This window comes from Lycium barbarum, chromosome 6 (assembly GCF_019175385.1).
Source record: "Lycium barbarum isolate Lr01 chromosome 6, ASM1917538v2, whole genome shotgun sequence".
NCBI classification, from domain to species: domain Eukaryota; kingdom Viridiplantae; phylum Streptophyta; class Magnoliopsida; order Solanales; family Solanaceae; genus Lycium; species Lycium barbarum.
Genome location: NC_083342.1, coordinates 93,786,977 through 93,859,065, shown reverse-complemented (window position 1 = coordinate 93,859,065; position 72,089 = coordinate 93,786,977). Strand labels below are relative to the sequence as shown.

At 35.6% G+C, this 72,089-nt stretch overlaps 2 protein-coding genes across 5 annotated transcripts; both read right to left on the bottom strand.

Annotated features, from left to right (window-relative positions):
- Positions 1–32,424: 32,424 nt before the first annotated feature.
- On the bottom strand, positions 32,425–43,830 carry LOC132644861 (auxin efflux carrier component 5-like). Of its 4 annotated transcripts, none has more exons than XM_060361504.1 (5): positions 43,096–43,830; positions 41,293–41,378; positions 40,523–40,680; positions 38,388–38,464; positions 32,425–32,808 (listed from the first exon to the last, which is right to left on the bottom strand). In XM_060361504.1, exons 1-5 carry the CDS (start codon positions 43,779–43,781, stop codon positions 32,736–32,738), a joined length of 1,080 nt encoding a protein of 359 aa, XP_060217487.1. In that variant the 5' UTR covers positions 43,782–43,830; the 3' UTR covers positions 32,425–32,735. The 4 variants fall into 4 exon arrangements, with proteins under 4 accessions (XP_060217487.1, XP_060217488.1, XP_060217490.1 ...); XM_060361505.1 differs by lacking the exon at positions 32,425–32,808 and adding an exon at positions 36,179–37,199; XM_060361507.1 differs by lacking the exon at positions 32,425–32,808 and adding an exon at positions 37,170–37,230.
- Positions 43,831–50,907: 7,077 nt separating this feature from the next.
- LOC132644860 (auxin efflux carrier component 5-like) lies at positions 50,908–60,834 on the bottom strand. The gene is made up of 5 exons (XM_060361502.1): positions 60,080–60,834; positions 59,189–59,274; positions 56,892–57,049; positions 51,714–51,790; positions 50,908–51,303 (listed from the first exon to the last, which is right to left on the bottom strand). The coding sequence occupies exons 1-5, from the start codon at positions 60,766–60,768 to the stop codon at positions 51,231–51,233; spliced, it is 1,083 nt and encodes a 360-aa protein (XP_060217485.1). The 5' UTR covers positions 60,769–60,834; the 3' UTR covers positions 50,908–51,230.
- Positions 60,835–72,089: the final 11,255 nt, after the last annotated feature.

The following is a 72,089-nucleotide window of genomic DNA, read 5'->3' as shown; positions in this document are numbered from 1 at the left end:
CCCCTTCCCTCATTTAAAAAAAGGAAATTTACTTATCATAGCTATTTTTAAAACCTATTTATGAATAATAAATGTCTTTTATTTTATTTATTTTTCATAGCTAAAATATTTTCTTAAATTATACATTATAATTAGTGTCCTGTATTTCACAAGTTTCTCTTTTAAATTGATTTTCTCTCACTTACCAAATCTATCTTCTCCCTCACTGATGTGATTCTTCGAGTTAACAAAGAACCAATCGACCAGGATCTTATTCTTGAAGCGATTGATGGGCAGAATTCAAGAAACGGACGTAAATCGGGCTATACTTCTCGGAATTATGTGATTTCAAGACGAGGAGAAAGATGACGATTTGAATTATAAAAATGGCTCTTGAATCGTTTAAAACAAGTAAATATTGGGGGTACAGTGATTGAAAAAAAATTAGGGTTCTGGGTATGAAATAGAACGAAATTGTTTTCAAGAAACGTGTTCTTGAATGATCAAGAGCCAACAAAGTTCCTAAGTCACCACTTGAAATCAACTTACATGATAAACAAACACCACACGCTATTGAAATCAAGATAAAGACTATCACCACCTTGCTTGGAACCAAAAACAAGGATAAAGGACACCAAATAGAGAAAATAACTCTATTGCAACCTAGGGTTTAAGCTCAAAAACGTGAATTCTATATTGACAAGTCATGAGAACCCTTTATATAGGCCTAGGGTCTCTTCTTTTATGACTACAAATCCCTATTCTACTCTAGAAAGGAAATAGTTAAAAACAAGGAAAGTAAAATCCCTATTCTATAAGGAAAAGAATAAAGAAAACAAGAATCGTACTAGAACTAGTATAAAGATCCTACTAATGATAGGAAATTAAATCCTACTATAATATAAATCAAGAAACAAGAAACCTATTTAGAAAAGGATTCAAGAAACAAGACTGGGAAATATTCTTCAAATTTGAGCTTCTTGGACTTTTCTTTTTCTTGAATTTTAGTCTTGTGTTTCTTGATTTTCTTGGATTTCTTGATCTTCTTCATCTTTCATCATTCTCCCCTTGTTGAGAAAGACTCATCCTCGAATCTAAAGGCTCCATAAACGATGAAAGATTAGCAAACAAAATTGGGAACAATTCATACTCACCAGGCTTTAAGTTGCATTTTTCTAGCTTGTCATAGACCTTCATCATGTTGTCAACAAGCTTTGCATATGGTAGAACCAAATCCCACTTTCTTAGTAGTAACTTTGTTCCGTGATTTCTCAAATATATCATCTTAAATTTATCTTCAATGTTTAAGCCATGATCAAAACTTATTTCTTTTTGATCTTCATGGATCTTGAAAACTCTCGTGCCTATGTGGTGTTTGCATGAAAAATCTGAGATAGTGCCATGAAAACCTTTATATAAATCAAATTCAACTACATTTGGATCAAGGTTGGAGATCAAATCATGTCTTCTTAAGAACTCCTTGACAAATTTGCTACTCCCAGATTTGACATGGTTATAGCCATTAACCTTAATGAAATTGAGAGATCTTAAATTGACAAATTCTTGCAAAGGTTCATCCTTTTGAGGAATAATTCTTGCTCGAACTACATCATATATTAAACTCTCATTCATAGACTCTTTTTCAAAAACTTGTCCTTTTTCCCTTCCAAATCTTCATAGACTATTAGTCATATGCAATACGCTGCTTTGGTTGGTGTGGAGTAAGAAACAAAATCTATATTCTTTTCAAAAGCTCTTAATGGTGGAAACTCAATCTCACAAATGGTTGGATGCTCTAATGGATCCTCATCAAACTTTGGAGGTAAATCCTCAACTTGTGGATCTAATTCATTCTTCTCCTCCGTTTGCTGTTCCACATTGATGGGACCAATGATTTGTAATTTGGTCACAAAAGAATCATCAACATACTTGATGTTTTTAGCAACATCTTCTGGATTCAAGGGAACCAACTTAATTTTCCGTCCATCCTTTGTAAAAGAATAGGTATTACGATATTCATCATAGTTAGCACACCTTTCATACACCCATGGTCTTCCAAGTAAAAAGTGACAAGCATCCATCTTTGTTACATCACACCAAACAAGACCATTATATATTTTGCCAATAGACAAAGAAACCAGGCATTGACGAGTTACCTCTAAACCACCATCATCATTCTCAAATTTGATGCTATAAGGATATGGATGAGGTTTCGTTGACAAGCCAAGTTTAGAAACCATCTCTTCTGAAACAACATTAACATGACTTCCTTTATCAATAAGTACCGAACATACCTTTCCATGGGAGGTGCATCTAGTGCGGAAAAAAGGTTCCTTTTGCCATAATTTTTCATCTTCTTGAACCAAACGTCCTCCTCTTGGTTGCATATTCATCCTACTCCTCAACTGTGCTCTGATACCAAATTGATGTGATTCTTCGAGTTAACAAAGAACCAATCGACCAGGATCTTATTCTTGAAGCGATTGATGGGCAGAATTCAAGAAACAGACGTAAATCGGGTTATCCTTCTCGGAATTATGTGATTTCAAGACGAGGAGAAAGATGACGATTTGAACTATAAAAATGGCTCTTGAATCTTTTAAAACAAGTAAATATTGGGGGTACAATGATGGAAAGAAAATTAGGGTTCTGGGTATGAAATAGAACGAAATTGTTTTCAAGAACCAACAAAGTTCCTAAGTCACCACTTGAAATCAACTCACATGATAAATATGTTGACACCCAATTTCGTCCTTTATGCCAATTCACTTTCTTGAGCTTCTAAGTTATTAATAAATTAAATATCTTATTTTTCGCCTTTACTTTATTATAATTTCCACTACTATATTAATACGTCGCACGTCGCTACTTATTTATTATTGATCATAAGATACAACTTAGGTAATATTTTTACTCTATTATCACTTTGCTTATATTTTATATACTAATGATGAGATTATTATATTAATGCTAATTATGAAATTTATTATTATTATTATTATTATGATTATTATTATTATTATTATTATTATTATTACTACATAATATATTTGATCTAATTTAGAAGCCAAAGGAAATATGAGAAGAATGGATTTTCAAAACAAGAGTGGGACATTTTATTTACAATTTGGCAAGACTTTGTACTTAATCATTTGGACATTTTATCAGCCCATTTTCCTTTGATCAGTTAAAATCCGCAACCTATCAGCCCACAACGACCAACCCATCTGCCCAAAACGACCAGCCCACACTCGTCATTTACCCGACCCGGCCCACTTTCTTTAACAAAATCGTTGAAACCTAAAGAAAAGGGCAGCCGGCCTTGTCGTCTTCTTGACCCCCTTTGCCCTCTCTCTACACTTCGTTCCTCCATTTCCAGCAAAAAGACCAGTCCTTTTTAGCCATGAACAGGCTTGTCTACTACATTTTCATACCAAAATTTGTCTTTCTTTCTGTTTACCTGCATGCGTCTGTCGTTGAAAGGGAAAGGCCTTCCCATTTTTTGGCTTCAAGACGCGGACAATCTTCAAGACCAGAGAAAAATCGGTCCGTTTTAGGCACGAATTTGCAGCGAATCACGTGAAGAACTGTTTGGATTTCAACGGATTCATTTGACTCGTTTTGAAAACCCTAGGGATTGGAATCCCGCCTAAAACCATGAATCGGAAAACCCTATCTTGATACTATAAATACAAATGCGTGAAACCAGTTTAGGGGGATCTTTTTGGGAGTCATTACTGGCATTTGAAATCATTTGAAATAAACCAATTTCTTTCCAAAGAAAAGAGTGTACTGTTTCTGTTTCTATGGAGATTTTCTTTAGTCCGTAACTTCCCCCTAAATTACATACCATTTGATAAATTATTTTTATCTGTTCTTGAGCATTGTCTGATACGAAAACTTTCTGGTCCGTTTCGATCTGGGATTCGAATATGTTCGAGCGTAGATTCGAGAATCGGGCCTAGTTCACTGCACTCGAAGAAGGTAAACAATTCTCCTTTCTTCATTTATTTTCTATATTTAATTTCTGCTTTGTGTTTGTATGATTAGTTTAGTTCATTTGGTAGATGTTGTTTAGTTTGGCATGCTAGTTTATTAGATTAGTATATTTTTAGATCAGATTAGTTGTATTTAATCATGTATTATCTCGCTATTAGCTCAGTTGCTAGAATGGTTAATATCAATCTGCCATTTAACATGTTTAGCTTATTGTCTTAGCTTAATTATTAGACTAGTCTTGCTGTGTTTTCTAGCTTAATCTGAGCTTTGCTTCATAATTGTGGCTATGTGTTCAAATCAGTTCATTTTCTTGGTACTGTTTGGTTTAGCCTAAACCTATCCATGCCTAATTTAGCTAGTCTACGAGTCTGTTCAGGTTTCCTCCCTGTTTAGTGTGACTGATAGTCTGGTTGAGCATGTGTAATCACTTATCCAGGACTGTTCAGGTTGTTTGTGTTTAAATGTGGATTAGCTTGGTTAAATGTAGTCAAATATAGTTTATTCAAGCCAGCATGAATCAGTAGAATGACTATGTGTTTAGTTTGAAGGCATAAGATAGCCTGCTCATTGATCTTGTTTGTTAGTAAAACTCAGAACCATCAGTAATTATGAGATGTTTGCTAAACAGACTTTGTCCAAGCCTGTGAAACTTGACTGACTTAAAAGGGATAGACATATCTCTGTTGTATACTGATAGAAGCTGTAGTAATGAGGCTGTAACTCTCCTCTCTCACTCAATTAGTTAAAAACCAGATAGAAGAGGCAGAACATAGTGCCGTGCCAAAATCTGCCCTGTTCCGTCCTTGTGCTTTCAAACTTTAACAAAGAGGACTTAACTATTTTAGCCTATCATGTGTAAGTTAACAAGGAGTTAATCTTATTTGCATTTTTGAACCCTAGTCTACCAGAGATTTCAAAGTTTTAATATTAAAAGGAGTGAGGTTTGTTTGTGTGGTTAACACTATATGAGCTCTCTTTTTCTATGATTAATATTTTTGTGTCGCCTTTTCTATCTTATATTTTAAGTAAGATGAATGTCCATATGTTTTTTATAGTCCGCTACTCATTCCTTTATACCAGCATAAGGATTTGACAAAAATCTTTTGTGCCCTTTGGGAAGACACAAATCCTCAGAAGTAGGTGTTAAATGAGATTTACATAAAGTATTTTGCCCTCAACCAAGTGTGTCATGTTAATATTGATGATAATATCCAGAAACCTCACTTCTTAAGAATTCAAACTATGTTGGTCTATATAAAAATGTAATACTCTTTCGTATGAAATCTGGAACTTCCTCCTATCTTGACCCAATGCTTAAATAAGTTGGTTGCTTTTTTTTTTTCCTAAAGTACTTTTGAGCTTAAAAGATCTCCTTAATAGATGTTTGGTGCCTATGTATTGTTCAAAACAAAAAACAACTGATGTAATCCTTTTATTTTTTTATTTTTTCGGCATTTACTGCTTTTACTCGTTCCAAGTTGCGTATTAATTTGGTGCTAGCTATCTTTGTTTTCTCCTCTGTGTACAAAGTATATTTGAGTTCATTATTCTTCCTTCTTTAAGTCTAAGGGACTCGTCATCTTTCGCATTCGGTGTTGGGCCAAAGCCCAACGAAATCTTCTTCTCGAGTCAGCCCCAACCCGCAATGTATAAAAAGATTCTTGGGCCAAAGCCCATGTGGCAAAAGGAAAATTTGCAGCTGTGCTTAAATGGGCTAAGCCCATTTAGTTATATTTGCTCTTTTACTTTATTGTGTGTGTTTGATTTGTATTATACGACTAACACTTTATCTTATTTTTGTTTTTCTTGACTTAGACGGATCTTGGCGGGGTTTGTAGGAATTCTAGTTTTTGGAAGATTAAGTAGGATCGTTTAAAACTTAGAATGAATTTAAATGTTAGTATCTACAACATTTTTGGGCTACACGAATTTATTTCCCAAAAGGACGCCAAGGGCTAAATAATAACCATACCTTCCAAACAAATCATGTTGATTTCAAAATATTTTAAAATAATGAAGACTTGGATCATTCTTTTTAGACATTAAAATCTTCTCTCCGATTTCCGACGATTTCGTCGTATTTTAATACTGCAAAGCTTTAAAACTTTATCGATATTAATCTTATAATGATTCTTTTAATTTATTAGTCGGTATAACTTATTCTCCTCAAATATTTATAAAACGTTACACAATCCCGCGCTTTCTTTAGTTTATTTACAGCTAAAGTCTTTTTTAGGAAAATTATTACCTTTGCTAAAAAGTCCTATTTTAAACAACATTATTATACTTCTATTTATAACATTAGCAACACTTACAAACTATTTTTACAAACATTTAAAATGTTATACTTGTATTTTTTTTAGCCTAAATTAATTAACCTAAGTCCGGTCGGTTAACCATTGTTAATGGGTCTTAAAGGATGCCTAATACCTTCCCTTTAGACTAATTGAACCCTTACCTAGAATCTTAAGTTAATAGACCTTAAAACGGAGTTAACTTTAGAAAATAACTTTAATTAACTTTAGGTGCCCTAATTCACCATAAATAATTAGGTGGCGACTCCCTAACTTTAATTAATCCCGGAATTACCGAAATGTTGTAAACTATTTTGACTTCAGTTAAAATAGGGGATAACGAAAGAAACACCACGCGCTATTGAAAACAAGATAAAGACTATCACCACCTTGCTTGGAACCAAAAACAAGGATAAAGGACACCAAATAGAGAAAATAACTCTATTGCAACCTAGGGTTTAAGCTCAAAAACGTGAATTCTATATTTACAAGTCATGAGAACCCTTTATATAGGCCTATGGTCTCTTCTTTTATGACTACAAATCCCTATTCTACTCTAGAAAGGAAATAGATAAAAACAAGAAAAGTAAAATCCCTATTCTATAAGGAAAAGAATAAAGAAAACAAGAATCCTACTAGAACTAGGATAAAGATCCTACTAGAACTAGGATAAAGATCCTACTAATGATAGGAAATTAAATCCTACTATAATATAAATCAAGAAACAAGAAACCTATTTAGATAAGGATTCAAGAAACAAGAATGGGAAATAATCTTCAAATTTGAGCTTCTTGGACTTTTCTTTTTCTTGAATTTCAGTCTTGTGTTTCTTGATTTTCTTGGATTTCTTGATCTTCTTCATCTTTCATCACTCACCCCTCTGTGTGTGTGTTCCCTCTCCTATCCCAGATATTGTTTCCCTAACCCCTCCCTACCTCCTCCATATCCACCATAACACTACTGTCAACACCAAAAACAGCGGTACCCCCAAATCTCGTTTGCCCTTACCCCTCCCTCCCTCCTCCATCTCCACCAAAAAAGTAGCCGTCATTTGGCCGAACTTCTGCACACTTTCTTTGATTATATTTGTTTGGGTTAATCTCTTGGGAAACAACACCTGCCGATGGTATATGAATTGAGACTCAATCTGTGACTGAAAATCTAGTAATGGGGGAGAATTTACAGTCCCAGTTGTTCACTTCAACTAAAATTCCTTCCTGCCCACCACCTGTTTGAAATTTTGCCTCAAAGAAGGATTTAGTTATTGCTTACCTAATCTCCGGAGCAATGAAACCTACTCGCCACTCTTTATGTGAAGATTAACACCTCCGCTAAGCTTCTCCCGTAAATCGTTATGAAGATTCAGGCAACTAAATGTCATTTTCACGATTTTTATATTTTGCTGTATTTCAATGTATTCATCTTTTTTTGGTGTAACTACAGTGAATGTTCTAAATATAAAGCCTGTGGTGTAAATATAGTGAATGTTCCAAATATAAAGCCTGTTTTTGCTCCACTTTATTTTCACGATTTTTATATTTCGCTGTATTTCAATGTATTCATCTTTTTTTTTGGTGTAAATATAGTGAATCTTCCGATGGGACATTTGTAAACAATGATATACAGCCGCTGGGACATTTGTATTTTGCTGTATTTCAAAACGACGAAATACAGCCGCTGGTGTATTTACGCGTATTTAAAAAAAAATAAAATACAACCGAATCCGGCAAAAGGATGTATTCTGGGAGACTTCTGATTTTTGGAAAATTATGTGCTGAGTTTTTTTGAATTCAAAGAGTTTGGAATGGAGTAATTTGGAGAGAGAAACGTGAGCTGTTATGGAAGTTTAGCCGTTATGCGTGATACATGGTTGATTTAATTTGACTTACCATTTAAAATGAAAGAAGAGAATCTGTTCCATAAATACAGGCTGTTTTTACTCTGCCAGATTTTGTATTTCCGTGTACTTCAAAAATGCGAACTCTGCTGGATTTTGTATTTTTGCGTATTTCAAAAACACGAAATACAACCGAATTCAACAAAAACTAGCTACGGTTTGTAAATATAGAAAAAGTAGCTATAAATTGTTAGAAGCTATTAAAAGATAGCTGTTTATGTAAGTTTCACTTTAAAAAATGGGAAACCTACCAATATGTACGATTCGACCAAATTTATTTACTAATATGGACAAAATATAAAAAACGTATACATTGATTATATATATTACATGTATATACAAAACGTCTATATTTGGTCATATTTTATAAAATATTTTGTAAACTAGATCACCCGACTGTCCAAAAAGGTAACTATCACATTAAAAAAATTATATTATATAAGTGATCCAAGAAAATACATAAAGAGAAAGAAAAAAAAAAGGATAGTGAGAATTAAACTCACACAAATCATTGGAGAATCTATAACGGGATAGTTTCACACATAGCTGATCTTGGGATCACCTTTAATTCATATTCATAGTACAAAAGAATTGCAAGTTTAGCCACTTTTGCTATAACTTCAAACATTTGGGCTTGAAATTTCAAAAATCTTGCTGAAGTTGGGAGGATACATGACCAAATTTTAGGTACATATGACTTTTAGGCATTTATGTCAAACTTAATGCCTAACATTTAGGTGAATAATTTTACCCAGAAACAACTCTTTATTCAAATTTCAACAATCAAACAAAAATTTAACATGAAGAACAAACTCTAATCATTAGTTTATCTAAACAACAACAAATCTAACCAAAAAACAATTCTCCAAACATCAAGATAGGTTACATGAGGTGGATATATCATTAACCTCCAAATTACTACACACGGATAAAGAGTTACCTTTCAGAAAAAAGGTGCAAAGAGAGATTACGTGCATCTCTTACCCAATACCAAATGAGAAGTTAACTAATAAAAAAATTAGCCTTATCATATAATATTCTAAAATTAAGGCATTTAACTTTTATCATGAAAAGGTCCTTGTGCTCTATTGGAACACTGTTGGTAGGAGTAGTAGTAAGAACCATCAGTGGAGGTAGTTGCTAGTTTAGAAAGATCATCTGCCACTTGATTTGCCTACCTAAAAAGTGCACAGTGTTGGTATTGGCCTGAGCTAACATCTGAGATGTGTTCTTTATAATCTTGTTCAATATGTATTTGTTAGCTCTGTTCTCTATCAACGAGTTAATGACGATCTGAGAGTCCATCTCCAAGGTAAAATTAGTGTATTCATTATGGATGCACCATTTAACCCCAAACGATGCTGCTTAAACTATACGAAATTGAACAAAAATGTCCGTATTGTTATTTAATTGGGTCAAAAATGCATTTTTCTTAATAAACATATTATTTGGTTTTTTTAAAACAATTTTTTTTTATAATTTTTTTTTTAATGAAAACACATTCTTAAAGATATTTTGTGATTTGAAGCAGTGTAATAAATTTTCTTGGTTTATGACATTATGATTATTGTATTTAACTTTAAACCCAATGATTATATCACCAAATACTTATCCTACTTCAATTTGAAAAAGATTAAAAAGTAAAAATATTTTCTATTTTATTAGGAAAAAGAATTTATCGTTATCTAAATGAAAATTAATAATGTGGTTACTATGATCTTATATATATGATATGTGTTATCAGTGCAAAAAAGTACATGGTGTAATTTTATTTTAATTGATAAAATGAGATTAAGAAGAAAAAAATTATCTCCCACTTTTTTATTAGGTTAAGAGATTTTAATAGAAAAGAATCAATAAAAGATTTTTTAAAAAATAATATGTCTAAAAAGTAAAGAAACAATATGTTTATTAGGAAAATGACATTTTTGACCCAAAGTAACAATAGGGGTAATTTTGTTCAATTTTGTATAGTTTAAGGACATTCTTGGACCAAACTATGAACGAAGGGTATTTTTATACATTTTGCATTGTTTAAGGGCATTTTTGACCCTTTGCCGTTGTTCTAAAAGTAGCTGCGATATAACCCCGCTAACTGTAATAATTTGCGGTACTTAATGAAACTCCCCCTATTTGATACAATTTGAGGCGGTTAGCGGTGACCCCCGCAAATTAAGCAATTTTTTGTAGTGAATTTTGTCAAAATCTATATAAACATACCGACGCGACTCTATCGATTTTTTAATTTCTATGGTAAAATTTCTGTGAACTTACCAATTGGCCGGCTTCGTTGATTTTGTTACAATGCTAGAAAATTATTTTGAACAAATCGATAGCGTCCATCGATTTTCTGAAGAAAAAAACTAGCAGGCAATGCTCATTTATAGCTACATCACCTGCCAAACATAAAATATAATAAAAAGGTTAAATCCAGCACTGTGATGTCGTCAATCCTCCAACACCACAAAAATCTCCGACCAAAATTCCATGAATATCTATTCAAATCACCAACTTCAACAACAACAACAAGAAACTAACTCAAAATAACTAAAAACAAAGTACCAAATAGGTCGTCTAAGTACCAACAACAACACAATAATACAATCGTACTCGTCATTTACTATGGCATGTGATCGACTATACTAATTCGTGTATAGTATATGCCGGAGGAAAATACGGGTATTTTTCATGCACACATTTCTTTCCCGCGGTCGTTATAGCTAGTAATTTTAAGGTATTCAAACTTTCCTATATTGGTGGTCTCAATGTACTTGAAACTCAATAGGTTTCTTTGAGACCAATTACAATATAACATATCATTGATAGCCAGTGTAGTTCCTTCAAATATTACTATGGCTGCTTTTCAGAATCCTCAATTAATTTGGTACTATCAGATGTTATTACTGCATTGACTTCTTTCATAATTAAATAAGAGAAATATATCGCATCCCTTGATATAATGTATGTTGTAGCACTATCAAGAAGGAATTTACCTTTTTTTTATTGTTTATATAGCCAACTGTATACTCGAGAATTTCATATTTTTCATAAAAGTACAAAGCCCTTTAATAAGAAACATAGAATTCTTACAAGACTAGAAACTATAAGAAACCGGACCGGCTTTAGTGAAAACACAAAATAGTTAAACACATAAGATTGAAAAGTAAATTTTTTTATGGTTTCATTCCCTGTTAACAAATCTTCAGTTATGATCCTTAAAGAAGTCTCCAACTTCTAAATGAGTAATACAAGGAAGGCCTTTGATTCATCATCTTTATAGGGAAAGTTTGTCTCATGATCATATGACCCGCCTCAACATCATTTAAAAAAGTTTAGTGTGCCTCAACTTTGTTTTTCTTTTTTTTGATGGAGGATTCGTAAAGTTTGATAAAATGTTCGGACGTACGGCTTTTCCATGCCCAATATCCTTACATGTCATACCGAGGGTAGATATCATAAATCTTTAGAATGATTATTTTGAGAACCCTTATCGTGCTCGTATTTGTAATGACCACTGCCATGCACTACAAAAAATGAGTAATTTGTGGAGCTTGAAAGTTGCAATTCGCGGAGGTTTTAGCCTCTCCTAGCAACTAGTGAGGCTAAAACCTCCGCGAATTGCAACTTTCAAGCTCCGCAAATTACCCATTTTTTTTGTCGTGATGATGATTATTATTTCGTCCCTTGCTACACTCCTGTAGATTCATATGGCCTAAAAAACTATCTAGTCTTCTTTCGGATTTTTAAATCATTGTAACTACATTCACTTCAGGAAATGAAGTAGATGTAGCGGATGAGTTTCATGATTTTTTTTAATTAAAAGGTATGTTGCTCTATCAGAAGGCATGAGATTAACTTAGAATCTTGTAATCGTAAATGCATCCACACATAATGAGCTCTTAGCCATACTGTGACCTGATGTTTCATTTCTTTCGATAACAGTATCACCAAAACTCGTAGCGGCAAGGTGAATTTCAGCATCAAGTACTCATGATAATAGTTTTTTTTTTTCTTTAAGAAATGTCGTGTCACAAATTTAAGCTTTGATAAATTTGATAGAGGGAAAATATATCATGGAAAATAGTTGAATTAATTTACAAGATCAAGATATCTCTTTCGTTACTAGCTAAAAAATTTCATGGATGGATAGGATATAACATGTAAATACCCATGAAATAAACAATGAAACAATTTTCTATTTTTTTTAAATCATAGTAGCATTATATGTACTGTTCGTGAGATTAGGTCTAACATGATATAAACTTTTTAATTAACAACATACAAATATTAGTCATCATTATTAATTATTATAAATATCATCTCACATGTGAGATAACTTAAGCATGCATACAATGGATTTTGCATAGAAAAAGGTATAATAACATCCGAGCATAATTATAAAGGAAATGTACCTTGTTCCGAAGAAGAAAGTAAATTACATTACAATTTAGAGATAATGTATTTGATAAGAATTTCGTGCTGATTATCAGAGGAGGACCCATGATTTGAGTGTAGAGGTGAAACCAAACTAGATCTTTAACATAGATATGTTAATCACTAGTGGTAAAGAGTCATTAGTGCTTATGTGAACATAGTCATATTTGACTAAATTAATAACATAAACAAAATACAATGTCTTATCAATATGTGCTCCAACCATCTAGAAACAGACAATCTGGAATAAAAAGGAAATTTAGCGCTCCTTATTCCTACTTAACGCTATCGCTACATATACCTAAGGGGTTGGGGATGAGGGGGCTTCAACATTAATAGGAACAGACTAACTGGAAGAAAAAAAAGATTTGCTTATATGAAATAATATTAAATATATAATATGGATAATAGCACTTTGGGTCACTCGATTATTGATAAATATTAATTTTAGTTTTTGTTATATCCGACTAATCACATTTATTTTTCAATTACCTGATATGTGCACTATTTGATCCATTTGCTTGTCCTTTTTTTTTTCCCCCTTATCCATTTGCTTGTCATTATTCACAAATTTTCAGAATTGTTAATCGTTCCACCATTTAATTATCCATGTGTTATGTTAAATATGTATTGTTAAACAGTAAGAAGGATAATATACTTCTAAAAATAGTTCAAATATAGCATATTTCCTACATTTATAAGGGACCAAAAACTCACATTTTAATTAAAATAAAATGTACTGAGTCATATTTTACAATGACCAAAATCAAAATTTATCCAGAGTTTAGAGATCATAAATAATGTTATCCCTACAGAATTTCCAATTTAATTAAGATTAACCTATTAGAAAGACTACCAAAAGAAAAAAGTCAAAAGTTTAAACCATAAATAAACGATATGGACTTATGACGATAAAGATGACGTTAAACTCCAAAAAGAAATAATCATGGAATGCCACCATCAAGACTTGAACTTTTTTTTTTTTTTTAAGCAAATCCACTAGGCGAGGTGCCTAGGGCTAGTTTTTTTATTTATCTAATAAAAGTGAAACGCAAAGGAAAAGTACAAACAAGGAAGCTAGGCCTTACCTTACTAATCCTATTGAGGCGTAAAAAGCCTCTACGAACTTACATGCATGTAAAAAATAAGAAGAAGAAAGCACTAAATATTCTAAGATCATCACAGAGTTTATAACACACTCCATGACGATATTACAACTGATAATACTTAAATAGTGAAATATTAAAATAAGCAAGAATATAGAGTCAGACCCTTGTTTTTTTGGAATTATGAATTCTTCAAGGAGATGTAGCCCGATAAAAATCTTATTCTTCACCTTGTCTTCTTCTTCCAATAGCTTCAAAATCTCTTGATACTTCATCAAATCTTCTTGGATCTATTGGACCTTGTTGATATAGTTTAACCTTGTCTCCTTCTGTTTTGCCACTCTCATTGGTAGTTGCCTTAGAACAACCTCCTCAGACACTTTACCATCCCAAATATGTTTTCTTCAATGAGTCTTCTGTGTCTTGAATCCACTCCTTTGTTGCATAGGTGAAATTAAGATCTTCATCCCTAGCCACCTTAGCAAAGCATTCATCCAATATTTCATTCTGATTTTCTTCATCAAATATGTCAAAGCCCAAATCACCATCAAAAGCTTCCAAATGATCTTCCACTAAATCTCCTGCTCATACCTCTTGGCCACAATTCCAATAGGCTTCCTTTTAGTAGGATTATCCATAGCATTCAAATTTTCCATATCGTGTGACACTAAAGCATGAAGAACATTAGTAAGGGTCAATTGAATATTCAGAACACTTACATTCAAATATACACTCATTTGAGCCACAAGCTGACCCACAACTAAAGATGGAAGAACCATTGCATGGTTTGGCACAAATGCCGGGGATACTGGACTCAACTTGCTGCGCATTGAAGGGATGAAACCTGCCCATCCTCCTCCATTATGTCCACCCAACTCTTTACACTCGTACTACCTTTTTGGTCACTCTTCGTTTCAACGTTATTGCTTAAACGTTCTGGAGCGGAGGCCACAATCTTATCCATATCTTGGTCATTCCTATGGGCATTACTTGTTGCCCAGAGCCATCATGTTGCTCACCAAATATCTCCATAGACTGAGTAGGGATCTCAAACTTCGAAGTGTTCAATGTGACCATCAACGGCTTCAAGACGGGGACCGGACAAACCAAACTTGAAACTTGTTTTTGAATTAGCATGTTTGCCAATTCCGGATATGTAATATGACATTTAGAACATCCTGAAGCAGATTGGTGCTCCTCTCTAGCTGAAAGATACTCAAAAGTGTTAGGACACACAATGTCCTTAGTTGCAATGCCTTGTTCCTTTGTCACATTAAGTTCTTTGAAAATTTGAGGACTAACAGATTGTTTACGTGAGACCACTATCCAAACTTCACTTGCAGCATCATCTGTAGCATTGTTCAAATCCATAGCCTGCTCGGAAACCGTTGAATTCCCAACTGCGACACCGTATCACCTAAACTAGGCAACTCATTGATTTTGGCCGGTTGCACCACCTCTTGCACCTTTCCAACCAAAACCTCCTGATTTTCATTGCTATTAAGAGAATGGACTGCCTCATATTTACTATAACCCGATGGACTACCCTCATTCCTTTTCGAATTAGGACGCAAATTTGGAGCAGCTTCATGTCCAACCCATGAGCTTTCAGCGAGGTTTTCAGACACCCTAGCCAATGCTCGACCTACGAGAATATCTCCCATGTTATCTCCCTTTTGTTTTTGCTTCTTAGTGTTTAGATAATCACATGCATCTCCTTACAATTTCTCAACCGAACCTGTTACACCTCATGGTTTCGTCCGTTGAGATTCGTTAGGTGTTAGTTGTCCTAATCGTGGAAACTGGAGTTACTTTAGGATATATGAGATTATATATTATCCCATGTTATGTTTATGGGGGTTTAAGCCCATGAACTAAGCTATGGAAGGATTTAAGAACAAGTAAATTGAGGAATGGAGTTTGTCGGAACATTGGGAAAACTTGGCAAAATTTTCAGACAGGATTTTGGTCCAAATTGGGGGAGGAATATCTCCTAGAATATGAGGAGTTTTGGTGTGTATCTTTTATCCAAATTTAAGTTCATCGAGTCTAGTTTCCAACGCAACAAACCGTTCGTCAATGCGACATCGGAGTAAAACGTTATGGGTGTTTTAAGACAGATTGTCTGAGCAGAAAAAATTGACGGACCGTTTGACGCCCCGCAGGAATTTTGACGGACTGCAGAAATTTCTGCAGCCCGTCAAATTGCACCAGCCCAGCGTAAAATGGTTACAGTGAACCATATTTGACTGGGCAGTTCTACGGAGCATTTTGACGGCCCGTCAAAATGGGCGCAGAATTGCCCGACGAGATTTTAAGTTCCGCTTTATATATTTCATCCCTTTTCAGTTGGACATTTTATTTTACCAAATCAGATCCAAAAGCTCTCCAAAAACCTTCTCTTCAACTCCATAAACTAATCCAAGCCAAAATCCAAGGGAGATTAAATATCAAGAGGCAAGAATCAAGATACCCATGTGTTAGAAGTCTTGTTAGGGTTGGTAGACTCTAAGAATTCTTTGGATATTGAAGCTAGGTTTTTCATATAAGTTGATAGCTTGCTCCAAAGCTCATTCTTATGAGATAAAAGGTTAGTTTTCATACTTATTACATGTTATCAAGAATGTTTAGTTGTTGAACAACTTGGGTAGAAGGAGAAAGTAGAAGATGAGTTCTAAATGTAGCTTTTATGATGTTTATGATTAGTAAACTAAATTGAGTCATAATTCTTAGTATGATATGGATATAATCATGTTATGGAAGGTAATAATGGTGATGAAGAGGCATTATATGAAAATGGGCTAAAATGGGTGTGAAGTTGTTGGCATAAGTTGAACATAAGGATGAATTTTGAAGGTTTAATGGAATGTGATTGCTTGATTATGATATTGTGAGAATATTATGGATGTTTGGGAGTTGTTTGGTAATATGGTGGAAGTTGACGAAATAGGAGAAATGCTGCCCAATTTTCATTAGATCATAAATTTTTCTGGTTTGAATTTAAGAGTGTCACTAAAGCCTAACCATGGTATGAATCCTTCTAAATGTAGATTATTCAAACTTCAATAGTGAACGCTAAATAGTTAACAAGTCGAAGAGGTATGTAAGGCTAACCCTTCTTTCATTAAGGCATGGTTCCCTTGCTATATGTATCCTTTCATGAGCCCCATAATGTCTTCCAAATGACTCTATCTCTAAGATTACCAAAGCTTACGATTCTCGATACGTTCACGATTTTGTTGCCTCTTTTATATGATAGTTGATTCTCTAAGGATAGATATAACGAAAATGATGATGTCAATGATGACGATGATACTCATGAACTCCTACGTATCCGGATTTAAGTATGTATGACTATTAAGTAACACCGAGCTTATATGGACGGGTATGATACCTATTACGCGCACACGACGACAGTTGGGTACGGATAACACTAAGCCTTGGTAGGGCCAGATATGTATGACGCCGAGCCTTGTCATGGCCGGGTATGTGAAACCACCGAACCTTCATGGTCGGGTATGCTATGGATACGAATATGTATATGAATACGGATACGAATATGGATACGGGTATAGATACATGTATAGGTATATATGTATGTACACGAGCACACATTAGAAATGGAAGATCCCTATGAAAGACAAGTAAGTAATTACGATGATGGCTACTATCCCCTGATTCTCCCATCTTATGCTGTCTCATATGCTCCTATTATGATGTTGATTATGCTTTACATACTCAGTACATTATTCGTATTGACGTCCTTTTGGTTGTGGACGCTGCGTCATGCCCACAAGTGGACAGGGAGACAGGCTTAATCCATAGATATCTTATTCAAGGACTGCATAGAGGAGCTCCACTTCATCCGGAGCTACAACTTTTGGTATTATTCTTTTGTGTACATACCTACAGGCAAGGCGGGGTCCTGTCCCGCCTATATGATGTGACATACTCTTCTTAGAGGCTCATAGACAGTTGTGTATGGTTAGATGTCTTGTAGCCTTGTCGGCTTATATTTTGTACATTATTTTAAAAGCTTTGTCGGCTAGTGTACATGGATGTGGGCATTGTGTCAATGATGATATAAATGTATTGTTGTTCAATGAGATTAGCATTGATGGATAGAATTATGACTAAGCTATGTGGCTCGCCTAAATGTGAATGTACGACTAGAGGTGCCCGGGTGGGTTAGCACCGGGTGCCCGTCATGGCCCTCCGGTTGGGTCGTGACAGAACCTCCCTCAATCTCCATTGCCACAACATGTTCTTTTTGAACCACTACGTTTTTTCTAATTAACAATCGACACTTTTTTTCACTTTTTTTCATCATGACCTTGGTGCCTACAATGGGTGCAATATTGAGGCAAATTATCATACACGACCTCCTGAAACTCGTCAATAATTCTGCCCGTAACTTTGTCCACACTTTGAAGTCCAATACGATCCGGATGTTTGTCAAATAAGTCGAGGATCACCCTAACCCTAGCTGTGCTAGGTCTTGATCTCACTTGTGTGGCCTTATCCACGTGTCACGACCCGACAAGGGGGCCACGACGAGCACCCGGTGCTAGCCCACCCGGGCACCCCTTAACGTACACTTATGCTTACATCTAGGTGAGCCACATAATTATACATGCATTTCCATTCATTCATCAACTAGTCCCATCTGGACAACAACACATTTATATCATCATAGGCATCTATGCCACATCAATGTACATGGGCCAACGTGGCCGACAAAATGATACACAAAACATAGGCCGACAAGGCCAAACACATCTACCCACACACACACATGTCTACGAGCCTCTAAGAGTATAACATATCACATTAGCGGGACAGGACACCGCTATGCCCATAATATTATACACAAAAGAATGAGTACCCAAAAGATATGGCTCCGAAAGAAATGGACCTCTCTATGTAATCTCCGAATAGGCAGCTATGGATCAAGTCTGTCTCCCTGTGCACCTGCGGGCATGACGCAGCGTCCACAAACAAAAGGACGTCAGTACGAAGAATGTACTGAGTATGTAAAGCATGAGCAACATCAATAAATAAGCATCATGAACAACATATGAAATAGCATAGGAGGGGGGAGACAATAATATCATTGTCATAGCGCTTACCTGCCTTTCGTAGGACTTTCCATTTTTCATACGTATTTGTACACCTACGTCATCATCCGTATTCCATAATAGTACTCATACCATACTTGTGCTCATATTCGTATACATATCCTTATTCGTATTCTTATACATAGTCTTATCACATTCATATTCATATTATATATTTAGTCATTTCATATACATAGCATTTTACATAGCATACCCGACCTCATAGGATCGGTGTTTCATACATACTTGGCCAACCAAGGCTCAAGGTTACTCATACCTGGCCCTACCAAGGCTTCAGGGTTATCCGTACCATCTGCAGAGGTGTGCGCGCATTTCGTAAGCGTATATATACTTTATACACATTCATATACATATATCCTACCCGGCGTTATCTCGGGGTGTCATTATAGCCCTTCATAGGCACATGTAAGTATAATAGCCCGTAGGCACCTTTAGCATAATTAATATTATCATCGTCATCACTATCATCATCATTTTCGCTACATCTATATCTTATGCTTAATCGTCATATGGGGTGCGTAGTACAATCGTAGCACATATCGAGGATCGTGAGCTTATGAGCTCGGAGTGTCAATTGTTTGAATACAACTTACTTATATAGAGGATTTAAGAGTTTGGCCAAGGAACCATGCCTTATGAAAGAAGGGTTAGCCTTACATACCTTTTCGTCGGAGTATTCTACACTTGCACGCTTCCTTCCAATGCTAGCGTCTATACCTTCATTAATATCATAACGATGGTCATTAGTCATTCACATTATCCACATTATCTAGATTCCTTAATTTGCCTCTAATTCACCCATATTCATGGTCATAACATCCAACTTCGTCCATTTGTCTAAAGTGTCTAGTTCATGATCTTAGTACCATTTATAATGCATTCATATCACAACACGACAACATTTATGATTCAATTCAAATTATTCCTCAAAATGTCACTATTCATCATTCATGACCTACTTGACCATATTTTCTACAATCCATGTATTTCAACTCTTCAATACCTTAAACATCATGTAAAAATCATGAATCTTACCTTAGAAGTTTTAGGAACAAGCTTTGATTAATAATACTCCACTTTGAGCAAAACCCTAGTTTTTCTCCATTTGGATTTCTTGACCTAGATGATCTTTGATGATGTTCTTACTCTTGATTCACCTTGTTTTATGTTGTTGATCCTTAAATATCCTTGAAAACTTGTATAATAAATGTAGAGAGAGGTTTTAGAGAGAAGTGGTGTAATGTTGTAATGAAATAAAATAAGTGTTGGTTCCCTTATTTAATGACTTGCAAAATCTGTGCTGAGGTGAACAATGGTCGTCCATCATGGTTTACGGCCCGTATTGCCGTTTACGGACCATCCCTCGCGTTCGTCTTTAACCATTTCCAGATCCCGAAGCTTTGGCTGCTTGCATGGTGATTTACGACCATGGTTTACGGGCCATAAATCACTTTACGGTCCGTCCTCCAGGTCGTATTTTACCATTTCTCGGTTGGCAGAAAGTTGAAGCCTTGCATGGCAGTTTACGACCTGCTAGTTTACGGACCGTATACCAGTTTACGGTCCGTCCTAGCACTTTACGACCACTGGGCAGTTGCAATTCTGCAACTTCCCATATTTCTTAGACTTCTCATTTTAATCACCCACGTCCATGCACATGCATTGCTCACCTTATATCTCATCTTAATTTAGCCAACTTTCTCATCTCACATCGGATACCTTCGAAATCTCGTCTAAGGTCATCAAACGTCGTTTCTCGCTCATGGACATCATGCACTCATACTTATCACTAGTTCGTTCACTTACGTACCAACGGAAAATTTTTCCGAGGTGTAACATTCTTCCCCCCTTAAGAACATTCGTCCCCGAATGTTAAAGTGCTCGGGAATTCTACAAAAATTTTGCCAGAGTTTCCCTTATAATATGGCGCTACCATCCTGCCACAACAACCCATAATATCGATGCCACACAGGGTCACAACATAACAACATAAAATTTTGGCCACACATGACCCAAAAGCATAAAAGGAAAATATACATACCTTGTGATCTTGACGTCTCATCTTGGGCTTCTTCCAAGGGCTGAAATAAATGTGGGTATTTGGATTGCATAGTTTCTTCTGCTTCCCATGTCATCTCCTCTCGTTTACTGCTTCTCCATAGAACCTTAACCGAGGCCACCTCTTTGTTTCTAAGCCTCCGTACTTTCCTGTCTAATATGGCAATGGGTACCTCTTAATAAGTCAATTTCTCTGTCACTTGCACATCATTTACTGGGACGATCCTAGCGGGATCTCCAACACATTTTCGAAGCATCGAGACATGAAATACTGGATGGACTGACTCCAATTCAGGAGGTAGATCTAACTCATAGGCCATTTTGCCTATTTTGCGCACAATCTCATATGGTCCAATATACCGGGGACTAAGCTTCCCCTTTTCGCCAAATCTCATAACGGCTTTCATTGGCGACTCTTTCAAGAATACCCAATCCTTCACTTTGAACTCCAAGTCTCTTCGACGATTATCCGCATAGGATTTCTGACGACTTTGGGCTGCTAACAACCGATCTTGTATAAGCTTGACCTTCTCTATAGCTTGCTGGACCAAGTCTGGCCCTATCAATTTAGTTTCTCCGGTTTCAAACCACCCAATTGGGGATCTACACTTTCGCCCATATAAAGCTTCATATGGTGCCATTTGAATGCTGGAATGATAACTATTATTGTAAGCAAATTCAATGAGTGGCAAATGATCATCCCAATTTCCTCCAAAATCTAACATACATGCTCGCAACATATCTTCAAGAGTTTGAATGGTACGTTCGGCCTGCCCATCGGTCTGTGGGTGGAATGCCGTACTAAGACGTACTTGGGTCCCTAAACCATCTTGGAAAGACTCCCAAAATTTAGCTGTAAACTGAGTTCCTCTATCGAAGATAATAGACACTGAACGCCATGAAGTCTCACTATCTTTTTAAGGTAAAGCCTTGCATAATCTTCTGCCACATAGGTCGTTCTGACCGGTAAGAAATGCACTGACTTTGTGAGTCTATCCACGATCACCCATATGGAATCATATTTACGTCGAGAACGGGGTAACCCTGTGATGAAGTTCATATTAATCACTTCCCACTTCCACGTTGGGATTTCTATAGCTTGCAACAATCCGCCTGGCTTTTAGTGCTCGATTTTCACTTGTTGACAATTGGGACATAGAGCTACAAATTCCGCTATATCTTTCTTCATCCCATTCCACCAATATATAGACTTAAGATCATGGTACATCTTCGTCGCTCCGGGGTGAACAGAATAACGGGAACTATGAGCTTCTCTCAAAATCTGGTGGCGTAAACTTGCCACATCGGGAACACATAATCTTCCTTTACATCGGAGAACTCCGTCTTCTGAAATGTCAAATGATGACTCCTTTTTCTGAGGGAGTGTATTTCTGTACTGCATTAGCATGGGATCCTCATGTTGTCGCTCTTTCACTTCTGCTACTAGCGACGAGACTGCTGTATTCTGGATAGTAGCTCTGCCGCTACCTGAGTCCACCACTCGGACTCCTAGGCTAGCTAACTGTTGAAGCTCATGGGCCATCTCTTTCTTTTCTGGTCGTACATCCCTTAGACTTCCCATCGACCTACGGCTAAGAGCATCAGCCACCACATTTGCTTTTCTGGGGTGGTACAGGATCTCAACATCATAGTCTTTTAGCAACTCTAGCCATCGTCGTTGCCGCAAATTCAACTCTTTCTGCTTGAAGATGTATTGAAGACTCTTATGATCTGTATAAATATCGACGTGGACACCATATAAGTAATGTTTCCATATCTTTAATGCATGGACCACCGCGGCCAATTCTAAGTCATGGGTAGGATAATTCTGCTCATGTTTCCGCAATTGCCTTGAAGCATACGCAATGACCTTGCCATGTTGCATCAACACACAGCCTAGCCCAACACCTGAAGCATCGCAATACACAACGTATCCTTCCAATCCCTCTGGAAGTGTCAGAACTGGGGCAGAAGTCAATCGACTCTTTAACTCTTGGAAACTACGTTCGCAAGCATCTGTCCATTGAAACTTGGCTGATTTCTGTGTAAACTTTGTGAGTGGTGCAGAAATAGAGGAAAAACCTTCAACGAATCTCCTGTAATAACCTGCTAAGCCCAGAAATCTACGAACCACTGTAGGAGTTGTGGGTCTTGGCCAAGTTTTCACGACCTCAATCTTTTGACTATCCACTTGAATACCATCGGCTGCCACAATATGCCCTAAAAATGCCACTGAGTTCAACCAGAACTCACATTTGGAAAACTTTGCAAACAATTCTCGAGTTCGAAGAACTCCAAGGACAATACGCAAATGATCCGCATGTTCTGCTTCGGATCTAGAATACACCAAAATATCATCAATGAATACGATTACAAATAAGTCCAGAAAGGACCGGAACACATTATTCATCAAATCCATAAATACCGCTGGCGCATTAGTTAGCCCAAATGACATCACCCGGAATTCAAAATGACCATATCTTGTTCTGAAGGCTGTCTTAGGGATATCTTTCTCCCTAACTCTCACTTGGTGATACCCTGACCTCAAATCAATCTTTGAAAACCATTTGGCACCTTACAATTGATCGAATAAATCATCAATCCTCGGGAGAGGATATTTATTCTTAATCGTCACCTTATTCAATTGCCGGTAATCGATACACATTCTCAAAGAGCCATCTTTCTTTCGGACAAACAATACGGGCACTCCCTATGGGGATGAACTAGGCCTAATGAAGCCTTTATCAAGTAAGTCCTTTAGTTGCTCCTTCAACTCTTTCAATTCTGCGGGTGTCATTCTATAAGGAGGAATAGATATGGGTTTAGTGCCTGGCAATACATCAATGGCAAAATCAATCTCCCGTTCAGGAGGAAGGCCTGGAAGCTCTTCCGGGAACACATCCGGAAATTCGTTCACTACGGGAACTGACTGAAGAGTTGGCGATTCAGCTTCTACATCTTGAACTCGCACTAGATGATAAATACATCCTTTCGTGATCATCTTCATTGCCTTTAGATAGGAAATAAATCTACCTTTCGGTGATGCCGCATTCCCTTTCCATTCTAAGACTGGTTCTCCCGGAAACTGGAAACGAACCATCTTCATTCGGCAATCAACATTGGCATAACAAGAAGCCAACCAATCCATGCCCATAATAATATCAAAATCTACCATTTCTAGCTCATGTAAATCAATCATGGTACGACGGTCACAAATCGTGACTATACAATCCCTATATACTCGGCTAGCTATTACCGATTCACCCACGGGTGTGGACACCTCAAAAGGTTTGATCGACTCCGGCTCAACTATAAATTGACCCGCAATATAAGGAGTAACATATGATAACGTGGAGCCCGGATCAATCAAAGCATATACATCGTGAGAGAATACCGATAATATACCTGTGACCACGTCAGGAGAAGACTCTAGATCTTGGCGTCCAGCCAAGGCATAAATACGGTGCTGAGGACCGCTAGTACTGGGAGCTCTGCCTCTACCTCTACTATGGCCGACTGGAGCATGTGAACCTGGCCACGTAGGGCGCACAGATGCCGAAGATCCGGCTACCGACCCTGATGGTTGGGTCCTACCTCTACCATGTACTGAGGGGCAATCACGCATAATATGGCCTGGTAGATCACATGAATAGCAAACATCTGAACCCAATCGGCATTGACCCCAATGCGACTTCCCACACTGGGAACATCATGGTATAGGTGGCCTTGACTGGCCTGAATCACCGATAAACTGGGACCCCGAATAACTCTGACTCGGCCCAGGATGAGTAGATCTATCAAGGCTCTGGCCTGAAAACCGTGGAGGTGCACTGGTCATAGAATAGCCCGAATGTCTAGGGAACTGTTGCCTATGTCCGCCTCTAGACTCACTTATTGGGCCCGAAAATCTGGCCCTCTTGCTATGTCCCTTATCCTGTTCACGTTCACTTCTCCGCTGCTGTAGGCTTTCTTCTAAGTTCTGAGCATGTGCCTGAATACGTGCAATATCCATACCGTCCTGAAGGGACGCAGTCAAGCATTTGTCCATCAGATGGGGCCCTAGGCCCTTTACAAATCAGTGTACCCTGTCGCCCATATCTGCTACCATGGTCGAAGCATACCTGGCCAAGGAGTTAAAACGGAGGCTATACTCTAGGGCACTCATACTGCCTTGCCTCAAATTTAAGAATTTATCGGCCCTAGCTCGCCGAACTTCTGGGGGCATATAATGACGGAGAAAAGCATCTACAAACTCTTGCTATACCGGGGGAGGTGCATTTGCTCCCCGTGAAGCCATCCATACCGTATACCACTGAATCGAAACATCTCTCAATCTATATAACGCTAACTCCACTGACTCGGTGTCTGAAGCATGTATCAATCGGAGCGTCCTTAGCATACCATCGATGAAATCCTGAGGATCCTCCTCCGTCTTTGACCCAAAGAATTCCGGAGGGTTCAAAGTAATGAAATCACAGGCTCTTGCACTAACAACCCTATCACCATACCCTGAACTGTACCCCTGAGCCTGGGCCGCAACCAATTGAGTCAATAAAGTAATGGCCTCTTTTACATCTTGGCCCGAAGCATTTGGTGGAGGAGCTGGAGGTGCTGGAGCTGGGGCTGAGGCTTCCTCACGCTCCTCAGAGACGGGCACTGTCTGGGAGGACTGAGATTGAGCCGCACCCTGGGACTCACTTTCCTCTACTACCAGTGGCGGTGCTTTCTTAGCCCGCTTCTCTGCCACCGTCTTGCCCTTTTGGGCTGCCGTAGTCTTTCCCTTTTTAGGCATCTCTGAAATACACAACACATGATTTAGGAGCAAGCAAATCCTACATCATAGCTCTATCGCACGATTCTTATGAAGAAAGAAGGTCATTTATTCTTAAAATGTCCGCAGCTTCTTGTTTATAAGTGTGGCGCGCAACACACCCATAACCAAGACTCTACTAGACACGGCTCGTAGACACACCCTAGGACTGAACTGCTCTGATACCACTTTTGTCACGACCCGACAAGGGGGCCGCGACGAGCACCCGGTGCTAGCCCACCCGGGCACCCCTTAGCTTACACTTATGCTTACATCTAGGTGAGCCACATAATTATACATGCATTTCCATTCATTCGTCAACTAATCCCATTTGGACAACAGCGCATTTATATCATCATAGGCATCTATGTCACATCAATGTACATGGGCCAACGTGGCCGACAAAATGATACACAAAACATAGGCCGACAAGGCCAAACACATCTACCCACACACACACATGTCTACGAGCCTCTAAGAGTATAACATATCACATTAGCGGGACAGGACCCCGCTATGCCCATAATATTATACACAAAAGAATGAGTACCCAAAAGATATGGCTCCGAAAGAAATGGAGCTCTCTATGTAATCTCCGAATAGGCAGCTATGGATCAAGTCTGTCTCCCTGTGCACCTGCGGGCATGACGCAGCGTCCACAAACAAAAGGACGTCAGTACGAAGAATGTACTGAGTATGTAAAGCATGAGCAACATCAATAAATAAGCATCATGAACAACATATGAAATAGCATAGGAAGGGGGAGACAATAATATCATCGTCATAGCGCTTACCTGCCTTTCGTAGGACTTTCCATTTTTCATACGTATTTGTACACCTACGTCATCATTCGTATTCCATAATAGTACTCGTACCATACTTGTGCTCATATTCGTATACATATCCTTATTCGTATTCTTATACATAGTTTTATCACATTCATATTCATATTATATATTTAGTCATTTCATATACATAGCATTTTACATAGCATACCCGACCTCATAGGATCGGTGTTTCATACATACTTGGCTAACCAAGGCTCAAGGTTACTCATACCTGGCCCTACCAAGGCTTCAGGGTTATCCGTACCATCTGCAGAGGTGTGCGCGCGTTTCGTAATCGTATATATACTTTATACATATTCATATACATATATCCTACCCGGCGTTATAAGCTCGGGGTGTCATTATAGCCCTTCGTAGGCACATGTAAGTATAATAGCCCGTAGGCACCTTTAGCATCATTATTATTATTATCATCGTCATCCCTATCATCATCATTTTCGCTACATCTATATCTTATACTTACTCGTCATATGGGGTGCGTAGTACAATCGTAGCACATATCGAGGATCGTGAGCTTATGAGCTCGGAGTGTCAATCGTTTGAATACAACATACTCATATAGAGGATTTAAGAGTTTGGCCAAGGAACCATGCCTTATGAAAGAAGGGTTAGCCTTACATACCTTTTCGTCGGAGTATTCTACACTTGCACGCTTCCTTCCAACGCTAGCGTCTATACCTTCATTAATATCATAACGATGGCCATTAGTCATTCACATTATCCACATTATCTAGATTCCTTAATTTGCCTCTAATTCACCCATATTCATGGTCATAACATCCAACTTCGTCCATTCGTCTAAAGTGTCTAGTTCATGATCTTAGTACCATTTATAATGCATTCATATCACAACACGACAACATTCATGATTCAATTCAAATTATTCCTCAAAATGTCACTATTCATCATTCATGACCTACTTGACCATATTTTCTACAATCCATGTATTTCAACTCTTCAATACCTTAAACATCATGTAAAAATCATGAATCTTACCTTAGAAGTTGTAGGAACAAGCTTTTATTAATAATACTCCACTTTGAGCAAAACCCTAGTTTTTCTCCATTTGGATTTCTTGACCTAGATGATCTTTGATGATGTTCTTACTCTTGATTCACCTTGTTTTATGTTGTTGATCCTTAAATATCCTTGAAAACTTGTATAATAAATGTAGAGAGAGGTTTTAGAGAGAAGTGGTGTAATGTTGTAATGAAATAAAATAAGTGTTGGTTCCCTTATTTAATGACTTGCAAAATCTGTGCTGAGGTGAACAGTGGTCGTCCATCATGGTTTACGGCCCGTATTGCAGTTTACGGACCATCCCTCGCGTTCGTCTTTAACCATTTCCAGAAGCAGAAGGTTTGGCTGCTTGCATGGTGATTTACGACCATGGTTTACGGGCCGTAAATCACTTTACGGTCCGTCCTCCAGGTCGTATTTTACCATTTCTCGGCTGGCAGAAAGTTGAAGCTGTTATATCCCGTATTTTTGAACCTCGGAGCATCTGCTGGGGTGGGGCCCACATACCGAGATTTTTTTTTGGAACATCTGAAAAGTCATATGAATCACATATGTAAAGTTAAACACAACTCATGAAGTACCTTTGGACCAAATCAAAGTGGAAACCCTCCAAACGAATATTTTTAAGAAAACGTTTTCGGGTGACCTGACTTTGGGGGGGCAAAACCTGTATTGTAAGTTTGGAATTTCGAAAATACCTTGAAATAGAAGTTGTAGATAATTGAATTAGCTTTCAATCCATAGGTCGTGGGTTCCCAGGTGACGTCGGTACAAGGAGTTATGAACGTTTTAAGGTCGAAAGGTCAGTGGGCTAGGCCCAACTCGGGACCAACCGAGTTGGCCCAAAAAAAAAAAAAAAATTAGGCCCAATGTTTAAGGGGTGGCCGGCCAAGTGAGGCCCAACCCATGGCTTTAATGAGTATTTCCATGTGCTAATTAATTATAAAGGGATCAATATCCCTTAGAAGGTTCAAGAGACTTAGAAGAGAAAGAAGAGCAAAACAAGAGCAAAAAAAAGAAGACCATTTCGGGTTTGAGGTGCAAAAATTCACCACCAAAAATCTTGCTCCTAAAATTTTTCTTTTGTGGTTTTCCTACTAAGTTAAGGTTCCTTTGTAACTTGGTATAGTTGGATTGGAGTGGGGAGCATTAGAATCACATCTCCAAGTGAAGAAGACTTGAAGAAAAGGTAAGAATTTCTACCTTTTTATTGTGTTATGAAGTTTTGATTGTGTTGTAGTATATAGAAATGTGTTGATTGTATGGAAAAATGGAAGTTTGCAAAGTGGGTGTGTGTTGTAGGTGTGTAGCCGTGGGTATGCACAATTGTATAGCCACAATGTGTTGAATTTATGTTATATTCTAGTTGTGATTGTGATGAAATGCATATGGGAATTGAAAGTTGGATGAATTTAGTTGATATTGGAAAAAATAGGCATATGGCCGTAGGGTGTATATGGTTTGGGATAGAAAGGAATTGAGTTGTTTAGTGTGTTAAAGTGTTGTTGTGATGTTTGTAATGTAAATGAAATTAGAATGATATAAGTTTGTATTGAATTGGAATGTAGAAACTTATGTCGTTTTAGTATGATTTTCCGACATTAAGGAAATGAAGTTGTTTGGTTGCTAATAGTGATGATCATTGATGAATTTGGAAGTTGGAAACTTGTTATGAAGTTGTATGCCAAAGATTTGATGTTTTGCATAAGTTATGACTTTGGCGGAAAGTTGTATATTATGTATATCGAGTGTATATCTTGAGGAAAACGATATGAAATGTTTCTAGAACTATATGGTGATGATCATGATTGTTGTTGAATGTGAAATTATTGATCTTAGTTGAAAGTTGGGTTGAATTGAAGATTATGTCAACTTGTGAGAAAAATGACTAGTTGAAGGATATTTATGTTTTTAATGTTCATTGTTGATATTGATGTTGTCGTTTGGGTTGTTGTTGATGATTTCTAGCCGAGTTGAATTCTCGGGGTGCTATATGTATAGGGGAAGTGCTGCCGAAATTTCGGTAGCCAAATATGCATTAAGTTGAAACTTTGGTATTCATAGCTTACAATTGGTAAACTTGACCAATTGCAGTTTTTCGACGAAACGGGAAGTGAGTTTGGAAAGGCTTAAGGAGCGTGAAAGGTATGTAAAGCAAACCCAATTCTTCCCTTGGCATGCCCTTAGTGTATTAGGGTCGGATCCGGGCCTCGAAGGACCTCTTGGCCCTCGGAATCCGCAAGACAAAATTTCAGTTTTTCCTTCAGTAGAATTGAACCATTTTGATACGCTTTTTCTGAAATTATGCAATTGTGCTCTAAGTTACTCAGAAAGTCATAGAATGTCTGTATAACCTTCGTAGATGATATTATATGTTTAGAGGGCACAATTTGAGCCCGCCACCTTATTTGTTCTGAGGCGGACCCACTATTTACGTTTTTGCCCCTAATGTGTTAAAGCTTCCTTTTTAAGCGATTTTTGAAAGAAATGTTTTAATTACCCTACTAATCGCTTAACGAATATTATTTTAAATATTCTGTTAAATATTATAAATTATTTTGACACTCGGAATGACTTCGGGAAAGTTATACTTCTGTAATTTATTATGATATCCGAAATACATTTATTATGATTCCGTCCGACCCCATTGGATTTGTTTGTCTTTGATACGCTTCATCGAGTCTTTGAAAACATTTATTATATTTTTAAATTGCATTAGTCTCTCACTACTCCATTCGTGGATGTCCCAATGTTTCCCACACTGAGCCCGGGCCAGGATATGTTGTCAAGCGTAATTCTCTGCATTGTTCGCCGCGTCCCGATGTGAGGGTGCAGGTATACGCGTACATGGGTCTGTGGAGTATGATGTGCCATGTCCGCCTATTCTGATCTGATCTGTTATGGCCATTTTGATATGATATTATATGATACGGGGCCACGCCCCTTTTCTGATTCCTCTGTATTGTGGCACCAGTGTCGGGAGGGTGACCACGTTCTGTCTGCCGAGTCCCGTGGCAGGGATCGGATATGATATGACATATGTTTCTGTACACATTCTGTCTGATTTGGAAATATGCATTTGACACTCTGGATTTTGTACCCATTTTCTGTAATCATTATGATTTGACTTCTGTGATTCCGCTTTACATATTCAGTACATATTTCGTACTGACCCCCTTTCTTCGGGGGCTGCGTTTTCATGCCGCGCAGGTACAGACGACAGGTTTGCTGATCCGCACGTTTAGGATCCCATTTCTGCTATTTTGGGGCGCTCTCTTCTACAGAGCCCATCTTTTGGTACAGTCTGTCACTGCTATCTGGATATGTACTTTGTTCAGGGTATGACGGGGCCCTGTCCCGTCTTATGATTATGATATGTTCTGTAGAGGTCTGTGGATACATCTGTGTGGGTTCTGTACATATGTTTGGGATGTTTTGGTTTTATGACAGCCTTATCGGCTTCTGTGTGCCAAGTCTGCTTTTCTGCTAAATTCTGTAGCATCCACTAATGTTGCTATTATATTACATTATTTTGATAATATGCTAAATTGGGTATCGGGTACGTATAGGTGCCCAGCTAGGGCACTGGTCGCGGCCCACGGAGTTGGGTCGTGACAGAAGCCTTGCATGGCAGTTTACGACCTGCAAGTTTACGGACCGTATACCAGTTTACGGTCCGTCCTAGCACTTTACGACCACTGGGCAGTTGCAATTCTGCAACTTCCCATATTTCTTAGACTTCTCATTTTAATCACCCACGTCCATGCACATGCATTGCTCACCTTATATCTCATCTTAATTTAGCCAACTTTCTCATCTCACATCGGATACCTTCGAAATCTCGCCTAAGGTCATCAAACGTCGTTTCTCGCTCATGGACATCATGCACTCATACTTATCACTAGTTCGTTCACTTATGTACCAACGGAAAAAAATTTCGAGGTGTAACACCACGGCAATAGGTTTCCCGATTGCTGAAGCAATGGAAAGCAAAGATCTCTTAGCAAACAGATCAGTCGATAGGTTTGGAAACGAAATCCATACTTCCACACGTGAAGTCTCCTACTTAGGGTTGAATCCAATAGTCCATCGGAAAATCCTAATTTGATTGTCTTTGCCATTGTGCATGAAATAATTCACGCCTCTTGATAATGTAGCCATAAAATCATCATATTGATCCATACGAATAAAAAGTTATCTTTGAGCAAGCAACCCGACGAGACAATGTCCCTTAATGCCACAGAAATTAGGCAAAATCGATCTTAAAGTTGGAAAATCCGGTGATCCCATATATAGTTTAACCACAATGGCTTGATGAAGTCCCTCCTCCCTAGCGAAAGCTTGTTGTTCATCCAACGTAAATTTTAATGTAGGAATTCCATGAACAATTTCAATAGGTATCAAACTAGTTTGAGGAAAGTTAACGATTGTTTTTGTTTGATTCAATCTGTCGGCATAAGTAGGGTTTGTATTGGTGTTTGTAGGGTTTTGGGGGTCTCTCCTGTAGCCAAAGGCTGGGGAGAGACTGTGGCAACCATGGCTGCCCTAAATCTCCATGGTCTCAAAGGAGAGAGGCAATAGGAGAGAGCCTAGGGTTTAGGAGGAGACAGATTTGGGACGATAAGTTGTTCACATTAAAGAGTATGTCATGAGTAATGGCAGAGGTTAAAATCCGACTTGAACCTAAGTTATTAGAACTCAAGTGCGGAGGCGAAGTCAGGATTTGAAGTTTGTGAATTCGGGGTTCTAAATCTATCATGTTATTGGGTTCTAAATTAATAATTTAAAAATATTTAACAAAGAATTTAATACATATCTATGGTTCAGACCAAAGCTACTAGGTTCGATCGAACCTACGCCCGTAGGGCTAGCTCCGCCCCTGGTCAAGTGCTATCAAAAGTACTAAATTTAGATGGAATCGGTATTAAAATGTCTCATCCTCTCTGATCACCACCAACTACATGGCACAACCCCAACTGCCAACACATGCATTTTACATTCCTTTTTGCTTTAGATTCTGAAGGAGTTCTGAAATTCTAATTGGATAAGAACAATTGTTACAAATTAACAATTACAGGCAAAGTTCTACCCACTAACTAATAGCATTCCTACTAAATAATTAATGATAATAGCCTGCTCGGGGAGATCGATCTTAATGCATAATATCCAAAACTGCATAATATGCTATCAACAGCGGTAAGGAAATGATGGTGCCAACAATGACCCTGAAATTAAGAAAAATGGAATATCATTAATAATTTGTTATATATAACTTTTACAAATTCAAGAGAGAGTAGCATAATGCTTTTGATTTTTTTTCCCCCCCCAAAAGATCAACCAAAATCTAGTAATGTCAATAGCGCGCACTATTTTCAAATTTGATCTAAGCAGCTTTGTACATTTTTGCATATTCCAATTAACAATTTAAATATAACAAGATTTGTTGGGATTTAAATTCACCAAGTAATGAGCTTTAAAGGTGAAGTGTGAATTGGGAAATGGAGGAAAACAAAATTGGAAGAAAGTGAAATTTTAAAAATGTAACTTTTCCAAGTGAGCATTCTTCCACATTGGTGGTGGAAAGTGATATGTGTGTGCTTATATTTAGAAGCACGTCTTCTAGCTCATAAAGAGTTAAGAAGAGGATCTCCCCTCACGCCGTTGTCGTCGCTCGGCTCGGCTTCGGGTTTGGTCAAATGATCTGATTGATAATCTTTTTGGACTAAATTTATTTCTTAAATTCTATTATTTATTTTCCCTTAATAGTTTTTTGCGCGGATTTTAATTAAATTAAATTCGCATACATTGATTTAATTCCCAACAGTAAAAACTGGTATTATTACCGAACAGACACAACGCGCGATGAACAAGTATGCCCTCACCTGTTCACAAACAAACTTCTAGCTATAAATTCCGAGGCTTCGCCTCAGTTTTACACACTGAGAAATTTCCAGAAAAACAAAATTGCGTTGTTACTCCCCCCCCCCCCCCCCCCCCCCCTCTCTTCTGCATTCTGCATAATTTTTCAAACCAAACAGTAAGCGTCCAGTGTGATTTGCTGCTAATTTTGAGTTCGCCGAAGTTCTGTAATTTGCATTGCCGCTATTACAGAATAGTTTTTCAGTTCTATCCTGGTAGAAATTAATCTGTTAACCTTGGCAACTGTGAGGGGATTAGATTTCTTAAGGACACACAAGAAACTTGTGGGCTCGAAAATTTCTACTTCTTCTAATTTCTGTCCTTAAGATTTTTTTGTCTTTAGATTCTTATAACAAAAACTGGTTTTGTTAAAATACTGTCTTGAACACATAGATATAACAAGCTTAAGAAATCTAATATTGTTTGATCTTTTGTATTCTGTGTGTGTTGGAGATTAAAGTTTTCATAACTTTCTGCTCCGCTTTTGAGATTAAAGCATTCATGCTTTACACTTGTTTACTCGATTCGAAGAATATAAAAACTTCATCGAGTAATTAACGTTTGTTTTCAGTTCGTATATATAAAAACTTCACTGATTTATTAACGTTTGGCTTTCGGTTTGAAGATATAAAACCTTCACCGATATTGTTTAATTATGTTTGTGTTTGTCAACAAAAATAGGAGACCCAACTCCGATTCTGAATGCTATTGCTACTGCCACACCAATCACCGTGGCTGGTTCTACAAGCAATGTTGCCTCCTCCAGTCGTGCTGCACCGGCACCCCCTCCGGCAGAGAAGCCTGGAAAATTCATCGGGATTGATTTCAAACGATGGCAACAAAATATGTTCTTTTACTTAACGACTTTAAGTCTACAAAGGTTCATTAAGGAAGAAGTTTCGGTTCTACCCGAATCAACTCCTGAAAATGAACGCTTCGTTGTGATTGGGGCTTGGAAGCACTCGAATTTTTTGTGTAAGAACTATATACTTAGCAGACTGGAGGATGATCTTTACAACATCTATAGTAATGTGAGAACTTCGAAAGAACCTTGGGATGCGTTGGAAAAGAAATATAAAATGGAGGATGTCGGATTGAAGAAGTTTATAACCACTAAGTTCCTGGACTTCAAAATGGTAGATGGAAAGTCTGTTGTTACTCAAGTTCAAGAGTTGCAGGTTATCATCCATGATCTCTTGGCTGAAGGTATAAGTTTAATTAATACTTCTGCCAAGAGTATTAAGTGTGCTATTACTTACATACTATTTATTGTAGGTTTGGTGATTAGTGGCGCGTTTCAAGTTATGGCAGTAATAGAGAAGTTTGCCTCTTTTATGGAAGGACTTCAAAAATTACTTGAAACACAAACGAAAGGAGATGACGCTGGAAGATCTCACCATTCGGTTGAGAATCGAGGAAGATAACAAAGCGGTAGAAAAAAAGGCTAGTGGGAGGTTGATAAGTTGGTATTTTACCAACTTATCTCTTCTTTAATCTTATATTTTTGCTATATTTGCTTGAGAAAATAGTGTATTTAATATCATTTACATCTATTTTACAGGTCTTATGTGATTTAGAAGTGATCAGAAGAAACCAAGTGAAAATTTAGTCAAAAAGAGGCCAAATGGGACAGTTTTGGACAGTTTTGCAAAAACGGGACAGAACTGCAAAAAACGGGCAGAACTGCAAAAACTGAAAGTTGGGGCATATTTTGTCATTGTTTTGACTTGGAAAAATCTGGGCATAAAGAGAGGCTTAGGGCAACAAAACAGGATCATCTTTGGCTCAACACAAGTCCTTGGAGGCTAGGGTTTCACACCAACACATTGGAGGAGAAGATTGGAAGCACTTTAATGAGATATTCTTAATCCTTTCTTCAATTTCTTGTTTGGTATTGAATATTTATGTGTGTAGTATTTCATTTCAATACTTGAACCTTGTTTATGGAAGTATATATTGTTTAAGTTTGGATTGAATCTCTTGTTTTGCTTATGTGTTGAATGATTTTATTCCTAATGAAGTGAGTTATTGTTTCTTTAATTAATCTCATTTTGAATTATTCTTAAGGGAGTAGCTAACCCTAAGACTTGCCCATTTATTTCGGTTTAAACTTGGAAGAGGCAAACTCGGGATTGGGAAAGATTAATTAACAAGAATTTGGGGCGTTAAACCTCATCTAATGGAAATCGACCTAGGAATAGGCGACACCACTTGTAGCCATATTCGGGTATTCTTAATGCTCCTAATTGCTTTAGGGATATTCAATTAGGTAGTCTAGTTAGTCTTCGGAAGAAGCTAATTTAGAGTCATTATCCGAGGCTAAGTAATATAAACTCACCATTATTTGTAAATCATGAAATACATTGGATCGTTACTTGAGCGTAGTTTCCCTTGTATCCATGCTTGTGGCCATTGATCATTTTACTTGCTTTCTAGGTTAGTTTACATTTTTGCATTAGTTATAATTTTCTCTCAAACAAAACCAAAATATTATCCATAGTTTGGATTTAGCGTAGTTGGTGAAAATTCCTACTTTTCCTACTCGCCTACATATTGTTCTCTGTGGGATTCGACCCCGACTCATAGTTGGGTAAATATATTTGCATACGACCGTGCCCATTCTAATTAATAGGGTGGATTTGGACGTTATCAGAGGTCAGTAATGGGGGAGCATATATTGTTGAAACTGTTCTAAAAAATCTTAAAAAGAGGAAAAAGGCGTCAGGACCAAGGAACTATCCTGACAAGAAGAGATTCAAGGGAAACTGCCACAATTGTGGAAAACTCGGACACAAAACTGCAGATTGTCGTGCTCCGAAAAAGGAAAAGAAAAAGGGTCAAGCTAATATGATTGAAACAAATAAGGAAGTTGATGACTTGTGCGCTATGTTGTCTGAGTGCAATCTCGTGGGAAATCCTAAAGAGTGGTGCATCGATTTTGGCGCCACTCGCCACATTTGTGCTATTAGAGAAGCATTCTCTACATATGCTCCCACAGTTTTTCATGCATAATAGAGTCATTCCCCATTCATGTGGAGGATTGTTGGGATTTAAAGTCACCAAGTATTGAGCTTTAAAGGTGAAGTGTGAATTGGGAAATGGAAGGAAATGAAATTTTGGAAATGTAATTTTTCCAAGTGAGCATTCTCCCACACTGGTGGTGGAAAGTGATATGTGTGTGCTTATATTTAGAAGCACATCTTCCAGCTCATAAAGGGTTAAGAAGAGGATCTCTCCTCACGCCGTCGTCGTCGCTAGGTTCAGCTTAGGCTTCGGTCAAATGATCTGATTGATAAATTTTTTGGACCGAATTTATTTCTTAAATTCTATTATTTATTTTCCCTCAATGGTTTTTGCGCGGATTTTAATTAAATTAAATTCATAGACATTGATTTAATTCCCAACAGTAATAATTGATATTATTACCGAACAGACACAACGCGTGATGAACAGGTATGTCCGCACCTGTTCACAAAAAAACTTCTGGCTATAAATTCCGAGGCTTTGCCTCAGTTTTACACACTAAGAAATTTCCAGAAAAACAAAACTGCATTGTTACTCCCCTCTCTCTTCTGCATTCTGCATAATTTTCAAACCAAACAGTAAGCATCCAGTGTGATTTGCTGCCGATCTTTGAGTTCACCGAAGTTCTGTAATTTGCATTGCTGCTATTACAGAATACTTTTTCCGTTCTATCCTGGGAGAAATTAATCCATTAATCCTGGCAACTGTGAGGGGATTAGATTTCTTAAGGACACACAAGAAACATGTGGGCTCGGAAATTTCTACTTCTTTTAATTTTTGTCCTTAAGATTTTTCTGTCTTTAGATTCTTATAACAAAAACTGATTTTGTTAAAATAGTGTCTTGAACATAGGGGCGGACCCACATATAGATTTCAGGTGCTCGAGCACCCATTGACCCCGACGGAAACTTTATATACGTATATAGAAAATATTGGAAATTGGATATATTGCAAGTGTGCGCACCTACTGACCAAAAAGTCTGATGGGTGCTTTGGCGCTGAAGTTGAAGTTTGAGCGCGCTGGTGCCCTCCAGCGAGGGTTCGAAACCATGCTGCAACGATTTTTAAATAGAAAAAAGGCAAATGATCTTTCTTTTTAATGGAAAAAACGCAAACCGGAACTTCTTCTTTTATGTTTAATAACGTTGACTCTTCTTTTTATACCTTTTCACACTTTTTGCTTACCTTTTCTTTGTTGTTTTTTAACTTTTCCTATTTTGTATTTCATTCACTAACTAAATCATAAAAACATTAGTAGGTTTCTAGAAAGAAAACACCAAAGAAACCCTTCTTGGCTTCTCCAGCTTCTTGGTCGATCGTAGAACGAAATTTTTTTTTTAAAAAAAAACAACGTAATAAGATTAGTATTTTGATAAGTAAGATATTTACTTATTTCTCTGAAAATATATTTATTCGTACCGAGCACACACTAAAGCTAGAGACTTTGGGTATAAGTACAACACGCTAGAAGTTTTCTTTTGGTAAGGATATATTAATCGTAGGTTTCTTATTAACTTTCATTGTCGCGTTCGGATGCACTTATACTATGTGATTGGTAGCAACTTTATGTTAAAGGAAGTGAGCACCCACGATGATAAAATCCTGGATCCGTCACTGCTTGAACACATAAATATAACAAGATTCAGAATAAACTAATTCGCTCGATTTTTTTCATATTGATTTATATATATAGAATAGATAATTTGTGGAGCGAAAGCGGGAGAGCTCTAAAGTTCATTTTTACTCAAGGTGACAAATAATTATTCCTTTTCCAAAAAGGACAGTTTTTTTTTGTTTAAAGACATTCATATATCAATTGAAATAACTAATTTAAATTATTAATAAGTTAAATAGGACTTACGCAGTGCTAAGTACGTCTGCATGTAGTCCATATTCTTGGGCATAAACGAAAGAAGTCAGTGCTTGGGGCAATGCTGCCTGCAAGAAGATAAAATAGAAGAGGTAGTAATTCATTTAAACAAATAAATTTATTACACTTGATTTTAAGAACCATAACAATGTTATGGAATCTATTTTTACTCTTTTAAATATAATGTACCCGTTATCTAATTTTCTTTAACATATATAAAAGTCTAAATAAAAATATATGACCACAAATGTTTCTCGACATCAGTGCGTGTTTTAAGAGGCGGAGGCGCGAGACGAGGCATTTTACACAGCACGGGGCGAAGTGTAAACCTCGAGACACAGAGCGTAAGTCCCATGGATCTTCAGGGCGTTAGTCTCATGTATCTTCAATTTTATAATTTTATTACTAAGAAAATAAGTAAAAGAAAAAAACTAATTAAAATTCTGCAAATAAATAACCAATTATATACAAATAATTATTATTACTATAATTATTATTTGAGAGAGTAACCACACAAAAAGTGATGATAGTGTCCGTCCATCCCCAACTAATATTTGCACTGATTTTTGTTTATATTTCAAAGAAGGAAAAGGATAAAAGGTAAAAGCATGAAAAAATAGTGGATCGCTATCCTATCAATTTTAGGCATAATCATCACAAAAACTATTTATACAGTGTTATTTTCTATGAGAGTTACTTTATTCATTTATATATTTTAGGAAAAATCACTACAACTAGTATAAAATATTAATATAATTACACAATTAATTAAAAAAAATAAGATCTATAGCAAAGATAATTTTAAAACAAAAAAAAAAAACGTTCGGGATGTACGTTTTTAGGCCGGGAGCTTAGGCTTTTGCTCCCGGGGCTTACGATCCAAATTCTAGGGCATACACCCTATGTATCTAGGCCTTTCATTTGTGCCCTGGAGCGTTTTTGGTACGCCGAGCCCCGCGCCCTAAAGACGCCTCTGAAAACACTGCTCGAGATATGCTATAAACTCATAACTTAATTTCATTTCTTATATATCTTGATAATCCTGTCGGGACAAAAGTAGACACCAAATTTTCAAATTATAGCTCCTCATTTGAGCTATATTTAAATCCTTGTATTAATGTGGTTATATTTTAAAATACGCAATTTATTCTTAAATAGTAAAACAAAAGAAGTGACTGTAGTCCTTTTTAATTCTCAACTTAATTGATAGCCGTCTGAAGTGCTTCTGCCAATACTGCAACACGCATGCATCTCGGTAAGCTAAGTGGGTAGGTGAATAAGTAAGAAGTTGAGGTCTAATTAAATACTCTTTCTTAGTTAATGATTTCATTAGGGATAAAAAAGAAAACATGAGTAAAATGGATCGAAAGAGTATTAATATTTCCTCATGTGTTCACTTTTGACTCTGGTAATGAAAGCACTTTATATAAGTTGCTTCCTATGTTTTTTTTACTTGATCTATATTGACTTGACAGTCCCTTTAAGAAGTTCCTTTAAGAAAGTATTTATTAAAATTTATTTTACTAAATTAATCTTATTAATTTTGCTTTGAAAATATGAGTTTGACTATTAGTTCTTTATTTATATTTATGTAATTAGTTAATGATCATAAGGATAATATTGAATAATAATAATAATAAATCTCTCTTGATTTGCTAAATTGGACAAGTAAAAAGAAAAATTTATCGTTAATATAAGTGTCAAGTAGAACGAAATGGAGGAAGTAACAAATTTACTAATATAAGAACTAACGAATATTTCATCAGTTGTTTTTTCTTTTACTTGTCCCGTATACTGAAGATAATTTTTTCTTTAATTTATTCATTTAACAAATTAAGAAAGAATTAATTTTTTGCTTCAATTATATTCTTATCATTAAGTAACCATCTTCTTAAATTTCCAAATTAGAGTTAATACGGGTTACTGTAAAATAATTATTTAATTAATATTCTTTACAGCAAATTGCTCAATGCAAGCTGGACAAGCAAAATGGAACAGAGAGAATATTATGCAATTATAGAGGTAAATGATATGCCAACGAAATTCTAAGCCTTTTATTCTATGTACTGACAAATTAAAAATATTTACACAAATTATATATAGACATTAGTTTGTGGTTTAATTACCTGGAGGATAGCAATGCGCAAAACATTTCCATGCAAGCCCAAAACAACACAGCCGAGTGCCATAGTTGCTGGTCCAACGACAAACCTCAAAACCATAGCATAAATTGTCAATGCAGCTCCACATGCAATTATCTTCCCTTGCAAAGCCATGAATAATCCTAAAAGTAAAATAAATAAATAAATAAAACACTCTTGTTTAGTGAAAAGAATGGCATTAATAGCCGGATTAGCCATGCTTTTTTAAAGTTAAAAGTGTATATTTTTTTAAGAAGTACTTATTTTAGAGTTGAGGCGTTTCACTAAGTTTTTAGAAAACAAGAACAAGTATTTTTTTTTTTGTAGTAACTGGAACTATTTTTTTTTAAGTTGAAAAAATTAGCTTCTTTCCGGAAGCACCCTTTGAAAGCTTGTCAAGCATAGATTAATGTTGTTTTAACATTCATAAAAGTGTATTCTAAATTGATTAGGCAAACACAAATTATTACTTTTCAAAGGTAAATTTTTGAAAAATACTTTATATAATAGTAATCTTTTCAAAATAAACACATTATAAAAGTTTGGTAAATAAATATAGATTTCGATGTTTTTAATGAATAGTCGTCTTCGGTCAAAAACAGTTCGTAAAAGAACGAAAGTGATTGTTGGTAAAACAAAACTATCAGAAGTTATTTAAAGCTAGCTGTTTCATTAAATTAAGGATCAAAAGTTATTAAATGCTACATTAAAAGGAAGAACTTTTATTGCTGCTCCAACTGTTTAAAAACACTTACCCATACTAAACATTGCAACGCCACTACCAGCCTTTGACATTATCAAGATAGATCCCTCTATTATGCTTGGCATTTCAAATTTCCACCTGAAAAAAAAAAAAAAAAAACATAAAAGTAATATAAGTAACTGCCTGATTCAATTAATTAATCGAATATTGTTTATCTTTAACTGTTTTGGACTGGAAAGAAAAACACTTTAGTACAACTAAACACGAAAAAGTGAAGGATATCATCTTTTAGGAAAAGTACTCTGTAGATGAAATTTACTAAAATTATCTAGTTTATTACAGATAGTCTGAATAGGGGATTCAAGAAAATATTAAAATGTCACGCCTTAGATTTGGACAATAGTAAAATTTACTAAAAATATTAATTTACTAAATATATCTAGTTAGTTACAAATAGTCTGAATAGGGGATTCAAGAAAATATTAAAATGTCACATCTTATTTGGACAATAGTAAAATTTACTAAAAATATCTAGTTAGTTACAGATAGTAGGATGTACATGGACTGGGTTGATTCGGATTTTTTAAACATCAAACCAAACCAAATCAAACCAATTGCTCGGGTTTTTAAATTTATACATCAAACCAAACCAATAAAATTCAGGTTTTTCAACCTGGGGTTTTTTCGGTTTTTTTTTTTTTTGGGAATAGTCTTGATACAAAACATATAACTTTTACTTCAAATATTTCTTTAGTCCTAGTAAGACACAACATATAATAAAGGTGTTTCTTAAGAAAATAACACAAAATGTGAGAAGATTGATGACATTGTATTAAAACATTCAACAAAAGATAATAAAAATCGGTTAAAATAGATATTGCTAATTAATAAGCCATAAAGAAAATGACCATAATCTAAAAATACTAAGTCATGCTAAAATAAGTACGGCTAATAAGTATTAATTACATGACAAAGAAAAAGACTTAAGTTATGTATTTTCACTTCTAAACCAATTATGCAAAACTAAAGAATAGATATCCAACATTATTGTCTTCCTAGTGGTAAATTGAATTTCTTTTGTTAGCATTAGTGTTAAGTTGGTTTTGATTTGGACTTTATTTGAATTACTACCCATATGATATAAAACTTATTGACATTCAAAATTTAAGTTCAAGCTTGAATAGTATGATAATAGATTAAAAAAAAATCAAAAAAAACTTAAGAAATATTTATAAATTACATTACAAATAAATATTTTTATGTATAAAAAATTGAGTACATGTAATGTCGGGTTGGTTTGGTTCGGTTTGACTTTTTTTAGTTAAAACCAAACCAAACTAATGATGATCGGTTTTTTTTTCAACACCAAACCAAACCACTAATCGAATTTTTTTCTCGGTTTATCGGTTTGGTGCGGTTTGTTGGTTTACTTTGTAGACCCCTAACAGATAGTCTGAATAGGGGATTTAAGAAAATATTAAAATATCACACCTTAGATTTGGACAATAATTAAAATTGACTAAAAATATTAAATTGACTAAAAATCTCTAGTTAGTTACAAATAGTCTGAATAGGGGATTCAAGAAAATATTAAAATGTCACACTTTCTAATGTCAAGGCTATTAAAATTTTATATATGTACAAAATATTTATTTTTTCGTATTTGCATAGTATGACTTTCTGATGAAGGTGTTGAATCACCTTCAATGCATAGAGCTCTGCAACTGGTTCTTGGTTCGAGCCTCATAGTTGTTTCCATTTTTTTAAAAACAAATCTACATGCTTAGTGCATAAAGAAATTAAATTGACACGTAAAGAGATAATAATTAAATAAATAAAATATGCATGTACATACCTGCTAGCTAAAAGAGCCCAAAAGAGACCAAGAAAACAAGCATAAGAATTGGGATTCTTAGCAAGTTTAATAGAAACAGCTTTAATCAATGGCCAAAACGCTAGCGCAGCATTATTATTATTCCTTATTTGGGCAGTAGTATTTCCTTCCAAGTCACTAACACTCCCCAATTCAACAGAATTATCAATTACATCATCAACATTATTATTCATCTTTGTTTTCCAAAACTCAAGTGCAAACAACAAAGAAGTAAGCCATAACAAAGCTTGAATCACAGCAGCTTGAACAACAAGATCAACCCCTAAATTCCCATACATGGCCTTCATCAATGGGACACCAACAACAAGTGTGTTATTCAATGTGGACAAAGAAAAAGTTGTTATTGACCAAGAAAAGCTCCCCTTTTTGTAAAAATTAGCCCATAAGGCGAGAATCAGGATCACTAAGACTTTAGCAATTAGGTCTCCGGTTAAAAAGAGGTAGTTGAGGTTGTAAGGATCGATGTTAGCTATGAATTGGAAACCGAAAAATGGGAGGATGAAGAAGCAATTGAATTTGTTAATGGTATCACATTGGTCTGGCTTGAACATGTGCCACCATTTTACTGAACCATAGCCTAAAATGAGTGCTACATAGAGTGGCATCATGGCCACCACCACCTTGTATATATCTTCCCAACCTATCATGTTTAATTAATTTGCGAAGAAAGTTTTGTGAATTTATATGTATCTACAGGTTGTTATTAGGTGGGGGTTTTCATGGGTGTATATATAGAGAAAAAAATTGGAGGTTTTAACTCAAATGGTCCCTTAAATTTGAAGGTAAGTTTTGGTTTCATCCCTATTGTATTACTTAGAGCACATATGACCTTTTAGTTGGTAAAACTAAGCAAGTTTGGTCCAATAGACGGCATATAATTAAATTCAAATGGACCATTAAAACTATCGAAAAGAACAATTTTTATAAAAATGGACGAAAGAGCCGACACATTTTATATTAATCGAAGAACTAGCCTGTAAAATGAAAAAGAAGAGAAATTAGGAACATCACTAGCTTGCATTTTGAACCTTTTAGAATTGTATAATCTAGCTATTCTTGGTAGGTAATTTGTAAAATTTGAGTAAAATTTGAGTTTCACTTGGTCACGTGCTTAATATAGAAAATGATCTCGATAGAGATCGATTCTCGCATTTCACTTTTCCCCTCCCAATTCATCTCTAGTCACTAAAACAAAATAAGTTTGACATGAATAGAAACATCGCAATTTTTTTTTCTTTTCTTGAAAGAGTTTCATCCACAAAGAAATATCTATACTCTTACTTCTTTTCCATCAAATCCTGAGTTCATTTTGCTTCTTCTAATCATCGAGCCTAATCAACTACTCTTTTCAACTATGGTTGTAGGGGGATGAATTTGGACAAGAACACTCTAATTGCGATCTTCATTTAGCTTCGATTATATAAAATTAAACATAAGACATTTTCATTAGTGTTATAAATGATCATTTGGTTTAAATGCCCGTAGGGTCTAGTAACAATATATAGTCACACTTCTCTATAACAATATTCACATATAACAACACCTCTTTATAATAGCTAAGATTTTTTGGAACCGATTTTTTATGTTATATTTTACTTCTCGATAACAATATTTGTCCTATAACAACAACAACCAACTCTATGATAGGACACTCTTTGTATAATTAACCCCATATAACAATTATCTTCTTTTTTGGTAAAATAATTAACCATCTTTATAAAACAAAAAATATAGAATATCTATGATTACCGGTAATAATAAGTGTAGAGATTTTGGCCAAATAGTTAATTTAATACCTTAATTTACTATATCTATAACAGAATATTAAATATTAATACATATTTGTAATCTAAAAATTTCATTGTCTTCTATTTTTATTTACAAATAATTTTCAAAAAAAAAAATTGTGAATAAGGAGTACGAATCCTATTCTTTAGAGCAAGCAAAGAGACTAATCTTTGATTCTTTCTAATGGTTTTAAATAAGCTACAATTATAATTTCTTCCATCATTCTTGAAAGAATTTAATTTTCAGATAGATTTAAAATGTGTACCTTAGAGCTTAAAACTTTATACATCCAATTATGAATTTGTTGAAATTGTGTTAACTTTCTTTAATGTTTAGTTAGTGAAATTTGCATATCTTTGATACTACACAATTAAATAATTTTGTTATTTTTATAACATTAAAAAATAAAAATAAAATAGATTTTATGCATTTTTTTTGCCTATAACAGTTAACTATTATTTAAATGATAAATGTTATTAGAGGTGTATAACAACCCTTCTTTATAACAATCAAAAAATTTCGTACCGAAACGATGCTGTTATAAATAGGTTTGACTGTATATCTATTGTTGTCATGCTTAATTTCTTTTTTCCATTTTTCTTTTCTCCCTTGTTTTTGTTATGCATATTGCATGATCTAGTAAACATAAAAACTAATACTAAATCTAAGAGTTCATTAATTAGCTTTTCATCAGCCGATACTTTTAATTACTTCCATGATTTCATTTTTTTGCGCGGATTGTCCTTCAAAGGCGCTGGTCTTTAATTTTTACCCCTCAAATTGCTGGTCTTTAATTTTTGTTCTTCGCTTAATATTCCAAGGTTTGGGGTTCGAATCCCGAGTTAGTAAAAAAAATCGCAAGGCAAACTTTTATAGCAAAATTAGGCCTATTCGAACAAAAATTAAGCCTTAAGGCAGAATTTTACAAATTTTCAGCTGAGTTAAAAACTTCTTTTTTTTTTTTTTTTTTTTGGTCTTATTGCAAACCTCTATCTTATGGTAGAGTTTTGCCTTATGCCTGAAGGCAAAAGTCTACCTTAAGGTAAAGTTTGAAACTCTGACTGATAAAGTAAAATTTGCAGTCAAACTCTGCCTTGCAATTTTTAAAAAAAAATTTTTGACCGATCGAGGTTCGAACTCGGAACTCAGAAGTTTTATGCGAATGACAAAATTAAAATCAGCAATTTGAGGGACAAAAATTAAAGACCACCACAAATAAAAGCGATCATGCAATTGCCCCATGATTTTAGACCATGAGAATAGGGCCTTATGCGAAACAATCACTCTTCTGATCATTTAATTTGTGGGCAAAAAACATATATATACATAGTAAGAGGGTGTATTTACAGAAAATGACGATAGTTTTCAGTTTACAAAATATATCAATGGATTTGTTAAAATATCTATACGAATCAGGTAAATTAAAAAGAAGCAAATAAAACACATTAAATAAGGTAAGAAAACTGCTTTCCTTATTTTTCCACTTTTCTCTCTCCATTCAAGATTAATAGATATTTTTCCCTGATTTTCTCCAACTTTTGCTTCCTTATTTCATCAACTTTTCTCTTCCCATTCAAAATTAAGATATATTGTTCCCTAATTTTCTCCAACTTTTACTCAAAACGTATATTCTAATTGGTAATTTTTATGTATAAAGTTCATATACCAGAAAACATATATGTATAATTTTTGTATGCCATATGTATAACTGTATAAATTCGTTATAATTTTATATATGAAATATGTATAAAAATTGTATGTGTATTTTGATTATGATAAAGGACATATAAATGGTATAAAATCTGGAAATCGTGTCTATCATGGAGGGAGAGAGAGAGAGAAAAAAAAAACTTTTTAAAAAGAAGAAGAAGTTGATTGGTAACTATCCTAAAATTAAGCCACATTTAAAATCAGTTTTTCTTCCTTAAAAAAAGCCTAAAATTGTGGGTATCCCATTAAGCCCAAATCTGGTATACTTTGTAATTTAGTTGGTATGTTTTGTAAATAAGAAAAAAGTATCCTTATGTTTTGTAATATATTCTTAAGTAGTATTATTAGGTCATTTTTCCTTAAATTATTTGACTTGGTGTCTTCATATATTTTGAATTTAACAAGGATGTTTGGTTAAGTATATAAGCTGATCAAATTAGACATTTTTAATTTGTTTATGTGTTCACTAAACATACATATAAGTCAAGTGCTTACAAGTCAAAAAGAAAAAGATTAGCTAAAAGTCATTTGTTGACAGCTTATAAATACTTTTGTTTTGACCTAATCTTTATGATTTTAACCCTAATATATTTTATAATCTCCAAAATACTTTTCCTAAAACATAACTTTTGATTATCTCGCTATTCTATTTCCGTCATTCATTTTTTTTTTATATTAAATATTTTTGAATTTATATCTTTCGTAAGTATTTTTAAGGATATGTAAGTCATTTTACAAAAAAAATAAAAAATTATCCTCACTTTTTATCAAACACACTAACGAATTATTATCAGCTTCAATGTCCTTTTTAAGTATATACCTGCTTATTTATAAAATTATATTCAACACCTATAAATATTTTTTCCAACACTTAATACTTATTAACTACTTTGAATCAATTAACGCAAACAGTAACCTATTGTCGTGCAGAAGGGACTTAGAAATTTTACAGATACATGTCTAAGATTTAACTTGTTTTAAAACAACAAATTTAAAAAGTTTTCTTTATTTCTTAAACTTTGTAGGAAAGCAAACGGTGCCATATTAATTAAGATGGAGGGAGTACAATTTAAGAATACATGCATTAAAATGAAATCCTTTGTGAAGACACTAACTTTTTTATGAATGCATCTTGATCTATATATAAATAGTATAAGACGAAAACTGACATTTGATGACATAAAATATAAAAGTGAATCCCCAAACTTAGCTGGAAAAAATTAACTACCCAACTTAAAATGAGAGAATTAGGAACTTGTTCAGCATTGTGATTTGTGAACCGTAGAACTCAAAGGGCTTACTTTTATTTCAGCCAAAAAGAAAAAAGAAAGAATCTTACCATTAGCTCCGTGTTAAAATACCTTCCCTTTGGAGGAATGGTTCACAAAATAGAGTTTTTATTAACCTAATAGCGTAAAATACAGTGAGATTAGTTGCCTTAAATATATAATAAGTTACTCGTTAAAAGTCAAAATATTCTTTGGACCCGTTTGGCCATGAGAATTATTCACCTTTTTTTCGAGAATTCTTTTCACTTTATTTGAAAATCAGCATTTTGTCATGAAAATTACAAATACAATCAATTTGAAAAAAAATCTAAAACTCTATTTTCACATTATTCACTTTCAGTACATTCAAACAACCAGATATTTTTTACAAAAACTAGAACCAAACACATCTCCATCTTGAGCTCCAACTCTAATCTCGAACTCCAACTCTAACTCCTCCTCCAAAAATTCCAAATAAAGTGAAAAACGTTTGGTTCTATGGCCAAGCGCCTACTTAAAATTTTATCACAGAATCTTGGCTTTTTATGAAATAAATATAAAATCGCGTTTCTTCAAACTGATGGATGAAATGTAATATTGTGTTCTCCACTAATGTTGTTCCTAATGAGGAATTTAAAATAAATATTAACACATCATAGAGCATTAAGTGGTCAAGAAAAGGCAACAATTAGTGGATGACTAGACGTAATAAAAAGGCCATCCTATCAAAACAATTTTTGAGAGAATCCACGTGCGGAAAATGGTATTAGTATGGGTTTAACCCAAGTGCAATAACCATCACTAGTGTTTAAAAAGTGTACTCATCTGGTATTTACCACAAGTTTTTCTCTAGCCTGTTAATGCACCCACTGGCCACTCTTTGTTTGTGAACTTGAAAAATACTAGTAGTTGTTGTAGAATTTAGTTTTATGATAATGTCTTGAAATATCTTCCGTAAAATTTAATACTTCATAATAGTAACTATTTTTCAATTACAGAGACTGAAAAATAGCTATTTATGAATTTCAAGTACCCCTTATTAACGGTGTTGAGTTTTTTTTTTTTTTTTTTAATCATGATATCAGTGCTTACATGAGGTGTACGTTAGAGAATATTTGGCTAAGCTTATAAGATGATTAAATTGGTTTGGAAACACTTTGGCTTATTGAATATCCACGCATTTGGTAAGTATTAAGTGCTTATAAGTCAAATCGAATAAAAGTTATTAAGTGGTAATATCCAACTCCTCATCACGGTCACTTGGAACTTATTAAAAAAAATGGAGAAACGAGACAATAAAAGAAATCGCCAGAAAAAATAATTACTTGTCAAAGGGCGAACTGAAGTGAGAAGACAAACGGAAACGTATCGGGTTTATATAGGTTTCGGAAGGTCGTTGTTATGATCTAATTTACGATGTGGGATAAATCTATAATCAGTCTTCTAAAATAACTTTATTAATTGTTGAGGCGGCGGATACTATTTGTTCCGGAAATAAAGTTGTACTGGTGAACAAATGAAGTTTCCTAAAAGGCTTCGAATTGTCGGAACACTACTTGATGCAATTGAAGTTGCAATATGCTTGGTTCCTACGTGGCTTGCTACCGATGACTTGGTAAATCTCCTCAAGTTTATGAGGGTTGGTCCTACATCATAAAGAAGCCAAATGTCACTTTGCTATGTATTAGCTAAATCATACTCTATTATTTTGAGAGAACCAAGTGTCATCTAAGTTGTTGACAAGTTGAGTGAAATTGAAAGCCCGTGATAAGGAAATCTGCCCATAGATCCTTAGCATAGTTGCACAATATTTTGAAGAAAAAGGGATACATTTTTCAAGATGAGAAAGTACTTTGGCCCTTATAAATTCTCCATCAAGGGCCACAATAACCCAAAATATTTCTACAAATATCCCTTCTAAGTACTTCAAGCCTAGTCTACAAAATATTTATACACTTCGACAAGTCTTGAATAGGAGTACTTGTGGATAACAAAATTTTATTAAATTTAATTCACAAAAAATTCTGATTACATTCAAGATATATTAGTCCGGATAAATAAAATGTGGGCTAAATATAATTGGGTTAGTTATTTAAGTTCAATAAATATAGATTTAAGTAATGATCCAATTTCATTGGGCTAGTCCATTTAATTGGATTACAAATGATGAGCCCACTTTGCTAAGCCTAAGATATCATCTTATTCTAGAGACCTACTTTGGTGCCACGTATCAAATAACGTGGCACGCCAAGTCAAACGAAGGAGCCAATCGGATCATGCCACGTGTTAGAATGATGCAGCATGCCTAGTCAAATCAAAGGCCAATGAAGATGCGCCACGTGTACCAGTGACATGTTCCGGCCATTCAAATATGGCCATATCACTTTATTCTGATTGGTCGGAAAGGTTTTGTCCTTATAACAACTCTTTCATCCCTACAGCTATAAATAGGAATCTCATAATTCAGAAAAGGGATCTGAATTCTAGCAAGAAGTCAGAGAGAGCTCGTGGATCAAACGCTGCAGATTTCTCTACAAGTTCTCAAGATCAAGACCACCAGATTCAAGATCAAGCTCAAAGACTTTTGAATTCAAGTACAAGTTAAGATCAAACCCATCAAGTTCAAGATCAAGCTCAAAAGCCCTTGAACTTATTATTGAAAGGATGAATCAACGGATTCCTAGAGATTGTAACACTAATATTTTGAAATCAAATGCTACGATTGTTGCGATATTTTTCTGTATATATAGCATATTTCCTACATTTATAAGGGACCAAAACTCACATTTTAATTGAAAATAAAATGTACTGAATCATATTTTACAATGACCAAAATCAGAATTTGTCCACTGTTTAGAGATCATAAATACTATTAACCCTTTAGAATTTCCAATTTTACATAAGATTAACCTATTAGAAAGACTACCAAAGGAAAAAAGTCAAAAGTTTAAACCATCAATAAAGGATATGGACCTATGACGATAAAGATGACGTTAAACTCCAAAAAGAAATAATCATGGAATGCTACCATCAACACTTGAACCTAAGTTATTAGAAAACAAGTGCTATCAGAAGTACTAAATTCAGATTAACTCAGTATTAGAATTTCTCATCCCCTCTGATCACCACCAACTCCATGGCACAATCCCAACAACCAACACATGCCTTTTTTTACATTCTTTTTTGCTTTAGATTCTGAAGGAGTACTGAAATTATAAATGGATAAAAAAAATTGTAACAAATAAACAATTACAGGCAAAGTTCTACCCACTAACTAATAGCATTCCTATGAAATAATCAATGATAATAGCCTGCTCGAGGAGATCGATCTTAATGCATAATATCCAAAACGGCATAATATGCTATCAACAGCGGTAAGGAAATGATTGTGCCAACAATGACCCTGAAATTAAGAAAAATGGAATGTCATTAATATTTTTGTTATAGATTTTACAAATTCAAGAGAGACTAGCATAATGCTTTTGATTTAATTTTTTTCCCAAAAGATCCATTAAAATAAAGTAATGTCAATAGCACTATTTCAAATTTGATCTAAACATCTTTGTACATTTTTGCATATTCCAATTAACAATTTAATGTAATATAAAAAGATTCAGAATGAACACATTCACTCGACTTTTTTCATATTGATTTACATAAATAGACAATTGCGGGTTGAAAGCGGGAGAGCTCTAAATTTTATTTTTACTCAAGGTGACAAATAATAAAAAAGACAGTTTTTTTTGTTTAATGACATTCATATATCAAATGAAATAACAAATTTAAATGTATTAAAAGTTGGATAGGACTTACGCAGTGCTGAGTACGTCTGCATGTAGTCCATATTCTTGGGCATAAACGAAGGAAGTCACTGCTTGAGGCAATGCAGCCTGCAAGAGGATAAAATAGAAGAGTTAGTAATTTAAAGAAATAACTTTATTATATTTGATTTCAAGAACCATAACAATGTTATGGAATCTCTTTTTACTCTTTTAAATATAATGTAAATTATGTAATCCCGTTATCTAATTTTGCTTAACATATATAAAAGTCTAAATAAAAATATATGACAACAAATGTTTCTCGACATATACTTTAAACTCATAATAACTAAATTTCATTTGTTATCTTGATAATCCTATCGAGACAAAAGTAGACCAGCAAATTTTCAAATTACAGCTCCTCAATTGAGCTATATTTAAATCCTTGTATTAATGTGGTTATATTTTACAATAAGCATTTTGTTCTTAAATAGTAAAGCAAAAGAAGCGACTGTAGTCCTTTTTAATTCTCAACTTTATTGATAGCCGTCTGAAGTGCTTTTGCCAATACTGCAACATGCATGTTGGTAAGCTAAGTGGGTAAGTGAATAAGTAAGAAGTTGAGGTCTAATCAAATACTCCTTCTTAGTTAATGATTTTATTAGGGCTTATAAAAGGAAAATATGACGAGTAAAATGAATCGGAGAGTATTAATATTTGCTTGTGTGTTAACTTTTGACTTTGGTAATGAAAGCACTTTATAATAGTTGCTTCCTCCATTTCTTTTTACTTGGCCCATGTTAACTTAATATTTTCTTTTTTAAGAACTTATTTATTAGGGTTTATTTTACTAAATTAATTTTATTAATTTTGCTTTGAAAATCTGAGTTTAACTATTAGTTCTTTATGTAGTTACTTAATGATCATAAAGATAATATTGAAAAATAATAATAAGCCCCCGTTTGGCCATAAGAATTATTCACTTTTTTCCGGATTTTTTTTTTCACTTTTTTCCGGAATCAGCGTTTGGCCATGAGAATTCCGAATTCAACTTGAAGTTGTATTCCGGAATACCAAAAACTCAAAAAACTTGTTTTTCAATTTTTTTTCACTTTTTTCACCTTTTTACAACTACATTTCACCAAAAACTATAATTTCAAAAACTATGGTCAAACACAACTCCAACTCCAACTCCAAAATTTCAAAAAAAAAGTGATTTGTTTTTTGTATCTATGGACAAATGGGGCCTAAATCTCTCTTGATTTGCAAAATTGGACAAGTAAAAAGGAAAATTTATTGTTAATATAAGAGTCAAGTAAAATGAAATGAAGGAAGTAACAAATTTACCAATATCAGAACTAACGAATATTTTATCAGTTCTTTTTTTACTTGTCTAGTATAATAAAGATAATTTTCATCTTGAATTTATCCACTTTAGCAATTAAGAAAGAATTAAGTTTTTCTTCAATTATATTCTTATCATTAAGTAACCATCTTTTTAAATTTCCAAATTAGAGTTAATAAGGGTTACTTGTAAAATAATTATTTAATTAATACTTTTAAAAAGAAATTGTAAAATGCAAACAGGACAAGTAAAAAGGAACAAAAAGAATATTCTAAGCCTTTTATTCTAGAGAAAATTACACCCTATGTCAATTAGGGTAGCAATGTTACCAAAATTGACCTATTTGGCTTAATCTTTCAAAAAATGACTCACTCCCTCCTCCTCCCTCTCTCTCTCCACCCATTCCATCCTCCTCCCCCCTCTCTCTCTTCTTTGCTTCGCTGCCATCCCAACGACAGTGCCGGCGCCGGCGGTCGGCACCATCGGAAAAGACAGAGAGATCTAGATCTGAAGGATCGGGAATCGATGGTTTGCGGAACGCCGCCGCAGCTAGGGTTCGTGACCTAAATTTACTTATTTTCACTTTTTAAAAATAATTTTTTTTTAGTATGTTTTTTGTTGTTTAATAATCTCAATTTTGTTTTTGCGATCATCATTGAAGGATCAATATTGATTGTTAGGTGAAAATGTGGTGAAATTGAGAACAAATCTTATGAAAGAGCTGCTTGCTACTTTTCGGTCTCAGCTTGAAGATTTCTCTCTCGAACACAAGCTTTTTCCATTATTTTGTTGTTTTAGTGATTAAGAAGTAACATAATTTCTCCGACGACGATTTTCCGGTGGCTCAGATCTGATCGTGTAACGACCCGTTTGGTCGTTATAGTCCTTTAGGCATTTTCGCCTTTTTCGAGCATTGACTAATGCATTTTGGCCCGAAGTTGACCTTTTTCGAAAATCCGTCAATTCCGAGAGCTCCGTATGGTTGTTTATAACTCGTGTGTATATTTGGTTAAGTTCCCAATGCACTTGGATGCATTTTGGGACTTGGGTTGGAAATTGGAACTAAGGCATTGGGGGTTGACTCGGTCGACGAGACCTCCGTTGGGAATTCTGAGGCCACGAGCTCGTTCGTAGCGTATTTTTGTGTGGGTTTGTGTATGTGGTTTGTGAGAAGATGGCCTCGGGAAAGGCACGGGATTTCGATAGAGACTTAGAAAAATTGGAGGAATTCTAATACCTGGTGCCCGAAATGGTGACACCAGTGCCGTCCCAGCAGCACCGCTGTGGCGATATTTTGGCTGTTGGGCGGCCATGTGAATTGTTGGCCAGACCGCTATGGCGGCCCTATGGGTGCTATACCAGCGCCGCTGTAGCGGCCTTATTACTGCCGTGGCGGTGACGGGCCAAGTATTTTCATTAAGTGAGATTTAAATAAGTCCTTAGACCCTCATTATTTCCCATCTCGATATTTGCGCTTGAGGGAACTGTTCTTAGAGATATTTGGAGAAGATTCTTGGAGGTAAATCTTGCCTATGCCTTTACTCTTCCTTAATCACAATAATCCTAGATTTCCCCCTTCTCTTTAATAATCCCTTAGTGATGGAAGTTGAAAGAGGGTTTTGATGAAAACTTTCTCTAGGCATGGTAATGATAAATTGATGATGTTTATGTTAGACTTTGACGAATCTAAGCTTATTAATCATATATCTTCCACTTCTAGTGTTGAATTTCGGAATCGAAGACTTAGGGTTTATACCCAAATTGGGGGTTTTGCTTGAAATTAGAAATTAGGCTAATCCTTGAGTTAAATAAGCAATTAGTGGTTGGGTTATGATCACCTAGTGCTTAATTTGGTATTTTGCTTCCGAATTTCCCATTTTGCCCTTGTGGGCCCGTTTCCCCAAATTCTAGGGCTAGTATTGACCTAATTTTTCATGATTTCTAATATAGAATTCGATTATACTTAGACTACTTTGGTTCTGAGGTTCAACGGAAAGGCAAAGCAAAGAAGTGAGTTGTTGGTGCTGCATCCAGTCAGGTTATGGTTTACCCTTAGTGAGACTTCATATAGCGAATCACATATTTAGATTTTATTGTCGGAGACAGCATATGAACCTTCGGGTATGAAGTCGGGTTGGATATTGCCTTAGATTGGGCCCTGTTGTATGTTTGGGGCTAGCCACCCCGTTATGTGTGATTTGATTTTTCTATTGTGCCGGCTTGATGCCATGAGTCGTTGGTAGATATTGGTTATGTTCTATCATCTTGATTATGATATAGTTGGCATACCATTGTTGGTATTTGTACTTGGTTATATTGTTGGCATACCCACTGTTGGTACTTATGATTCGGTTATATTATTGGCATACCCACTGTTGGTATTCGTGATTCGAATATATTATTGGCGTACCCAGGGTTGGTACTTGTGATATTCAGCATGATTGTTGTTGTGATTCATGCATTGTACGCACTCTCATTTTTATGATACACTGTTGAGATATTGATGATATTTGATGAAACACTTGATGAGCTAGGCTCAGTTTTACTTGAGTGACGTGAGATGACTGATGTCCGATGATCAATTCCGGATTCGTTGTTGCATACACGATATCCGATGTTAGTTCCAGAATCGTTGTTAGTGCATGGACTCCGCGGGTCCCCAAGGGTGGTGCCGGTGAGAACCCCCCGTGGGCAAAGATCTAGGGTCCCATCTGTCTGTTGGGCAAAGATCCGGGACGGGTGGCACTTAGACTTCGCGAGTGACGCTGGGTTGTGCTACCGAGACATCGATATTTCCGTCCGGAGTACATGTGTACACCGCATTTGCATGGCATTGCATTGCATTCATACCATGATTGTATTGCATTGCATTATGACTTGATTGAGATGCTTGGTGATTGTAATGTGATGTTGGATTGGATTGGAGATATTCAGACTTGGCATATTCGGGATTAGATGCTTTACATAGGCGATGACGGATACTTGGAATTGATTATATTGTCTTATACTTGTTGGTTTATTTGCTTATCTGCTTTATTATCTGAATTGTGTTAGTTATGCTTAGTTGGCCGATGATGCCTAGTACTATTGTTTGTACTGACCTGCACTTGGTGCATTCTTTCATGAATGTAGAGTATCAGGTTGGGTCTACATCTGTGACACGTGGCTGATAGTCGCTTCAGCTCTATTCTCGAGTTTCCAAGGTGAGCATGGCCGTCCGCTGCCTTGAAGACTTTCCTATCTTATGTCCTATTTTATTCAGAGACATAGACACTTATGTATTAGTATTCCAAATTGTATTATTTCCCATTAGATGCTCTTGTATTATTCAGACTATACCTTGGGGGTGTCGTTATTATTCCGCACTATTCTACTACTTTTTTATATATATATCATGAGACTTACGCATTTATCCTATCCGTTGCGTAATTTCATTCTTTTGTGTATTTATTCATGTGTTGGGTTGAAGATTCACTTACCGAGGTGAGAAGGTAAGTGCCTGCACGACTTAGGCCAAATAGGTCGTGACAGGCCGCCTCCTCCCTGGGGTGGTTCAGGTCTAATTAGAAAGTACCTAGATCTAGATGTATAATATTGTATATGGGAGTATATAAGTATATGGGAATATTGTATAATATTGTATATGGGTGTATATAGGCATATGGGTATACGGGTTACAATATTGTATAATATTGTATATGAGTAGATGGTTATAATATAGTATAATATTGTATATGGGTTAAAGCTTTGCAATATAAATTTTGGGCTAATTTGTTTTTCAATGTAAGTGACCAAATTGTATATTTATGAAATTTTCCCTTGTACTGACAAAATAAAATTATTTACACAAATTATATATAGACATTAGTTTTGTGGTTTAATTACCTGGAGGATAGCAATGCGCAAAACAGTTCCATGCAAGCCCAAAACAACACAGCCGAGTGCCATTGTTGCTGGTCCAACAACAAACCTCAAAATCATAGCATAAATTGTCAATGCCGCTCCACATGCAATTATTTTCCCTTGCAAAGCCATGAATAATCCTAAAAGTAAAATTAAAAAAAAAACACTCTTGTTCAGCGAAAAGAATGACATTAATAGCCTGATTAGCCATATATTTTTGGAAAATTAGAAGTGTTTATTTTTTAAGTACTTATTTTTGAGTTGAGGCGTTTCACTAAGTTTTTAGAAAACAAGAACAAGTATTTTTTAGTAGCAGCTGGAACTGTTTTTTTTAAAGTTGAAAAAATTAAATTCTTCCCAGAAGCACCCTTTGAAATAAGCCTGTCAAGTGGGCTGAATCGGCTCGAATCTTGTCCGGTAAACCCGACCCACCATCGGCCCGGCCCAAACCCACTAAGATGTGTAAAGGGCTGGGCTAGATGGGATTTATTAGGGGGCTGGGTCGGACAAGGTGGACAACCCCTTAGCCTAGCCCATCAGTAGCCCGAGTGATGGCCCACCGGGGCACCGGCCCGACCCACTTCAAATTAACAAAAAAAAAAAAAAAGAGATAAGTACTACATTTATTACTAATAATAAATATTTTAAAAACATTGTATCCCAATAAATTAGGAGTCTTTTTTTATGGAGCACTTAAGTTTTCTTTAAAATTGTATTTTAAAGCTAGACAATCTTGTTTTCTCAACAAATATACCTTTGATACATTTCCAGTATATAAGTACTACATTTATTACTAATAATAAATATTTTAAAAACATTGTATCCCAATAAATTATGAGTCTTTTTTTATGGAGCACTTAAGTTTTCTTTAAAATTGTATTTTAAAGCTAGACAATCTTGTTTTCTCAACAAATATACCTTTGATACATTTCCAGTATATAGTATATATTAGATTGTGATAGTTTTATATAAAAGTAAAATTCCATTAGCATGCCATTTATACTGTGGATACGTAGATTATATCAAATATAATACTCTATCCGTTTCAATTTACGTGAACCTATTTCTTTATTAGTCCGTGCTAAAAAGAATGACCCCTTTCTATATTTGGAAACAATTTACCTTTATGCAATGATTTATAGTCACACAAAATATATGTAACTCATTTAACACCACAAGTTTGAAAATCTTCTCTTATTTCTTAAATTTCGTGTCCAGTCAAATAGACATATCAACATCTACATAAGTAATTTAAAATGAAACTTAAAACTTAAATTGATAACATTGCAAATTCAAAACATACAAACTTGAACGGCGAAATATTGCAAATCAAAAGTCAAAACATACAAATTAAACGGCTAACATCGATGGATAAATTTAAAGAAGAGATAAACTTCAAAGTTCAATTTCGTGCCTTTTCACAAGTGCCTACGCAACACACCGGTACCCCCCTCCAACCCCCTCGCCCCCCTAATAGTCTAATACCCGGCGCTTTGGACTTGTGGAGATATATGTCACCACAATGTTGACATTTAACATATTCCTTATTTACTCGCTCAAAATGCATCCACACTGCACTTGAAGTTGATCTTACATCGACTAGCTTTTTGAATTTGATGACTAAACTTTTTTTTAGTTTAGCAATTTTATCATTAGATGTAAATGTTAATTTTATTATTATTAGTAAATGTAAATGTCTATTTTTGTATTTGAAATTAAAAAAAAAAAACCCGACCCACTAACTAAAACCCGGCCCGACCCGGTTAGCCCTAGGTGTAGCCCCTATCCGGGTAGGGCTGGGCCGGACACTCTTTTCCCTCCCCAAGCCCGGCCCCCAGCTCGGCCCCTTAACTACGGCCCGACCTGGCCTCCATGTGGCCCGGCCCAGCCCACTTGACAGGCTTACTTTGCAAGCTTGGCAAGCACAAATTAATGTTGTTTTAAAATTGATAAAAGTGTATTCTAAATTGATTAGCCAAACACAAATTATTGCTTTCCAAAAGTAAATTTTTGAAAAATACTTTAGATAATAGTTATCTTTTCAAAATAAAGACATTTTAAAAGTTTGGTAAATAAAATATAAATTTTGATGTTTTTAATGAATAGTTGTCTTCGGTCAAAAACAGTTCGTAAAAGAACGAAAGTGATTGTTGGTAAAACAAAACTATCAGAAGTTATTTAAAGCTAGCTGTGTCATTAAATAAAGAATCAAAAGTTATTAAATGCTACATTAAAAGGAAGAACTTTTATAGTTGTTCCAACTGTTTAAAAACACTTACCCATACTAAACATTGCGACACCACTGCCAGCCTTTGACATTATCAAGATAGATCCCTCTATTATGCTTGGCATTTCAAATTTCCACCTGAAACAAAAAAAAAAAAAAAACAAGAAAAAAACCAAAAAAAACAAAACATAAAAGTAATATGAGTAACTGCCTGATTCAATTAATTATCGAATATTGTTTATCTTTAACTGGTTTGGAATGGTAAAAAAAAAAAAAACTTTGGAACAACCAAACACGAAAAAGTGAAGGATATTATCTTTTACTAAAATTATCTGGTTTGTTACCGATAGTCTGAATAGGAGATTCAAGAAAATATTAAAATGTCACACCTTAGTTTTGGAAAATATTAAAATTTACTAAAAATATTAATTTACTAAATATATCTAGTTAGTTACAAATAGTTTGAATAGAGGATTCAAGAAAATACTATTAAAATGTCACACCTTATTTGGAGCACAGTAAAATTTACTAAAAATATCTAGTTAGTTATAGATAGTCTGAATAGGGGATTTAAGAAAATATTAAAATGTCAAACCTTAGATTTAGACAATAATTAAAATTGACTAAAAATATCTAGTTAGTTACAAATAGTCTGAATAGGGGATTCAAGAAAATATTATAATGTCACACTTTCTAATGTCAAGGGTATTAAACAATTTATATATGCACAAAATATTTGTTTTTTCGTATTTGCATAATATGACTTTGTGATGAAGGTGTTGAATAACCTTCAATGCATAGAGCTCTGCAACTTGTTCTGGGTTCGAGCCTCATAGTTGTTTCCATTTTTTTAAAAACAATTCTATATGCTTAGTGCATAAAGAAATTAAATTGACACGTAAAGAGATAATAATTAAATAAATAAAAATACGCATGTACATACCTGCTAGCTAAAAGAGCCCAAAAGAGACCAAGAAAACATGCATAAGAATTGGGATTCTTAGCAAGTTTAATAGAAACAGCTTTAATCAAGGGCCAAAACGCCAGCACAGCATTATTATTATTATTCCTTATTTGGGCAGTAGTATTTTCTTCCAAGTCACTTACACTCCCCAATTCCACAGAATTATCAATTACATCACCACCATTATTATTCATCTTTGTTTTCCAAAACTCAAGTGCAAACAACAAAGAAGTAAGCCATAACAAAGCTTGAATCACAGCAGCTTGAACAACAAGATCAACCCCTAAATCCCCATACATGGCCTTCATCAATGGGACACCAACGACAAGTGTGTTATTCAACGTGGACAAAGAAAAAGTTGTTATGGACCAAGAAAAGTTCCCCATTTTGTAAAAGTTAGCCCATAAGGCGAGGATCAGGATCACTAAAGCTTTAGCAATTAGGTCTCCGGTTAAAAAGAGATAGTTGAGGTTGTAAGGATTGATGTTAGCTATGAATTGGAAACCGAAAAATGGGAGGATGAAGAAGCAATTGAATTTGTTAATGGTATCACATTGTTCTGGCTTGAACATGTGCCACCATTTCACCGAACCATAGCCTAAAATAAGTGCTACATAGAGTGGCATCATGGCCACCAACACCTTGTATATATCTTCCCAACCTATCATGTTTAATTAATTTATGAAGAAAGTTTTATGATTTTGTATGTATCTGCAGGTTGTTATTAGGTGGGGGTTCATGGGTGTATATATAGAGAAAATTTTAGAAGGTTTTAACTCATATAATCCCTCAAGTTTGATGGTAGGTTTGTTTTAGTCCCTATAGTATTACTCTGAGCACATATGCTTTGCGTTTGTTAAAAAGAAAAAGAAGAGAAATTAGGAAGATCACTAGCTTGCATTTTGAACCTTCTAGAGTTCTAGCTAGTCTTAGTAGCTAATTGGTAAATTTTGAGTTTCACTTGGTCATGATTAATATTGGAAATGATCTCGACAGAGATCTTCTTCCAATTTAATTTTTTTCCTGCAAATTCAGCTCTAGTCACGAAAACAAAATAAACTTTGACATGAATAAAATCATCACAGTTCTTTTATCTTTTAAGAGTTTCATCAACAAAATAAATATCTATAATCTTGCTCTCTTTTTTTCCCATCAAATTCAGAGTTGGTTTTGCTTCTCGTAATCATCGAGCCTAATCGACTAGACTCTTTTCACTATGATTGTAGGGGGAATGAATTTGAGTGAGAAAACCCTTATTGCAATCGTCATTTAGCTTGGACGTTACATATAAATTATAAGACCTTTTAATTAGTGGTATAGATGATCCATCAAAATTAAAGTTCCGTTAGTTGGACCAAAATGCTGAATTTATGTAAATTAAAGAATTATATGTGCTGAAAGTAATATGATATGAGCGAATATAGACTTACCTCTAGAGATAAATGTTCATTTGAGTTAACAATATATATCTATTGTTGTCAATTGTCATGCTTAATTATTTCCATGATTTTAGTCCATGAGAATAGGGCCTTATGCAAACCAATCACTCTTCTAATTGTTTAGTTTGTTTGACCTGGTGTTTTCATATGTTTTGATATTAATCGGGCTGTTTGTCTAAGTTTATAAGTTATCCAAATTAGTCTATAAATACTTTTAGTTTATCTATGTGTTTGATAAACATACATATAATTCAAGTGCTTATAGGTCAAAAAAAAAAAAAAGGATTAGTCAGAAGTCATAAGATGTTCAACTAACTTATGATTTTACAGCTTATAAACACTTTTGACTTGATCAGATCTTTTATGATTTTAACCCTAAATTTTTTTTATAATCTCCAAAATACTTGTCCTAAATTATAACTTTTGACAATCTCCCAATTTTTTTTCCGTCATTCATCCTTTCTTATGTAAAATACTTTTAAATTTAGCTTTTTCAATCAATCTTCTTTCTTTTGATTTTATTCTCGGCTGGTTCTGAAGGCTGGTTGATATTACAATACGTCAGTTAGTTAAGATTCGATCCCCTGGAAGACAAAGAATTTCGCTTTCCTGAAAAAAGTAAACTTACAGAAGCATCTATCTCTATCACGCACTTCAATCCGCACATAAGACGATTCCTCTTTCTATACTCAATTACGTAAGAGTCCAGCTAGCTCGTCTGTGTCTGGCAGTTTAAGCCTTGGCCCACCAGCTTCTTTTCAATCAATAAGAAAGCTCTCTATCTTTCGTAAGTATTTTCAAGGATATGTAAGTCATTTTAACAGAAAAAGTATTTATCATCACTTTTTATATACCAAACACGCTAACCAATTCTTATCAGCTCCAATACTTGTTTTTATATACATAACTACTTGTTTATAAAATCATTTTCAACACCTAAATATGTTTTTCTTCATTTAATACTTATCATTAGTTCCTTTTAATCCGTTAGCACAAACAATAGCTTATTCTTGTTCATAATGACTTACAAATTTTACAATGATCAGTTTGCTTTCGGTGATGACATTGGTTGAGTGAAAACCTAGAAAACTACTCATACAACGGTTAGTTCGTTTTGTATTTTCAAAACCGTTTAATTTCTATTTATTGACAGTGTTTTTTCTTCAAGTAGAATTAATAACTAAATAAATAAGACAAGAAATCCTCTATAGCAGATACTGATAGAATAAAACTTTTATTAGTGAATATAAACTTTTTTTCCCTTCAAATAGATAAGTATTATGTCTTTTTTTTATGAAGAGATCACTCGAAAGAACTAATGGAAGTGCATCAATTTAAGAATGATCCATGAAAATGAATAAATTCTTTATAAATGCGTCCTCCTGGTCATTAAACAGTAACACCAAAACAGACAATTTATGACATGAAATAGACAAGTGAATCCCAAAACTCAGCTGAAAAAAATTAATTCCCCGAACTTAAAATGAAATAATTAGGAACTTGTTCAGCATTGTGAACTGTGGATCTCAAAAAGCTTATTTTCATTTCTGCCAAAAGAAAAAAGGAAGAATCTTACCGTTAGCTTCTCGTTAAAATGATTTTCTGTTTGGAGGAAGGATTTCCAAAAGTGAGTTTTTTTTTCACCCTCATCCTAAAATCTACTGATAAGTGATAACAGTAAAAATATAGTAATACATTACTTGTTATAACAAGTATAAATATACTTATAATAGTAAGTTTTTTATCACACTGTCAGTGTTTCTAAGTTAAAACCTTATTTTATTCATAAAAAATATCTCCACTGGATAAAGAACAGAATCTTGGAGAAGTTTGCCTTCGTAGGACGGTTCGTAATTTCAGCAGTGGCATCATATGCAATTAATTTTAAAAGACATTTCCAATCGGAAGTTATGCTAGCCGTTCTTTTTTGTGTATAAATATACAATCGTATTTCTTCAAATTGATGGATGAAATGTAATGTACTAATGTTGTGTTCTCCACTAATATTGTTGCTAATGCTGAATTTAAAACAAAGATTAACGCATCATATATAGGGCATTAATGGTCTGAGGCTCAGTCAAGAAAAGACAGCAATTACTGGACGGGGGCGGATCTAGAAGAGAATTTACGGATTTATGAAAATTCAGTAGCTGTTACTCATCCCTTGTGTATACATTAATAAATTTAATAAATATTTATAGATATTTGATTATAAACTCAATTATTACTATATATATATATATAGTATTACATTGAAATTGTTATATATAGGAAGATAAACTTTACTTTAAATGATGGAGCCGTCTGTCAATGGATGACTAAACGTAACTAAAAAGTTATTCCACCAAAACAATTTTTGAGAGAATCCAAGTGCGGAAAATGGTATTGATTCTTAGATTCTGGGTTTTGATCCCAAGTTGCAACAACCATCACTTGTATATTTCAGGTGTTTAAAAAGTGGCTCATCTTTAATATTCCCATTTCAAATAGGTTGATGGTATTAGGCCAAAATTGTTCCTCTAGCCTGTTAATTGCACTACCGGCCACTTTTTGATCTTATAATTGAAAAATAGCTATGATCATTGAACTTATCCCACGATAGTAGTTTGAAGTTTAGTCTATAAAATTTGAAATTCTTTAATAGTGACGATTTTTCAATTAACAGATGCTAAAAAAGTGATTATTTGTGAATTTCCCCTATTAAAGGTGTTAGAGTTTTTGTTTTATCATGATATCAGTGCTTACACGAGGAGTAGCAGTGTTTGGCTACGCTTATAAGTTGGTTAAATTAGCTTGTAAATAGTTTTTGGCTTATTCACGCATTTAATCAAATATTTAAAGTGCTTATAAGCCAAAATCAATCAAAAACATATAAATTGGTCATCCCCGTCGTACTTATAATTATTCAACTTATAAGCACATTTGATTTGACCAAATATTTTACTTTTTTATCCTTAATTTTTTTTTCTATTTCTCCAAATACCTTGTTTCAAACGAAATCTCTAACTTCCCCTTCATTTCTTTAAAACATTACTTCTAAATATAAATTTCGGTAAATATTTTAAGTGTATTTAGTTATTTTAACAAAAGAATAGTTTAGTAGTACTTCTTTTACATAACACATCAGCGGTTTATTATCAGCTTCAATACTTCATCCAAACGCATAGCTGTCTATTTAACAATTAATTTCAATACTTAAAGAATACTTTTCAACACTTAAAACTCGTTGGTTTTATTTACATTTAGCTAATCTTAACATGCTCTTAGTCCACCAAATAAATCTCCTCAACACATTTATTTCATAATCTATTCATCTATCATTTTCAACATCAATAGCTCAATAATAAAAAGTTACTACTCAATTCAATATCTCTACATACATTGGAGTATCAAATTCTAGAACAACATTAAATAAGCACCCGCAAGGGTGACTGAGCTGGTTCGTAAAATGGTTTCCCACAAGAGAGATCTAGGATCTTGTAGCGACCCGTTTGGTTGTTATAGTCTTTCCGGCATTTTCCGAGCTTGGTTAGCTCACGTTTGACCTGAGGGAACAGTTGGCACGCTTCCCGAGGTGTCTAGATCGGATTCGGGAAACTTTTTGTGAATAATGGGCTTAAAGTGAAAAAGAGTTGACCCAAAGTTGACCTTTGAGTGTTTGGACATTTTTCGAAAATTGGTCGATTCCGAGAGGTCCGGATGTCGTTTAGAACTTGTGTGTATATCTGGTTCGGTTTCCAATGCACTCAGATGCATTTCGCGACTTGGGCAGGCCGTTGGGGCCGCAACTAGCAGTGGAAGATAGGCTGTTGGAGCTGTAGCTCGTGGTTGAGGTCAGGCTAGGGCCCTGGCCGTGGCAGTGGCAGAGCTAAGGAGCAGTAGCACCAGCAAGGGGTGGGGCTCCTGCAGCTGGTCAGGCTCGCGCTTGGTCCCCCGAGCCCCAAATAGTTCTAGGATAGGCAGCAGAGGTTTCAGCAGCACCAATATAGCCAGAGATAGTGGCTGTTCCAGCGGTGACAGATGTTATGGGTTGAGTGTTAGATCTGTTGTATGGTCTGATTGAGGCAGGTGTGCTACCAGCCATTCCAGCTGGCCGAGGTGTGAGTCTGGGTGGTTAGGCTTCGGACAGAGTTCGTGATCCAAGGGTATAACATGCTGCAACAGTGGTCTCACGTTTAGATGAGGCTCCAAGACTTGAGGTATTTCCTAGACCAATGGTAGGGCCGGTGTTGACCGGTGATGAGCATGATACGTTTTGGAGGTTCACGAAAATGAAACCTCCATCTTCTATGGCACTGAGGTTGAATATGCTTATGAGTTCATCATGGACTATCATGAGAGGCTCTATCAGATGGGGCTTGTGGAGAAGTATGGTGTTGTGTTTTTTACCTTCTAGCTCTCGGGTGATGTCCAGTTGTGTTGGAGGGATTTTGTGGAGTGTAGGTCAGTAGGATTGCCTTTATTGACATAGATGTAGTTTTATCAGGTCTTCTTAAAGAAGTATGTTCCTCGTACTTTTAGGGACAGGAGGCGTGATGAGTTTAGTAATATTGAGCAAAGTAATTCGTCGGTCGCTGCATATGAGGCCCAGTTCCATTCTCTGTCTCGTTATGCTCTCCAACTATTACATATTGAGGAGGAGAGAGTTAGGAGATTTGTGAAAGGGTTGAAAACTGCTCTCCAGTTGTCAGCTCTTCTGCTTGCAGCCTCAGGTGCTTCCTTTCAGGAGGTGGTGGATAATGTTAGGACCGTCGAAGGTGTTAGGCAGGATGGTTATAATAAGTACGCGCAGAAGAAGGCCCGAAATGGTGGTAGTTTTGAGTAGCTCTTTCTCTAAGGGCCAGAGTTCCCAGGTCTATATGGGACGCCCTGTTCAGTCAGCCATACATGCTTCATTTGGAGGCCCATCAGGGGCTAGTCAGTACTATTCCAGTCAGTCAGGGGGTTTGCAGGCCAGAGATCAAGATTATGGTGGTTATTCGGCTTCTTCAATTTTTGTTCAGCGTTCGACGCTAGACTGCGAATGCTTTGAGTGTGGTGAGACGGGGAATTTCAAGAGAAATTGTCCCAAACTTAAGCAAGGTGGCCAGGGTGCTCAGTTTCACGCTTCTAGAGCTCCAGCATCAGGTAAAGAGGGAGGATCGTATAGTGGAAACCGTGCTCAGATTGGGCGTGGAGTCACACGGCTGGCAGAGGACATCAGCCCGGCATGGTCGGAGCTCAGATACTGCAGGTTGATCGCAACGGTTCGCAGGCTACTGGCGGACTGGTTCATTGTTATGCCTTTCCTGGCAGGACAGAGGCTGAGAGCTCAGATGCAGTTATTACGGGTAACATTTCAGTCTGTCACCGGATGGCTTCTGTACTATTTGACCCGAGTTCTACATTTTCTTATGTGTCTACATATTTCTCTATGGGTCTTAATATGGTCTGTGATTTATTTGATGTCCCTATACATGTATCTGCTCCAGTTGGAGACTCTGTGGTTGTAGATATAGTCTTTGCATCTTGTATTGTCCCACTTATGGGGTATGGCACCTGGGTTGACTTAATGATTCTAGATATGGTAGATTTTGATGTCATCCTGGGTATGAGTTGGTTAGCTCCTTATCATGCAATTCTGGACTGTCATGCCAAGATAATCTGTCACGACCCAAATCGATGGGCCGCAACAAGTGCCCGACCATTGCTGGTCAAGCACTCCTATGCCTGCATTTACCTCTCACTGACTATCCTGGGCCCATACACAATCTGTAACTGAGCTGGACTGTCTCCTGAACAATCAACATAAAAGACACCGTACCGGGAACTCACGACCAACGCATACATATAAATGTAAACACTGAGAGTAACAGCGCGAGCCGACTTGGCTGCCACATGTATACTGTACAACAAAATAAACGCCGACAAGGTTGCATAATATCATGAATACACATCACTGTCTACAGACCTCTATGGAGTACAAACTGTAGAAATGACAGGACAAGGCCCTGCCGTACCCATATATGTACGCAACGGGGTAGCATACCAAAAGGGGTGTAGCTCCGGATCAATGGAGCGTACTGACTGCTGCTGAGGGGAGGTCCTACTGCTGCGAATCGTCTAACTAGCTACCTGATCCTGCCGGCATGAACGCAGCGTCCACAAGAAGGGACGTCAGTACGAGTAACGTACCGAGTATGTAAGGCATGAATAATAACATATGAGGGATACATAGCATGAATAATAACACAAAGGAAATATAGAGCATATCGTAAGATAAAAGAGTAAGCTGTACATATGAGTGCCTTTTTGGCGGGTACCATGCATGCTTAGTGCTGCGGAACGTGCAGCCCGATCCACACATATACATATATACATATATACATAGTAATACTTTCTTTGAAAAACATTTCTTGTTCATGTATACAGAAAATAGAACATTTCATATTGCCGAGGCGTCGGCTCCGATCCATTTAGCCACATATGTCCCGTGTCTGGGCATCTCGCGTCCGGGATAATATCATGTCATATAATACCAACTGATCAGGTGGTTACGCATATATAACGCTCTGGCCCTCTTTCCCATATACATATACATGTATCATGTACATATATTAGAGTCTATAGCGCTCTGGCCGTTTTTCCCATATTCCCCATACACATATACATATACATATACATATATCATATAAGCAGCATGCATGAGAGCCCAAGAAAAGCTATAACTCTATCGGAGTGACGTAAGGTCGGTAACCTCCGATTATATTATGGAATAATCATCATCGCTTTATCTCACCTTGAAGGAACAATTATTATAAGGGGAGACTATCAATGAAGAATAACATTAAGAGAACATAGAATAAGATCATAAATCTCATAAGGCGTCAATTCATATACTTTGGAAGATTTAGAAATAAAGTCGCCATCTATGAATAAATTGAGAAATCAATAAATAGCTCTACATTCTCATCTTTGGCATCATTGTCATCATGATAAAAACATATCCATCATTGTTGTCATAAGAGCTTACAAAATCATAAACCTTTCTTGTGGAAAAATACGGACATTTTCAAAAACATTTACGGGTTATCAGGAAAGGAATCATGCCTTGGAATCATAAACTTCTAACTTTTGAAAACAAAGAAGTTATGGAAGCATTTATGAAATCGTAACATAGGAATCATGCCTTTGAAAGAAAGGGACGAGCCTTAACATACCTGTTCCACCTCCTATTAGCTACGCTTATTGTCCAAGATCGCAAGTCTACATTCAAGAGGATTTACACAATCGTTAGTCTCATCGTTATACGCTTGTCTTAGTCCTTCAAATAAATCCATTTATAATCTGCCGAAATTCGGGCAGCACCTCCCCTGTTTATATGCCTAGCCCGAAATTATAATTCATCAACCAACAACAACAACGACAATCACATCATTTCCAACACCAATATGTACCATAAAACATCCCACACGATGTTTTCCAATTTCCACAACCAACCAACTCGCTATACAATTATTTAACGACTTTATCTCCGTAAATAAACCAAAATTAACATTAATAATAGGAGATTCATACCTTATTCTTGTTAAAATAGTGATATCTTCAATATACACCTTGAATCCACCGCAAAACCATACTAGAATCACATCCATGCGTTTATCCGAGCTTCGATTAATACTCTGTCACTTGAAAATTGCTTACTTTGTTTCCCTCTCTCTCTCTCTTCAAAAATCTGGAAATTTCTGGGCTAAATCTGGTGAAAAAAATAGGGTTATGACCCTTTTTATAAGGGTCAAATTCGGGTCGGGTTAGTGTAGCAGTACTGTAGCAGGTCAGTTACTATAGCAGTATTGTAGCACGCGTTTCTACTCTGTCAGCTGAACTTGTAACGTCCATAATTCTCTACTCTAATGTCCTATCGATGAGCAGTTTATTGCGTTGGAAACTAGACTCGACGAACTTCATTTTAGGCTTTTGGTTCACCTTAAAACACTTCATATGCTAAGAGATATTCGTCCCCTAAGTTGGACCAAAATTTTCACACAAAACATTACCCATCCTTTCTCCGAAGTCGAACTACTTCATTTCTTCCACTCATTTCCTTATAAAACCTTCCAGTATACCTTATGTACATCTTACACTTAATAAATATGCTTAATAATGCTTGCTCTTATATTCCAAAGTGGTTTTACTTAACCCTAACTCAACGTACTTATGTTTTAAATTTTATAAGTGCTCTTCGAAGATACGGGGTGTAACACAATCACCTTAGCTATGCCCGGGGTGCCTAGACTTGTGTGGAAGGGTAACCTTAGTCCCTCCCCAAAGAAAATTATTTTATTTATTCGTACAAGGAAGCTAGTTGGTAGGGGGTGTTTGGCTGATTTAGCGCATATCCGTGATACTAGTGTAGAGGGTCCATCTATAGAGTCAGTCCCGATAGTGTGTGAGTTTGCGAAATTATTCCTGCAGACTTTCCAGCATGCCTTCAGACCATGATATTGACTTCTGCATTGACTTAGAGCCAGGGACCCGCCCTATTTATATTCCGCCATATCGGATGGCACTAGCAGAGTTGATAGAATTGAAAGAACAACTTTAGGATCTTCTTAATAAGGGTTTTATTCGTCCGAGTGTCTCCCCGTGGGGCGCTCATGTGATTTTTGTAAAAATAAAATGGGAATATGCGGATGTGAATTGATTAACGCCAGTTAAATAAAGTCACCATCTGAAATAAGTACCCCGTCCCTCGTATTGATGATTTGTTTGATCAGTTTCAGGGGCTTCCGTGTTTTCAAAAATTAATTTGAGATCAGGCTATCATCAATTGAAGATTCTGGTTGAATATATTCTTAAGAAAGACTTCAGGACTTGATATGAGCACTATGAGTTCCTGGTCATGTCTTTCGGGCTTACTAATGCCCCAACTGCTTTTAGGAATTTGATGAATGACATTTTTAAGCCACACTTAGACTCTTTTGTGATTGTGTTTATTGATGACATTTTGGTTTATTTGAAGTGCAAAAATGATCATGAAAAACACTTGAGGGTTGTTCTTGGGTTGCTGAGAGACAAGAAGTTGTATGCCAAGTTCTTTAAATGTGAGTTTTGGCTTAAGTCTATTTCCTTCTTGGGCCATGTGGTGTCGAAAGAGGGGATTATGGTTGATCCTAAGAAAATTGCGGCAGTGAGAGATTGTACTAGGCCTACATTAGTGACAGAGATTTGTAGCTTTGTGGGGTTAGCCAGTTACTATAGTTGGTTCGTGAAGGGGTTTGCTTCTATTGCTTCGCATCTGATCCGGTTTACTCAGAAAAAGGTGCCTTTTCAGTGGTACGACGAACGTGAGGAGAGCTTCTAAAATCTCAAGACTTTGTTGACTATGACACCTATTCTATCTTTTTTCGTGGAGGGCAATGACTTTGTGGTTTATTGTGATGCTTCATGTTACGATTTGCGTGTTGTTTTGATGCACGAAAAGAAGGTGATTGCTTATGCTTCCAGACAGCTGTAGATTCGTGAGAAGAACTATCCCACTCATGAATTGGAGTTGGCAGCAGTGGTTTATGCTTTGAAGATTTGGAGGCACTATCTCTACAGTGTCCATTGTGAGGTTTTTCAGCTATCATCGCAGTTTTGAGCATGTATTTACTTAGAGAGATCTTAATTCTAGGCGGCAGAGATGGATGGAGTTGCTTAAGGATTATGACATCACTATTTGTATCATCCTGGCAAGGCAAACATTGTAGTAGATGCATTGAGCAGGAGATATGCTAGTATGGGTAGCTTGGCTCGGTTGATTGTTTCAGAGCGTCCATTGGCCAGACAGGTTTAGACTCTAGCTAACAGTTTCATGAGGCTTGATGTGTCTGATTCAGGTAGAGTGTTGGCTTGTGTTGAGGCGAGATCATCGTTTCTGGAGCAGATTAAGGCAAAACAGTTCGAGGATGCGAGTTTGTGCAAGATTCGCGACAAGGTTTTGAGTGGTGAGGCCAAGGAGGCCATTTTTACTGTTTGCTTTTACGCGAGTTAAAGCATAAAAGTTATTACAAGGTTATTGGTGCTCTAATTGGATTTTAACATTTTTAGAGTCGCCACCTAATTTATTGAAGGATAACTAGGAAAACTGGGTAAAAGATTTTTCAAGCAAGAGAAAAATCTTTTTGGTTCCAAAGTTCGAGGTAAGGGTTCTGGTGGTCCCCTAAGGAAGGTTTTACGCACCCTAGTATTAAAGATCCGTCGAATACGGTTGACTTAGGAGCTTCAATGTGTGATTAATGTATTTATTTGCTTAAAAAGTGTTTGGTTTTCAGTAAAAATGTCATTCATTTGTATCATAAACTAGAGAAAAAATTTGGCGAAAAATTCCCTTAGAAAAGGGTTTTTGGTTTTGAAAATCCATATAAGTGTTCAACTCACTTATTGCCAGATTAGGATACACCCGAGATTTCTCCCGAATAAAGCCACTACTATTCTAGTCCTAATAAAATGGGTTTAGTACTTATGGATTTTATTATATATAATATAGGAAAATATGGAGTATATCTTTGTTTTTGTAACGACCCGTT

Excerpts from the sequence above, each read along its gene's own strand:
- LOC132644861 (XM_060361503.1), bottom strand. The coding sequence starts at position 43,781 with ATGATAGGTTGGGAAGATATATACAAGGTGGTGGTGGCCATGATGCCA. Across the intron at positions 38,465-40,522 it reads TGCGCATTGCTATCCTCCAG|GCAGCATTGCCCCAAGCACT; the intron begins GTAATTAAACCA and ends ATCTTCTTGCAG. Across the intron at positions 37,579-38,387 it reads GCAGACGTACTTAGCACTGC|CATGGTTTCGAACCCTCGCT; the intron begins GTAAGTCCTATT and ends AAATCGTTGCAG.
- LOC132644860 (XM_060361502.1), bottom strand. The coding sequence starts at position 60,768 with ATGATAGGTTGGGAAGATATATACAAGGTGTTGGTGGCCATGATGCCA. Across the intron at positions 57,050-59,188 it reads TGTCGCAATGTTTAGTATGG|GATTATTCATGGCTTTGCAA; the intron begins GTAAGTGTTTTT and ends TTTTACTTTTAG. Across the intron at positions 51,791-56,891 it reads TGCGCATTGCTATCCTCCAG|GCTGCATTGCCTCAAGCAGT; the intron begins GTAATTAAACCA and ends ATCCTCTTGCAG.